We start from the raw sequence: 60948 nt of genomic DNA, 5'->3' as shown, positions 1-60948 counted from the left end.
AACCATAATTTAAAATAAACCCTTTTGATGAGAAAAAAACAAAACCTTCTCCCCTGGAACAGTGAGGCTGTCAATGTAATGGCTTGCTTCCATCAGTAAGTGACATAGACACAGCGAGTTCCGTAATGATGTCGTTTTAAAATTAAATATAACAAAGAAACGTATGTTCTGAATCTACCTGAGTAACATAAAACGCATTTGACGTTGAAGTATAGAGTATTTTCGTGGTAAATGACGGGACTGTAAGAAGGGGAGGGTTTCTTTTTATTCGCATTAACATACAAGTGATCAAACTTTTGGACTGACGACTCACTGAGCCAATCACAGTTCAGGTGTCAGGTGACAACAGAAACTACCTCGCCCTGTGTAGAGTAAACAGACGGACGTGTTTTACACAATTTACCTAAACAATGTCGGAAGTGGGGTGAAGTTGCCATTAAAATAAAACCAATAACGTCAACGTGAACAGTGTGTACAGCAGCAGCACCTCACATTAGAACATAATAACATCGTTGTACTCCATATGGATATTTGTTAAAATGAATACATTTAAACAATCTTATAATAACCCTTTATTGTGCATGCTTTATAATTATGTACGTGTATGCATGACACGAGGCTTTTATTTTGGAGGATCTAGACGGATTGCCGTCAGTTACTTGCAGTGATCTTGACGTCGCCATTTTGACTCAGTTTCTTCCTCAACTTTTTCAGTTTTAACGACTTTCATCGGAATACTGAATTAAACCAACATGGGGGCTTGTTTAGCACTGGGTTCCCTTGCCAGCTGTGTAAGTAAACATTCACCGGTTTTAATGTTGCTACATGATATGTTAAATGAGTATTTCTTGACTCATTTAGCTAGCGTTAGGTTCAACTTAAGTTTCGTTGTTTAGCTAGTCGAGACAGCCTTAAGATGTCGTCACGTGAAACTAACGCTAAAACAATATGACACTTCTTCCCATATTACATTACGTTTCATATTTATTTTGAATAGCTGAAGTCTATTTAGTGAGATTAGGTCCTGTAAAACAGGTTTAGTTAAACTACGACATTAATGTTAGCAACATTCATTTGGTCTGACGTTTCTCATTATTATCCGTCCTTCCTTGGTGGAAAGATGTGACAATAAGCGACCAAAACATTTAACTAAAGTTCATAAACTTCTACTACGTTGTTTGGTTTAACGTTATACTCAAGTTAACCAAACTATTAGACCTGACTTGTAAATGTTTTAGCATAGAGACGAATTATGAGGCGATAAAATGTACCCACTCATAAGTGAGGTGGAACTGAATTGCCAGATTTCTGAATAGTTTGGTCTGAGAGCAGGCCTTTATGCTGTCCTTTAAGTTATTTACAGTTCTGATAGGTTAATTTATCTGTTAATGTTTGGAATTACTGTAGCCAACGAGGAATGTGAACAAAATGCAGCGCTTCGTCTGTTATATCTGTAAGGTGTTTTCTAAAAAGGCGCAGTTTCCGGGTTGTACTCTGTACTTGTGCTGTTCTGCCAACCCCCGTGACGCTGTTTGTTGTTGTTGTTGTTGTTGTTGTTGTTGTGTTGTACTTGATGTGTCCATCATAATCATCCTTGCCCTGATTTATGTTCGATCCTATTTTCGTGTATTTCCCCCCACTGTATTTTCATGAAGCTTTTGACGTTTTATTTATTTAATTTTTTACATCACAGAATCCCAATAAATATACTTGAGATAACACTGATGAAAGACTGAAAACGGACTGATTTAAAAGGTAGATGTGAATTAATTAAATTCTAGATTCAGTAGAGTAAAACACCAAAAGAAAGAAAGAAAGAAATATGACTCACCTAAAGCATGAACTTATTCAAAGTTAGGTAATAATTTGAATGGAGATGATCTGTGACAAATGTTTTCAGGTCACATACACCTATATCTGTAGGATCCGACTTTCAGTCAAAAACGTCATTATGAAGATAAAGAAACAATTCAAACAAACAATAAAACACTGAATACTCTTCAATACAGAAAGTTAACTAATAAAAGAAAGTGCTGCATAGCTGCTAATCTGTCTCAACCAGGCAGATCTACTTTAGATTGATTTGACATTTTCTGTTTATATAAATCCGCTCCAAGTGTTGATACAATAGCTTAGTTTAAGCGCTAAATCCAAGGCAATGTAGTTTTTGTTTTTTTCCAAATTATTTTTTATTGAGTTTTCAAAAGTGTGAGAAAACAAAACAAAACAGTTTAAACTGACAGAGTGCTATTAGACACAATTGCATGAATACCATACATGGATCCCATCTCCAGTGTGCGTCATTATTAATATACATACATACGTACTACATAGACAGTTTTCCTTTTGCTTCAATTTGTTACATTTTCAATAGTCAACCCATGTACAGATACATGCCGAAAAAAAAAAAGAAAAAAGAAAATCAACAAGAGAAAAGACAGGAAGAGAAGAGAAAGGGGGGGGGGGGATAGAGAGCTACTGATCTAAGGTGGTTGCATCAAATTCACTTGTAAAGTATTCTAAAAAATCGCACCAAGTTTTTTTGAACCTTTTTACAGAGCCCTGAATTGTGCATCTGATTTTTTCTAGCTTAAGAAACGCCATCACCTCACGGACCCAACGTGAATGGGATGGAGGTGTGGTTGACTTCCAATGCAATGTAGTTTTTGATGCTTTACTTTGAGGTCTATAACCATTTTTCCCAAGAAACACAGTTTTTTCATTGAACAAAAGAAGCTAAGCCTCTCAAATGTGAAATGGTGTCTAAACACACAGGTTCAAAGGTTCATTTAATAGTCACTTTACAACACCACAATTGTAGAATGAAATGTAAGGTGTAGTCCGTTTATGCTGCATAAGTAAAATAACTGTTTTTATGGTGGAGTAGTGAGGGTGAGTTCAGGAGTTAGGAGTTGGACAAAAGCTCATTAAAACCAAACAGAACACAAGCTGTAGAATCTTTGTGCAAACCATTTTTCATGGTGGAGTGTTGAAGATGCATTCAGGAGTCACAAGATGATTTGAGTTATTTGTAGTAGTTATTTGTTGCTAAGGCAGTATGGCATAGACCAGTGGGAACCGTGGAAACTGGATTCTTCTCGTCACAGCAGCAGTGTTTACACCCAAGGCTTGTGTACTCTGGTGCATCCTCATATTTAGTGAAGGATGGCTGATCTCAGCTACAGTCTCCGCCTCAGTGCTCCACACACCTCTCAGCAGTCTGCATCTGAATCATGCAGGAATCCTCTGTGATCCCGTTCACAGCGCTGGATAACAAACAGTGAGAGAGGGAGATTTGTTTTGATGGCAGCTCTAATCACAGGCCTGATTACTGCCACTGTAAATCATTTGTCACTGCTTCTCTGGAAGCGTTTAGAAGAAGGGGAAAGATGGTTGCCCTGACAGCAGACACAGTGCTATTTGTTATGTTTTTTCTGCCAACCACAGTGGTTGTGAGCGTGCATGCATTACCCTGATTATCCAGCACCCCAGAGCCCTGTTCCTGAGGTTTATAATATATGAATGTGTATGAAGGCCTTGCTAATTCTCTGCCTCGTCTCTACTCCAGGCGTCCTGTTTGTGCGGCTCGGCCTCCTGCCTCCTGTCATCATGCTGCCCGTCAACGTACAACTCCACCGTGAGCCGGCTGGCCTTCTCCTTCCTGCTGCTGCTCGGGACTCTGGTGTCTGTCATTATGATCCTCCCAGGCATGGAGGAACATCTTAAAAAGGTACATTAGATGAGACTAGATTAGATCAAATGTAATGGTCCACACAGGAGTGTTGCATCAGGCTCTTCTAATCGTTTCGTAAGCCAAAGTATCATTACATTTTCTGGACCCACATGTCATTTCAGATTCAAGAAAAAAAATAGGAAAATAACTCAAATTGGTTTCATAAGGCTGTAACCCAGCAACAGAAAGTGGCTGGACAGTATGCTTGGATTATGAGTTTGTTATTTTTCAACCAGTAATCTCAGAAAAACTGATCTTTTTTTTAAAGATATTTCAGCATCAAAAAGCGTTTTGGCTGACCCTCCTTAACCCATTACTTCCTTTATGTGCTCTCTCACTGTCAGATTCCAGGCTTCTGTGTTGATGGTGCACATATACCTGGCATAGAGGGCAAGGTCAACTGTGATGTCATTGTGGGCTACAAGTCGGTGTACCGCATGTGCTTCGCCATGGCCTGCTTCTTCTTCCTCTTCTCCATCATCATGATCCGCGTGCGCAGCAGCAAGGACCCCCGAGCCGCCATCCAAAATGGGTTCGTACTGTGAACAGCAGCTTCAGTAGCACGGTCCTGTGTGATGACATTATGCTGCACTCTGGTGGCCAAACATGTGGACTGCACCTTCAGGATTGTACTTGTATGGCGACAAAAACATACTTGTTCTGTACATAATTAACTTTCTTTCTGTTCCTCTCAGTTTCTGGTTCTTCAAGTTCCTGGTGCTGGTTGGCATTACTGTGGGAGCTTTCTTCATTCCAGATGGCACCTTTACCACAGGTATTCAGCAAATGAAATCTAACTAAGAAAGCTTGTCAGAAAGCTTTCTTTTTTTCCCTTTTTTTAAAAAGCGTATTCTTTGATCAGAGGGTCTGTGTTTTAAATAGTAACTTTCAAATTTAGATTACTTTATTCAGGCAGATTTTTTTTATACAACTGCTTACGTTTAGATAGTGAAGACTTACATTTTGAGAACTGGCCTTATCTTTTTTTAAGAAAAAGGGGGGGTTGTAGAGAGAAAAAATGCTAGTATACCTCAATGTGCTGGACTACTAGTATCTAAAAATGTCATATGATCCCAAGGCTTAGTCACAATAGGAGTTCAAGCTGTTTTTGAGGGTCAGTGCTCATTCTAGAACTTGCCAGGGCAATTGGAGGAGGTGATGAACGTGTAGAAAAGCCTTATTGTCAGTTTGTTTTTTCAGTTCATAATAAATTAACCACTTGAAACCACCAGTTTTCACTCCATGTGATTAATAGAAATGTTGAAAAACGTTCAGTTGTTAATTCTGATGTGTTCATAAATAAACTGAACAGTATATATTAACAGCCACAACTGATCATTGTTGACCTACAATAGCACACACCGCACTGTCTCCTGCTTTACATTTGAGTATTGTAAACGAATGCCTCTGTCATTGCACAGCCTGGTAACCCTCTAAACAAATGTCCTGAATCCTTTTCTGTCTGCTCTCAGTGTGGTATTACTTCGGCGTCGTGGGCTCTTTCATCTTCATCATCATCCAGCTCATCCTGCTGGTGGACTTCGCCCATTCCTGGAACCAGTCCTGGCTGGAGAGGGCAGAGGAAGGAAATCGAAAGTGCTGGTTTGCAGGTAAAGGAACATTTTTTTTTAATTTTTTTTTTGAGTATTTAGGCTGCCAGTACCTTTCTTTCTGCCATTTTTTATTTCCAAAAATAACATTTCCACAAAATGTCACACTGCAGTTTAAAAAAGTAATTGGACAGTAGATCACTCAAAATGCAAGCTGTAGACTCCTTATGTTACACTCAAACAAAAAAAATATTATTAATGGTGAAGTGTGGAGGATGAGTTTATGTTTAGTTTAGTCTGGTGGTACAGCAATGATACTTCTGTATTTTTGCCAGGTGGCAGCAGGGTGAACAGACTGTGGCTGGGGTGGGTGTTGTCTTTTAGTATCCTTTGGGCTCTGTGCAGACATCTCACTGACTCTCTGTAGATGGGTACCAATGCTGTTGTGGGTGATTTTTAATCACCTGCTGTAGAGCCTTCCTGTCCTGGGTTGTGCACAAACCTTGCCAGTCTATAATATTTCCAGTCAGGATGCTAAAATCTTCATTTGAATCAGGTATCATGTGATTGTGCAATGACTTTATTCTTTGCTCATGTTTTCCTCACAGCTCTGCTGTCTGTCACCATCATAAACTTTGCCTTGGCTTTCACTGCTATTGTACTCTTCTACGTGTTTTACACCCGACCTGACGACTGCACAGCGCACAAGGTCTTCATCAGCCTCAACTTCCTGTTCTGCATCTTTGTGTCCATCGTGTCCATCGTGCCCAAAGTTCAGGTAATGTAGAGATTGTAGAAGCTATGTGGTATATAAATGTTGGTATTTTGTGCCCTCATCCATCATGTTTAATAAACATAATACAAAATACGTGTGTATATTGGCAAGAAATTGGCAAGATACCGGCCATTTGAAGCTCATTGTAAAAGACATCTGTCCTAGCTGTGATCTTTTGTTATTTCTATGAGTACAAAATTACATGAGCAATTCAAGAGAGTTTTACTAGCACAATGATTTATTTTCTGACTAATCCCATGTTATGTCTCCACAGGAGGCTCAGCCCAGCTCAGGCCTGCTCCAGGCCTCCCTCATCTCCCTCTACACCATGTATGTCACCTGGTCAGCCATGTCTAACAACCCCAGTAAGTCCAAAGAGTCAGAACACAACTGCATTTTTTTCAGACTTTGAACCAGGATAACTGACTGCGAGAAGAAGTGGAAATGCAGGTCACCGTAACCCACCACCCAACCCCCAGCCCCTGTAGCTTTAATATTAACTAGTTGCCACATTGTCAGCAGTTTACAATGTTTTCTGTGTTTCTGATCTCAGACCGGCAGTGTAACCCAAGCCTGTTGAGTCTGGTCCAGCCTGCTGGCACTACTCCAGCACCAGGATTTGCTCCCACCCCACCCCCAGCAAACGTCCAGTGGTGGGACGCACAGGGCATCGTGGGATTGCTCATTTTCTTGTTCTGTACCCTTTACGCCAGGTATTTCATGGTTTATCTTTACAAGATGATTGCCAACATTTTTAGAAATAATTTTAGTAACAGTTTAAATTTGATGAAACCCAAATTTCATAACTTGTTAGTGATAATATTGTTTAAGCAGGTGGGATACAACAACAACCAATTTAGTTACATCTAAGAGAAGAACCACAATGAGCCAAGGATCAACCAATATGTTTTTTTTTTAGGTCAATGCTGGAAGTTTTATTCTTTAATGTACAGAACATCCGACAGCAGCCAAACTGCCTCCAGGACCACTGAAATCACTGACTCAAAGAACAGCAATCACTGCCTAGAGTTAAAGGCAGATGCTTGGTTTCACATTATGCTCATATTGTCGGACCATGATTCATGTCATAACTGGCTAAAATGTATATCAGTTTTTGTTTTGTTTTTTATCTAGGATTCATTTGTATCTGTAGATAAGGTTGTTGTTGATAGCATAAGAATACAAGTTTACATATAAACGCACAAAAAGATACATTCAGTCTCCAGTCAACCAACCCTCAATTAGTTGACATAAAAAGGCAGTAAATCTTGTCTTTCTTACTCTGCATGCTGATTTCATTTCTTCTCAATAATTTACTGTCATCCAAATGTCTGACAGATATTTCCGATGTTGTCACTTCCCGTCATTTGTTACTGTGCGTGAAGATGACTTCCTTTGTTCTTGTATCCGTTCTTGTATTCACAGTATCCGCTCCTCCAACAACGCCCAGGTGAACAGGCTGATGCGGACAGAGGAGGGCCAGGGTCTGACCATCGCTGCCGAGGAAGCGACAGGAGAGGACGGAGTGAGACGGGCCGTGGACAACGAGGAGGAGGCTGTCACCTACAGCTACTCCTTCTTCCACTTCAGCCTCTTTCTGGCCTCCCTCTACATCATGATGACCCTCACCAACTGGTACAAGTAAGTATCTGTTATCTCTTCTCATCTTTCATGGCTGACTCCTTCATACAGGCAGACTTTGTTGCAACACTGACTTCTCTCTGACTTTGTTCTTGGCTCATCAGGCCCAACTCCGACTACGAGTCCATGCAGACCTCCATGCCGGCCGTGTGGGTGAAGATCTGCTCCAGCTGGCTCGGCTTGGCCATCTATCTCTGGACCCTGGTGGCCCCACTAGTGCTCCCGGACAGAGACTTCAGCTAAAAAGGGTCTGTCACATGTGGCCTCTTGCTCTTTATATGGAAAAGAGATATAGCTTTAGCTTACAACTGATCTGCTTGTTTTTGCTATCAACTCCACATTTTAAACGGGAGAATGAAAGGTAATCTGCTTTGTTTTCAATCTGGAGCCACGTGTTACCTAAATGTAAACCATACAGTTGTATGCGTTGAGCTTTAATCACATGCTCACTTTTTCCACCTCAGGTTATTTGTCTATTTTTTCCTCCACTGTTAAAGATTGTAACTGAGAGCACTACTTACCTTTTTATAGGATAAGACCAAATGAAACCTAGATGATCGTTGGTGGGAATGAGTATTTAGTTTCACCACATTTATGTTAAATGTTTGTACTTTTTATCATTCCCTGTCTTATTTGATCCATTGGAAAGGTGTTGTCCACATTTCTGAGATCTGCTTTTCTTGTTTTGCATTTTATTGCACAGCTTTGTTCTTGTGACCAGTTTTATAACAAAAGTGCCTTCTTATATTTTGCACACAAGTTATTCAGAGGGACCATTTTTTATACCTTTCAAAGTTTTTATGCTATTCAGATTTCTGTAAAGTTGCTTTCTGAAAGTGCTGTATGTTCACTTTTCATTAAAATCAATAAAAACATTCTGTAATCTTTAATCAGCGTGTCGATGATATTTCTGTCCTGTAGGTGGGGCTGTTGCCCAAAGAATTAGAATAGAATTATTGTTTGTAGGAGATGCACTAAATTTAATTATGCATTATGGATTTGATGATATGCAGTGTAAGATTTCCTGTATTAGCCGTTCTTTTTATACTCACTACTTTGGGAATTGGCCGCTGTTTTCTTCAGAAACAGCAAACACAATGTCATCAAGTCAGGCCAGCAGGGATTTCCAAATGCTTCACTGCCCTCCCTCCATTAATCACATGATCCTGCTAAAATGTGATTTATTGTGCTCTTTCGATGCAGGATTCCCCAGTGCAAGACACACACACACACACACACACACACACACACACACACACACTTGGCAAGTAATGTAGAGGGAATGTGTTGTTCCCTTATCACAAGATCAGCATGAGCAGTGGGGCTGAACACAACACTTCATTATACTTTACAATATTCATTCAAGGCTTGTGCTGGGGAAGAATGACCGGTCAAGTTGTGCTTGGACATCTGGTGGCAAATCTCAAGACACTTTACCTGCAACATTACTGTGTGCATTTCTGCCCACACAGTCATTATATAATATTCTCTTAAACCCTCTGTGACCTCCCCTGCTTGTTATTTATTCTCTCAGTTGTGCCTTCTCTGATTATAAATGCAGCCAGTTTTATTTGCGTTATGAACCAATACAGTACAAGTAGATTGTACTGAAGCATAAATAAACTAACATTATATGTGTCAGACATGTTTTTTCAGGTAGAATGACCATTTATGTCATGGCTGATGAATGAAATGCATCATTGAACTTCTAATGCACCACATAAACCATATTGATGGATTAGAGTACAAAGTACACATCATAACAACCAAAAGATAAGAGAAATCTGAATAGGGCACACTCCAAAAACACTTGATACAACATTTCCCATAATGCAACAAATAGTACCTTTTCATCACACCCTCATTGTCTGTTAAATGCAAATGTCTTTCAAACTCCACATATCTACTTTGTAACACAGCCTTTCAGATTTGGCCTGATAATCAGCCTTAGCTATTTTAAATTCCCTTCATTATTCAGTGTGTCATCTTGTTGAGTTAGCCTGATCTGTTTGGGATGGATTGTTTTTAAAGGCACAGTAAGCGATTGTGGAGAAAGATAGATGGTTGATTGTTGATTCTCATTCCCAGGTCGTCAAATACGGACGCCTTGTTTTTTGACGACGTGGGAGTGAGACTCAGCAGTCAACTATCTTTCTCAAGAATCGCTCACATGCACTAACATGCTCTCACATTGCCGACCTGGCTTTCAAAACAAAGAACAGAATGGCTTGGATTAGCACACTCAGAGGGAGTGTGACCAGGGTTGACACAAGCCGACACCAGCTTTTTGCCAGTATCAAGTGTAGGTGTCTGCCAGATTAAGATATTAACAGCCAAAATGTTTCGTGGGAAATATGCCAAATATATTCATGAACAGAATATTGCCAAATATTGTGTGACATGTCAGATGTTGCCAAGACAAATTAAAGCTGCTGTAAGTGATGTTGTCGTTTTGGCTAACTTCCTGTTCGTTTTGCAGTTAGCAGTCCCCTCCCACCTCTCTACGTCACCACATGAACGTGTAGCAGGGTAATCACCAGAGATAGCAGCAAACAGGAGTACCCTGCTCTCCGCGTGTTCACGAGCAGACAGGACCGCCTCTTTATGGAGTTCTCTGTCCTGATTGGATAATGTGGGCAGGGATGCCAGAAAATGAGTGAGGGAAGATGAGACATGGGTTACTGACCAAACTCTCTGTAATAGTGATCACTTCCAGCAGCTTTAAATATAAACTGATAGAGTGGTGGAGTAATGAGTCCTAAAACCAGGAAATCGGTTAGCATTTTTGCACATCCAGTTTTTTTAATGGGTTTTTGGTTCAATGCCTGAAAGGTCTGTGGTTACCACAGGCTGAAGATACTTACACGTTTGTTCTTTGACATAAAATGCATCATTAAATGTCCCACAATTTAATTATATGTGGCTCGGCAGCAGTGAATATGAGTCTGAAATGTTGAAGGAAAAGCAGACATCCCTGAGCCAGTTTGATTTAACAAAAAGAAAAAGTACTGCAGCCAAGGCCAGCAAGACCACAAAAAAAAGCATGAAGCTCATTCATCAAGAAATGTGAGATTCGAAAAATTCTCTCCTTTTCAGTGCAGTCACATCGCTTGTCAATGGGCCAGGCACAGGCCCACCACACAGACCATTCAGACATGAAAAAGTGGACGGAATGGACTAAATGTTCTGTTCCGTTTGTGAGAGGGTAGTATGACAAATCATAGCAGATCATAGCACACTGGCTGTCAAATATCAAGTCCAGTGTTAACTCTGAGTCAGACATCATGCTTTGCTCAGGACACCATTGCTCCACAGTATCTTTACATAGCAAATAGTTGTTTGCTGCTATTTTTATGTCCAAAATCTCACATATTTTATAGTTTGTTTGTTTGTTTGGTCGGTTTATGTGCAACAACCTGTACAGCTGCAATGATTTCACCCTGCAGAGCACCCTCTGTGTGGCCATTTTTCTGGCTCTGGCATGAGCACAGAAAGACGACATCCCACTTCTTACTCAACTGATTCAAGATTCCAGTGTGTTATGCTAGTAGTGGCTAATATAGCCTCAGGCCTCTACACTCGTAGTCTTCAGACCCAACTGACACTGACTCACTGACATCACTTACAAGGTACGAGGTAATTTATTCATCATTATTCAACACAGGATTGCATCATGACATTTAGGTTTGTTAACTCCTTCATGCTACACAAATGACAGAACATATGTACAGTTTTTTATATACAAATACACATAAATACGTAGTGCATCTTTTCAAACTGTGTCAGGGTGTATGTAAACAGCAGCAATATGATGGTGATGATAATGTGGTCAGAATCTTCATATTAAAAGTTCAACATCTGGACAACACTGTCCATCAACTTTGACTGTGTGTGAGCACCAAGCATCGATCGAGTTCCTCTCCTCGTCACGCTGTGGTCCTGCACACTGTCGGCTCAGAACACGGTCCATCCGTCAAGTGGAACAACCTGATCTGAGATGTTGTGGTAGAGACAGCTCTCTGTGGGCACAACAGTCTCTGATTTCACCTTGTTTGGCCAGCCTGACTCCCATTTTGTCCATTTCCTTGTCCTGCGACCAGACATTAGCCAGGAGCAGCCTGAAATCAAGCTGGATTAGCACGGCTCTCTTCCTCCCTGGGGCGGTCCACCTGGTGAGGTTGGATGGTTGAAAGACACTATGGGCCTTGATGGTCTCAAAGTCTGCTGCTCTTGCTCCAAAACACCCACTTTCTTCAATGCTGATGACAGTATTTCTACCATTGGCAGTCCGTGTTTCAGTAAGAAAGCCGAAAAAATTGGAGGAGCTACTGGCCGCTGCATCATCTCTGCCCCCAAAAGGCTTCAAACAACACTTGTATGCCTTCATGCTGGCGACAACCGTGGCTGGAGGCATTGTGTCAGGTTGTCCATCTGTCTGTCCCAGTTCTGTGAACACAGTATCTGAAAAGAGAATTTCTTCAAACTTCACACAGAACATGCAGTTGGACACAGGGATGTAACGCTTAGCTTTTGGTGGTCAAAGGTCACCATAACTTCACAAAACATGTTTTGGCCATAACCTAAACTACCATAATTAGTACACTTATTTTTGACACAAACGTCTGATAGGATAAAATGACAAAGTAACAACATTTTATATCCAAAAGGTCAAAGGTCAACTTCACAGTGACATCCTAATGTTCTGCAAAATCACTTCTCTGGCCATTATTCAGCGCCATAACTGAGGAAAGAGGAAGAGTGTTACCATATTTCACATTTGGTTGGATACTGAATTGGTGGCACTGATCTTGGATGTCCACCTTTAAAGAGATCGTCTGTGCTGCTGGGTTGAAGATCAGTCAACTCAACTGGCCAACATGTAAACACATACAAGGACTTTGACTGTTCAAGAGACTGTTGTCTCAGTGAACTTACACACTGATAGACACACAGCAGCAGTCCAGCACAGGCTCATGCTGATATTGAGCTCCAGGTGTTTGTCGTTGCACCATGTGATGAAGCTCTCTATTGGTCCTCTGTACTCCTCTGTAAAAATAGTCTCTAAGTGAAAACAGCATGTTTCTCACTGGGAATTATTAACTTGAATCATACGTGTCAGTGTAGTGGTAACTTCCATTTCACCAAAAAATACACCATACCTTTTATTAAACATCATATATTATGAGTCTGCATTGACATGGATGTAAGATGCGACTCGACTTGTTGGCAGACTTTTATCAAAACAAAGAGTAAAGCTGAATCACAAAGATGGCGGCATGAGTCAGAGCCAGTGTTTCCTCTAAGCCGATAGGTTTGTTGACATAAACAACGTGAAGCGGGCTAATTTAGCACAGTGACCGGTTATGTCAGTAATCTGTGGTCGGTCCAATTTCTCTCCGGAAATCCAGCCTGCTCATGCATGTTGCACTTGACATTTGGTGGCTAATGACATCAGATGCAGGGAAGTTGAAACCCCTGCTGCACCTTGGCACTCTCCTCACACACTCAGACCCTCTATGAACAGTAGCTGTGTGCCTAAAGTTGTTATTTGACCCACATTGTTATGGACGACAGCGACAGTGGTAGTCCCCGGCCCAGCTGTGAGCAGCGGGCTCATCTAATGCTGTTACATAATGCTGAATGAGGCTCTGATCAGTTGCATAAGCCAGTTATAGGATCATGCTCTCATTGGGGGCTCACCACGCTCCTCTGCCTGCTGTGGTTTGGTAATCTGGGTCCTGCCCAGGGGGGACCTTCACCGCCATCATCATCACTGCCATCAACAGCAGTCCCAACCCTCGTCCTCGGAGGGCTTCGAAGCGCCTGGCAACCACGAAGAACAACAAGCTAAATGGAGCCCTGAAGGTTTCTGATTGAGGAGGCCCCGGTAGTCTTCATTAGACGGCTTGTTATTATAGGTTGGACAGTGTGAGGACAAATGATGTCAGGATACTTAACACATTCCTGGGATATGATGTAGGTGTGATAAGATATTAGAGGGAATATTTCATGTCTTGAAATGTAATTTTCAGATCAATAAATGAATTATAGACTCAAATATTTGTTGAATAATTGATGAGTGCGACTCTTAAGAATGAGATCATGTTCAGTTGAAAAAAATATACTGATATTTTTTTATTTATTTTTTTTGTCCCTGATTACTTCTGCTACATATTTAGCATATTATTTGTCTTTCATTGGACTGTTTTAGTCTGTTATGTGGTTTAAATGACTATGAGTACCTAATAGTTATGATAATAATGTTAATAAAATGTATGTGTGGCTAAATGAAATACGTGTACAGCAAGCTTTTTTTTTTACTACAGTTTGTAATGCTACTGTGAGGGGGCGGGGTCTCGCGGTAGTACGCGTGAGTTTGAACGTGTTTTTGTGAGCATTAAACACATACAAACAAGTTAAAAATTACAGTCACATCAACAGACAAAACACAACAAAACACAGTTTAAGAGGTCTATTGATTAAAAGGAGTACATTTGAAATATCTAAATAGTCAAAATGTTTTTTTATTCAAATGTTCAATGTAAGTCAGATATGATTTCAAGTCAAGCTAATCAGTAGGCGAAATTTGGGCGACTTTACCATCAGAATAATTGCGAAAGAATGTGTCAATGGGTCACTTTTTATTAACATACCTGCGTCATCGATTCCTGTATTATTCATGACCTATATTACACACACACCGTGGGTAATTATTGATGACTTCTGTAGCTTTTTTTGTCATTTATCCCCCCATTGTGCATGTACTACTGTATCTAATTTAAAGTACAGGAGCTGTTTTTTACTGACTCCCTTTAAGCCCAGTATCTACGTTCACCGCGGCACAAAAGTTGTGCCCGGAAACGCAACGTGTTGTGTCCACCGTGCACTGACAGCGGTGATGCTAGCGTGGTGGCGGATTGCAGCAGCAACTTCCAGGAGGATTCGGTCCGTCCCGCTATGACCAGAGCATCCGTGGACCGCTACACGTTATGAGCCGGTAACAAACTTCCCTTCTGTCTGACAGGAAGCAGAAAGATAAAGCGACAGGCCTGCGTTGACATGTTAGGGAGCGAGATATCAGCAGCTGGAGGTGTTATCATAAATTAGCATAATTACTGTTTTTCCTGAGGTGCCGTGTGAGGTGTTGCTGAAGATGCCCGTATCAAACTAGCTGAAACTAAATAGGGCGTTTCCGGTCTGAAATGTAATCCTTGGCTATCAAAACACCGCGCACTGAATGAAGCTCTGACCTGACACAGTTGGATGTGTGGTGTTTACAACAGAAGCTGAATATACATATACGTTCACAAGCGGAGTCACAGACGGGAAGAGCTTACATCGCTTGCAGTTGTTTGTCAACGCCCAACGTTTGTGTTTTCGTCGCTTTTATTTTGAACGCCATGTCTGTGCATTTCCTGCCTCGTCTCGACGCACCGCGGCTGACTTGACGCATGTGGAAGAAGCCGTGGCCGCACCGCAGAGAAGTGAAGTTGAGCATCCTGCAGCAGGTAATGTAAGCTCACACAGTCAGTGACGTGTTGTCGGGAATAATACCATGTATTTGTAGCTCTGTTTTATTATAATATTCCACATCCTGCTGTGGCAGGACGGGTACTATTATTCAGCATGTTTTTCTTGTCGCTATTTGTTCGGCATGGCAAGGCAGCTAACGTTAATATGGACAGCGTACGCGGAGCTAAGAGGGGGTGTTGTCCGGTTTCCGGAGAGCTTTTGGCTAACATGTTAGAGGGGTGTTCGGCTACCTGAACCGGTCCTGGGCTAGCCCCGTTCCCCAAACTGGCTTCATTCATTGTCTGCGAGAGGGAGGAGGAGGTGGCGAGCTGCGGCAAGTCAGCTAGAATCGGACATAACGAGACAGGAAGTTTGGTGAGTTCACGTTCAAAATAGACGCCGTGAATTTGTCTCGTTTAGCAAGAACAGGTACAGTACGCAGTTGGCCGTGTGTAACAGCTGAGGTGGTGTTAAGCTAGGCGTGTTAAGATAAAGAGCGGGCGTATAGATGAAACAATGGTACGGGTGGAATCGCTTGGTTTTTGTGATGCGGTTTTATTTTGAAAAGACTCCATTTGGAGGCTGTGGTGTTCCTGTTAGCTTGACGTTGATTGTAGTAGCAGAGCTGCATGGTTCGGTCTGTGGTACTACGTAGAACTGGAGTAGTCTGTCCAAGTGTTTGGTTAATCGATATCGCCCAGTATTGCGCCTGCTGTTGCTTTAAAACCCAGAGGTGCAGTGTCTCACATAATAGCAGCTACTGCCTGTTTCATCAGTTTAAAATTTACATTTAAAATCCCCCCAAATAAGACTGTAGTACACAGGTGTGTATCTTTTTGTCATGGCTCTTGGTTATTGGTCATTTCACTCGGCAGCGCGTTATGTTGCACTGGGCGACATCACCGCTATGCGCCCCGTTTATACAGAACCAGCCTCCATTCAAAAAATCTTCAATATATTTTATTAATTCGTCTACAGGCGCGCATGCCCGTTCAGAACATGGCGTTTTATAATTTGTTGGTATTTTTGGCAAATATGACATCCACCAACTCTTTCCCATTTTTTTTATTTTTTATTTTTTATTTTTTATTTTTTATTCAGTCCAGCCCACACTGTCCACTTCTATTCTGGTGGAAGATCATTGTGAGAACACGTATTAAAGGTCTACATTCACTGCATTTATGAACGCCGAATGTACAAATAGACCTCCAGTATGTATTAAATACTACTCCCCGTGTTCTTTCATACAGTTATGTTGATGAGAAGTACATTTAGGCTAAAATATGTGATTCGTTGAACGGAATTTGGCGTTGCCTTCTCCCACACGCAACAGAAAACGAAACCGATCGGCTCCAGCGCTGCCTGCGTGTGTTGCCTTCCTGCTGCTCGGACATTTCTGCAGAACCTGCTTGCAAGGAATTCAACATGACATCATGCGTGAGAAACAGCAGCGTTCGGGGCGGGTTTTTTTTTTCTTTTTTCTTTTGTTGTGGCCTCGGGATCAAATCGCCGATAATATTACATAATCACAACTGCGCTTAAATTGGTGGGTTGATTTGGATGTCAGTGTTGTGGCCAAGTGGATAAGCTTTAACGTCCCATGTCACAGTGGATTTCGGCAACCCCTGTGGTCATACTATTCCCATCCCCGTTGTAATAAAAAAACAAATATACACGAGAATGTGTATACAGAGAGCTTGAGAATGACCCACTGTACGGATCAACTGTGCAGCATCAAAACACTCCTCATTGCAATGATGCCTGCTGGATTAGAGGGCATCTGAGGACAGCAGTAGCTTGCAACATTGCTCTGCTGCAAGAACACTTGATACAACAGAGCCCTTTTTCATCTCCTCCATGTGAATGTGATGGGTTTATCATGAGATTGAGAATAAGCTAATTCTCCAAAAAGCTCACAGCATTTCTGTTGGTTTCAGTCCATCCGGTATTAAATCATTCTGATGAATTGTCTTTTATCCTACCAGCTTGGGAAGGAGAGCGTATCGGTTCTGTATTTAGAATTTTTCTGCTTTCCTTTGTCATTTATGCCAGTAAATGAAGAGTGTTTGAGTTTTGGACTGTTCGTTGGACAAAAGAAGCAATTTGAAGACGTCACTTTGGGCTCTGTGAAGCTGTGATAAGCATTTCTCACAATTTTATATGCTAAATGATTGATGCAGATTAATCAATTATGAAATATATAATTAGTTGCAGCCCTAGTGTGTAAGTGTAACATGTTTTTCTGCTAACATGACAAAAAAAGTTCCTTTTTATAATGAGAAATATTGCAGGGCAATATATCGATATTAGATTGTTATGAGACTATACTATATATTATTTCAGATATTTTTTATATCGTTATATTGTGATATGTCACAAGTGCTGTCTTTTCCTGGTTTTAAAGGCTACATTACAGTATAGTGATGTACTTTTCTGAAGTTACCAGACTGTTCTTCTTGTGCCAGCTTTAACCCACTTAGACATTATATCCACATTACTGATGATTATTTATCAAAATCTCAGTGTGCACCAAGTACCACAAGTCATCCCTACGATATTATCACATATCACCACATTATTAAGGCCATATCACCCAGCCCGAATGAGAAAGCTGTGTTGTTTTTACAAGATCCTTTTCATGGTTTAACAAGATATTTTTTGTGTCTTGTTTTTACTAGATACCAAACTAATGTGTTATTACAATAAGCATATCATGTTATAACAACATGCCAACTTAACATTTTATACTGAGAAAAGTTTGTTTTAACGAGATTGGTTGATTCCATAAGATGAGGAGAATGTTTTGTGATATAACACGATGAAGTGATGTGTTGTTACAACATCATATCAATTCAGCTGATGCTTTATATCTGAAGCGACTTACAATAAGTGCATATTTCTTTTTTAAGAAATGTTTCTTGTAAAAACACAATAACCTACCTAAAAATGACAATAAACTATATGACATAATATCATGAAAAATAGATTTTTGGGGAATTTGAAAAGTATCTTTTGTTATAACAAGAAACTTTCTTGATATAACAAAAAACTGCACAAATACTTTTCATCATGGTGGAAGCTATTCTTCGCTGTTCATCATAGACTCCTCATTGTTCAACCCAAAGTCCAAAAAAGTTGTGACCCTGTGTGAAACAGAAATTAAATAGAATAGGATAACTTGCTTATCCTTTTTGACATATAGTCAATTGAAAACTGTACAAAGACAATATACTATATATTATATGTTATAATTATTATATAAGCTTTACCTCATCGGCTTCATTGATTTCTGAATTTGATATGTATGAATGGGGCATCTTTGAAAGGCTTAGTCATTCACAAGCAAGAATGGGGCAAGGTTCAACACTGTGTGAAACACACGATTGTATACAGAATACTACTACATGGACTCAGTAGTGTTGTCAGTAAACACAGTTTATTTTTGTTTACGTTTTCTATGGCGTCCCAACTTTTTAGAATCCTGACTGTATGACGTCTTTGCAGTGCGTGTGGCACTCTCACCCTTTAACTAGGACCTGAGGTTGCTGTCAGTGTGTCATGTTGTCCTGCCGTCTCTCTCTCTGAAGTGAAGGGGTCAGATTTTGCATTCTATTGTCAGACTGCGTCCTCGACAGGGAATATCTTTCCTCAAAGGCTCCATGGACAAGGCAGTGGCTGTGACTCTGGTTGTTTGTTATCATTTTTCTTCTCTCGGAGTTGTCCTTCACCTCAGGAAGGATGCACCGGGGACATAAGAATGCTCTACAGTATCTCCCAGCAGTCAGCTTTGATGCTGTGTAGCTGCATCAATCACTCACCCACATGATGAACAGGAGGCAGCCGCTGTCATTAGTTGTCGTAGGACGACTGGTCGGGGAAACTTAGACCTCATGTATCCTTTCAAAGCACAATACAACAATTCTGAAACAGAATATACATAAATCTGCCTGTTGTACCATCAGTATGCACATATTTAAAGGAGCACTGCACTGATTTTACAATTTAAAATCTGTATACCTGCCATGAGGAGCACTATTCAGCCTGAGAGAACAGTCTGAAAAAGTAACCCTGATGATGTCATCAGGGGTTATTTATTTATCTCAGCTTGGGCTTGGGTAGTGCATTTTTTAATGACAAGCTTGTGTTACAAACTGAGAGCAGGAGTTTGAAAGGTGCCGGCATTTACCAGACAGGGATGATCTGACAAATGATGCTATCAAGTTGCATTATGGGAATTGTAGAATCCAATGTTTTTGAGCTTGACCCACACTGGGGACTAGAGGTCAGGGTATCTGGACCTCTGCTGTATTGATTTTAACCTCTCTCTCTTTACAACTCTTTGGAGTCCCTCAACATTATGGAAACTGGAGAAGTCCTTTGTTATTAGTTGCTCATTAGTTAGTGTATATACCAAAGATAGCCTGCTGTGTTTCCCACAGGATTTCATGAGACGGGTGTGGAAGGACCTCAGACCCTGTGGGGGGTGGGGTCCGGGGCCATGACTGACTGGGAAAGAAAGATTCAACGGCACGAAATGTTACAGATCTTTCTTGCTATTATGAGAGGATAAAATATTTTCAGTTCATTATGAAATTACAGCGTGATGAATTAGACTGTGGCAAACCACTACAGTCGACGTAATTAATGGGAAACACTGGCCTGTCATCATAGTGTTTTCTTCCCTTGATGTCATGTGGATAAAGTGTCTGTTGATGGTGCTTATTTTGTGTCTGTACAGATGGTGACTATTGCTGCTCACATGAAATACCCATTTTTTCTTCCATTTGTTGCACTTAGAGTCTATAAAATAAATGCATAATTTCCTAGACGCTAGACAAAACATAAAATGGCTATTAGAAAATCTCAAGAACTGAACGGATATAAGTTGAGTCATTCTTGTTTTGTATTAATAAGTGAGTAAACGACGGCTGCTGTAATGTATTTCACCGGCACTTTTATCCAGAAGAACTTACAAAGCTCTTGATGCATCTTCCAGTGTATCGTGCATAAACAGAACCATCATCATGACCATTATCGACTCTGTAGTTCCTGTTAGTTTGTTATGGATCCCTGCAGGTTAGAGTTGCCTCTATCAAAAGGGATGTTTCATGGGTGCTAAAGTGGGAGCATAATAGCTTCACTGTGGCACTGATAGGCCCGAGGCCCAATGACTTTCACTGCGTTTGCCACTGGAGCCAGACCGGTACGTGTGGTTTCTTGACACAGGACATGAGCAGCGCGGTTCAAAAGGCAACCAGTCTGTGAGTTAACCCTGCCCGGCCCATAACACATACAGTGGTGGTATGGTAAACATTTATGCGGCTCGCAGAGTCTCAGAATGTGTCCTGAAGTCCCACGGCGTGCTGGTGCATTATGAAATGGCATACACTCTTGGTTTTTGCTACGGCCCTGTCAAAGGTCCCTCTGTTTAGCCAAGGGCAGCAGAGTCGGAGAGGACAACATTGATATTCATGCAGCTCGTTCTTATGGAGTCACCAGTGGGCGCCTCATCCCTCAAATGTCAGTCATTACAGTGTCCTTGGTAGCAGGTGAAATGTGAGGGCACTTGTATCTCTAGAGCTTCACTGCACTGCACTGATGTTGTCCATATAACTCTTCAAGGCACTTAGCGAAGGGAGAAAATGCCAAGCAGACATACAATCTGAACCTTATTGAGACATAAAGCAAACAGTCTTCCAGGTGAGGGAGTGGAAATGTATTTACACAAGAGAATGTGGGGTAGTCCTTCATAACTGTGCCAGTCTGAACCCTATGAGGACAAAGTGGAATGTATGGATGACAGAAAACACTTGAGAAACATGGGTTTCACTTTACTCCAATGCTAACCGTGTGAATGTTCCAAGTTAGTTAGTTACTTCCGAGTTTTATGATACTTGCACCAATATATTACTTGAATTCCCGTATGATACCAAAAATTTGAATTTTTGCAATATCTTAAGGGGTCAGTATACTTCAGTTGAAGTGCTTATCAGATGGTCTACATGGAAAGATTGTCAAATATTGTGTACTGCTATCTCCATATTTAAAAAATGATCATATCTCGCTCTCTCTCTGTTAAGCTAGGTTTAGCAGCCCCCCTCAGGTGCGACCACTCAGAACACTTGTTTTTCCTTTCAGACATCGTCAGTCAATATGCAAGACCTAGTTCATTTTAAGCATACTATGGCCTTTATTTTTAAGTTTTTCTTTCATTCAACAAAAGAAGGCAAAGTTCTTCAATGTTAAAAGTTGGTCCAAACATTAGCAGCAGTTAGCGCTGGGCAATCTGTCCAAAAAATAATATCTGATCTATGAAGTTGAAACCACAATCCTTGATTAGGGCTGGGCGATTAAACAATCTCGAACCGACCTTGTGATCAAATTTATGTCAATATTGGTGATAAGCCTCGTACATTTTTACTCGATATGGATAGATCTAATGGCCTATCACTTGGCAAAAATAAACACGACTGGAGCTAGGGAACGAGCCGGCTAACTTCCGGTTTAGTGCCCGGCTAACTTGAATGGTATGGAGTTATTTTCGTGAATTTATTATGCAATTATACAGAATAGATTTGAGAGCAAAACTTTCCACACTGCAATCAAAAAAAAGATTTAAGAGCAAAACTATCAACACTATCGACACGTCTCTATTGGTCAGTGTTGATCGGAGTGACAGCTTGGCAGTACCCACTTTTGAAGTCCATGGAGAAGACAGCGGGAGCGGAGCCTGGATGTATAGACACATAATCAATGCCCAGGTATGTTATGTTACACATAACTTCCGTCTTAGTAATAGCAAGAATGTTATGTTTGAACTGGTGCATGTAGATTGTTTTGTTTAACGATCAATGATATTGGATTGGGTTAAAAAAAATACACATTATTTTGTCAGCCAGTAGCTGCTAGGTTAACATTAGCTCAATTAGCTAGTCACTCGCTCCTCATAGGTATGTTAACGTTATGTGCCCAGGCTGCCTATTCTCCTGCATTTGCATGTTACTTTAGCCACTAGTTTACAGGACTTGTGTTCAATGATCTAACGTTAGTTGCTGTTCCTTTTCTTATCTTATCCTATAAAGCTGCGATTAGAATAGCGCTGAATAAGAGGGAGCAACAAGATGAGTGGGCACCAATCAACCCTAAAATGATAAAAAACAATGTGTTAATCTTCTGTCCTCTCCATGGTCTTCAAAAGTGTGTGATGCCAAGCTGTCACTCCGATCAACACTGGCCAATAGAGACATGTCTTACATCTTTCAGTGTAGGTCCCGCCCCTGGATTTGCATTAATACATTTTTAATCACAAATTTATTTTATATGCAATAATACATTTTAGCCCTGTATCACACCTGCATCAAATTGTACTCATTCATAGATACCACGATCCATGCATTATTCCCTGAGAAATTAACGATGAAGTGGAAAAATGCCTCTCACAATGTTAAAGAAAGTTAGAAAATCACAAATCCCTATATCCATCAACTTTATCTAGATCTGTACCAAAAGATAATGGGATCTTTTCTGGGCCCAGACCCATCCTGTTGACAAACCAACCAACCACCAAATAAACAGTGAATATCACCTCCTTGGCTGAGGGAATTAATTTAAATTTAAGTTAACAAGAATAGGAATCTGATCTCTTTGCTTAGTAAAACCTGAGTTTGGTCTTTATAAACATACCATATTTGTTGATTAATCTGCTGGTTAATTTCTCAATTACTTGATTAAAGATTATTTATGTAATATCTCAGAAAGTAGTGGAAATGGGATTTTCCTCCAAATTAACATATCAAACTTTATATTTTTGTCCAACCAGCAGCCTGGTTTCTGGTAATTTGGCTCAGTGAAATGTTTAATCAGTCATCAGATTTGTTCCAAATTCATTTTCTGTTCAAGGATGAATCCATTTCAGCTCTTCTCTGTGGATACATATGGTTGGTTGGCACCACATTAAGGTTCAACAAACAGATACTGCAGTTTACATACAGCCTCTATAGTGTTCTAATGTGTCCAAGCAGCCTCTGTCTAAGAAGCAGTTCAGGACATCACAACATTAATTCATAACATCCACAACATTTTAAAGAGAAACTAGGAAATTACCACTTACCGTTCCCTACAGTGTTACTGCACATAATGCTGAACTTGCATTTCTTTTATTGGAACAAATCTCTTCCCAATGCAATATATCATCAAACTCCATGTTCTTGTCTTCCAACCTGGAAAATACCATTTTTTTACTCTAAGCGACTACAGCAGTAATAAATCAAAGATTCCTCGTGCAAAACCTTGTGCTTATGATTTAAGATGTGTCATGAAACCGGCACTCACATGTAAGTTAGGATGTGTATAGCACACACACATGCAGATATTGGGGACAACATTCCAGCTAGTCATGCGACAGGGGACCCTAGGGTGGCCCCGGTCATCAATCTTTAGGACTTCCCCCAGCCGCAGAGACACAAGCCTAAATGTCAAAACTGCCGTAAGCGAACAGATTTCCTCTCCACCGGCAACCGGCCTAAAACGACGGGAGCGGAAATTGACTCTCCTCCTTGTTAATGAAAGGATACACCCGCTTGTGTGTGTTTTTGTGTGTGTTTACATCCTTGCATTCGCTTGTGCACAGGAAGACGTGTTGGCACAAAAGCCTGCACGTGTGCTTTGGGAACACCGTATGCTCGGGTGTTAAGTGTCGTGTTTACATGCAGTGTGTGTGTGTGTGTGTGTGTGTGTAGAGGTGCATGGGAATCAGAGCATGTGTGCACTCGCTGTGAGTTGTTAGGCCCTTGGCTGAGTTGCCGCCCTTTGCTGGAAGGGGTTGGATGCCGTCAGTGACCCTGGAGGCGAGCGTATGGGCCCAGCTTGGGCTGCTCTGCGAGGTGGAAGGACCTCTGGTTTCTGTGACCCCCGTTGAGAGAGCAGCCTGTCGGGCAGAAGGCCTGTCAGCTGCACTTCTCATTCACAAATAGTGGACGCACACACACGCACAAACACACAAGCCACAAAATGTGCCCACATTCATGTTCAAAGCGGCCTCTGCTCTCCTGAAACATGTAATTCACATAATCTTAACATTGTGTTCGATTGTAATTGTTATGTAATAGGGCTGCACATGTAATCAAAATGTTATCGCATCCGCACTATGGCCAAATGCCATATCCGAATAGCAGCGACAATTTCTTCAAGTAGTACCCCCGACAAATCATGTTCTCTAGATGTACAAAAACATGTTTGACCCCAACAAATGTCACATCATCTTCATTTTGATAGTTTTTCAGTGAAAATGAGAATTTTGATGCAACACTGTACATACCCACTAATAACCATTCATATCACAATGTTAATATCTGTCAAAATAATCACAATATGATCTTTCTTCCATATCATGCAACCCTTGTTATGTAATTATTGTGTCATTTTTACACAGCCAGCATGTTGGCATGCTGTCAGATTGAACCCACATATGCTTGAGTATTTTATTATTTATTCTACATATTCTTCTTATTGTTTGTAATGTCATAGGTTTAATTGAGAACAAGAGTATTCAACAGCTTTTTTTCTACCAGCAGTTATTCTGACATGTTATTTCAGGAAAAACACAGTTGTAACTAATAACATGAATAATGACTGCAGTCCATACAGCTGCACTGGTTCCAGGGACCTGGTATTGTTAATGAAACTGAGCAACAATTAGTGAAGGAAAGGAAGCAAATGCTCACATTTGACATGTGTGACATCTTTTCATGATAAATGTCTAGAAACAGTGATCTTAATCAGATTTGACGGCTATTAGTTTTCTGTCAATCAACTCATTTGCTTATCTATTTACCTGATTTCTTATTATATTTTCATGAAATTGGATGTTGCCCCAAACGATTGTATGAAATGTTTATATATTTCAGAATTCAACTACCTTTCAAAATATATCAAATAAACATCAGTCAATCTCATGAAAGCTTAGGTGAAAAAGTTGGAATACTGACTCGATATACTTCTAAGGGGAAAAGGTGCTCAATGGTATCTGATGTCACAGTCTTATAGAAGTGTAACTTTGACTCACACTGGAAGGTTTCATTCATAACTCTATGTTAAAGCATCATTTATTTATTTTGTGGCCAGCTGGTTGAGCGCAACAAGCCGAAGCTCAAACACTGTCATTTTTTCACTGTCAACTAATAGGTATGTCAGTGCTGGTAAATATTTGCCAAAATCAAACAGACGGAGCAACATTAATATTCATTTTGAGACAGATTGTTTTCACATGATGAATGCAAATCCAATATTCACCTTCTAGGTTTGTTTCTGTCCTCTCTCTCCTGTGAAAGAGATCTGACTCCTTCGATTCTTCACTATGTTCACTAGCTAGTCTGTAGCTCATAGGTATCAGAGCTTTTTCAAGTAGAACCCCCACTGATCCTGGATTGTTGGGTGCAGTGCCAATACCGATATTAAGAAGTGCAAAATTCCGATATTGATATATCAGCCAATACACAGATTTTTTGCCATGATCCTTCAAATGTGGTTATCAAACACTTGTGACAAAGATTTGTAATGTAGGCAGGATATTTTACAGTTTAATGAAAAACTTCATTGTCTATCTTTTATTGCATTATTATCTCTTAAAAAAGGTTTTAATATCAGTGCATTGGACAACAAATGGTTGTCAGGCTCTTACTGCAAGATCTAACAAAGAGGTGAAAGATGCAGCAGCAGAGCCAGACCATTGTTATAGTGGTGTCAGGGTGAGATTTTGGCAACACAATTATTTAATGACGTTCAAAGTGCAGTCATGAAACTTTACAGGTGTGTAGTTCATAGGATCACAATGAAGGCTGAGTTCGAAGATGGGTGTGGTCCAAGCAAGGGCACTGGAAGTAGAGGTGTAGGAAGCAGGAAAGTGGCCACTGGCCCCCCTCATTACGCTTTTGCCTACATTTGTTTCAAGACACAGATGATGGTGTCCCAGTGTGGATCATTTCCGCCTGCTTTGAGACATTAGGCAAAACTAGAGACCATCTTGCGATGGGATTACACCAGCTGAGACTCCAAATCAGTGTTTATGGTCTAAAGGAACACATGATATGAGAGGAGTGAGTTTGGCAAAATTACTATTTATTATTAACAGCTTCTCAGGACTTTTGTAGTACAGAGCAGTTAATGTTTTTCAATTAAACGTCTTCCTGGGAAAAAAAGACCAGGGCCATTGGTACTGCAGACTGGGGATTCATCATTAAGAGTGACATTACACTGTCATTTAATCTGTTGTTTATATAAAACATTGGTTATATTTGCAGCACTGCATATAGTAAACTCTGTGAGGAGAAAGTGTTTTAGAGTGTAAGGACGCAGGCTGGAGTGCATCACACTGACGTCCACACCACGCTGTGTGTCCTCTGCTCACTCCTGTTGACATTGTCATCGTCGATCAAGGTCGTGTTTCCTCTGAGCCGAAAGGACTATATGGTAGTAGACCGCAGGCTTTTGTGTTATGTAACAGCAGTTGTGTCTATTTTTCTGGATTTGTCTCACAGTAGGTCTTTTGTCCGTGATCCTCCTGTGATAGAGGCTGCAGCACTGGTAGATAGGCTGGCTTCACGTGGAGCTACTGCTGACTCAGCTGGCACCTACAGGTAGACCTCAGTATCATTGGCAGCCACGTCCCAATCAATGCTTTGCATCGTGAGTGTAAAATGTCAAAATATTACAGCAGCCTACAGTAACACTATAGCTTCTCCCTGTCTCTCTGTGTGGACGATATAGATTCTTGGACAGGCCTGCTCTTTGGCAGGCTGCCTCATCCCTGTCTGTTGATCCTCTGTTGGTGAAATAAGAGAACATATGGCTGCTCTCTCCCTGCATTACATCACCTTGAGATCCAAGCAGATTGGCTTGCATTCACAGCCCAGCTAAAAAAAAATAAAAGCCCATTGTAGTTGGATGGTTTTATCCAAGCTGTGTTTTCCATAAAAATTGGCATGCTGGCCTCTGAAATGAACTGTGTCTTAATGAAGTAGATGCACAAAAGGTCAGCAACTTTTTTTTGTGCTTGAAATGAAAGCAGGTTGGGGTGTACTGTTGTGCACTCTGTATGCTGCTTAACCCAGCACACAGCCCAGCCAGATGCATCAGGCTCAACAGTGTTAGTATTGATCCATCTGAGTTATATCACATCATGCAGAGTTACTGCCTGCTGCCTGCGTTCAGGCTCCTGTGAAGACTTTGCATGTGGTTGTTATCAGCTATTCGCTGGTTTCCATTAGCTTCCTGATTTGGCTTTTCTCCCTGGCTCCTCACTTGCACTGAGACACTGTGCACTCTCACAGCTCTGATACTGGTAGTGATTTAGTTTGAGACATCTTTATGGCGTCTCATCTCAGCTGCTGTGTCTTCTTACAAAAGCTGAACTACTGTTACTATAGCTTTAATTCAAGTGTAGAACTGAAGTATAACTAGGTCAGGGCATAGAAGCTCAATACTTCTTTTGGTACAGATCAAAACTATCTTTAATAAGTTAGTTCCTCATTTGAATCAGACATTTTTGCCAAAGTTCTTGTGTTTAGCAATTAATCTTCATTTGTGACATTGTAGTTTAACAAAACCAACCCAAAGTCCAGCTTCTTCTGGAGCTTTCAACGGTATGACACAGATTTCAGCAGATGGAGTTTGCTCAGCTGTAGTGAAGTGGATCTGTTGACATGCAAACTTGACATCTTTCTCATCCATGTTTGCTAAAAAGTCATTCTTGACCTTGAAAAATACAGTTGGTCCACTTATTAGCCTTTTCAGCTATTAGGACATTCAAATTTAAATTTGAACTTACGCCCCAAACGTGGGACAAAATAAAATATTTGAACGGTAATGACCTGTTTGAATTCAGAATGTATCGTTTGGACTGGTTTGCCTTGTGGTCCACTAGAGGGTGTTCTTAAAATTCACTATCAGATATTGCATGCCCTACAGAGTGCCACAGGAATGAATCCTATAAACCCAGAAATAAGTCAGCATTTTTGCACTTCCGGTTCCCTTGTTTCACAGTCAAAGGGTTTTCGGTTTAATGCCTGAAATACAGTCTGTGAATACGGTATGTCATCTGTAAATATCCCAATTTTTTTACAGCATTTATGTATTTAAAAAAATAGGGTTGCTAACAAGCGGCTTAATGAGGCTGCAGAGGTTTTCAGGGACATCAAACGTCATCATGCCGAACACGGAGACTCATCTACTCACTAGTCCGTCTTTTCAAGGCAGGCTCTAGTTGCAAGGTGTTCTAACACTAACTTTACAACTTATACAGTGATGAACTTATAGTAAAGTGTGTATAGTGTTGTGCAGAAAGACGCTTAGTGGTGGTGACGTTGAAGTCACGTGACTGCAGTGAAGTTTGACACGTGTGAGTTGAAATTCACTTCAAACTTGACCTTCTGAAACACTGACAGCTGCTGAGTCAAAAGATCCATCTCTGTGACACCTAATCAAACCCCATCTCACTGATGAAGACCATGTGGTGCAGTTGAAAGCTCAAGAAAAAAGCTGATAAGTCGACCTTGAGTTTGGAATTTCTAAACAACATTTTAGCTGGTTGGTTAACAAAATATTTTTAGTAATATTTAATAGTAAGGAATATTAAAATCAGAATCGAAACTGAGAAATGTTTTTAGCACTAGTTGAAACATTGGAATGATAGCCATAGGTATCACATCTTTCACCAGTGTCCAGTATCCCTTGGGAAATGAAAAATGCCTGTTATAATTTCTTAGAGTCGACAGAGATGTATCTAGTTTTATTTGACCAACATTACACAACACAAATATACTCAGTTTACTACTATATATGACAAAGTAAAGCAGCAGACCTTCACATTACATCACTTCACATGTTGGGCATTTTTGCTTAATAAATGACTAAAGTGATTATATAACAGTTGCAGATGAATTTTATACTGATTGACTCATCGTCGCAGCTCTGTCATTGTAATGAGGAATTTGTTGTCTCTGTATAATGGTGTAGTATTATTATTATTATTATAATCATACGTTTTATTTGTTAGTCTATGACAGAACCAGAAACTACAGAAAGCAAAACTGCTCTGATTTTGTCATTGGTATAAAGTCTGGAGTGTAAAGGACGCTTCTTGTTTGAGGGAAAGAGCATTCTGCTACAAAACTGATGTCATTGTTTTTGAATGAATCACATGTAGGAGTGAAAAACCTCCAACATGAACGCTTTCAGTTGAGAAAATGTGTGTAAGTGGGTGAAAGACACCAGGCAGTATGAATCTTACTTGTTAGTGTTCTGTGTCCAAGAATTACTCGTTCAAGCCGAGAAATATTGATTGACACAGTGTTAAGGAGATGTTGGGTATTCATTTGGCTGCAGGTGGAGCCTTTGTCATCACAATGGTGGTGAGTGTATGCAAACAGCGTCACAGTTTCAGTCAGCGGCCTTACCGAAAGCCACATTCACACCCTGAAACCAAAAAACACTCGCCGGAACAACCTAACTTAGATGTGGGGACAAATATAGCAAGTCAATTTTCCTATATTTAGCAATTCCTCTATTTCCAACTTGTTTTCTCTTTGCTTGCACAAAGACTCCCATTCTATGGCTCTTTGTGCCTCTTTCCTTGTTCCTGATTTGGTTTGCTGCTGCTCTAAATATGTGCTTTCCCCACTTTTCTCTAAACAAACCCGTTGTCAGTAAGCCTCTGTCTATAAATATCAGTATAACACTATGATATATATATATATATACATACATATATATATACACATACATATATATATATATATATATATATATATATATATATATATATATATATATATATATATATATATATAGAGAGAGAGAGAGAGAGAGAGAGAGAGAGAGAGATTGCCCTGGGTTAAGCTGTAGGATATACATTGGGTTTAGTGAGGTTTAAGGAACAGAAAAGGAATCTCCAGCCCTATACTCTGGCTTTAATGGCAGATACAATGGTCACAGTGATTATTGTAAACTGTGTTACTGTTTTGCAAACTACAGTATGTGGCTAGTTATTCGAATCCTTCCTCTGCTGTTTTTATCATTTAAGACCATGAAGTATTGACTTTTATCAGCCTGCGTTGCTGACCAAGAAACAGCAGAAACATCAGCCAGTGTCTGGCACAGCTTCCAGCGGCCTGTAAGCAGGGTTTTTCCTGGCTCAAAATAGGGCTTTGGTGGTGGACCACCCGTGCAGATCAGTATGTGGAGCATGATTGAGACTGTTAAGGGATTGGTTAACACTTTGGTGGTCCACACTGCACATCTGTCAATGCACATCAGCTTCCTGTAAAGAATAATGCAAAGTGTTCATCAGTATTTATTTCTGATACCAAGCCACGTGGTCGAAAATATAATTATTATTATTATATTAATTAAAATTATAAATCATATTTATGGGCTTGAAAGCATGAGTTAAAAGAAAATGTGCAACATATTATTGACAGGAGTCTGAGACGTGTCAGACAGCTGGTCACAGTTTCACTGACAGACGGTTAGTTATCAGATCTCAGATGTCGCTTTGTCTAGAAACTATGAAATGGGAGTATTGCTCATATGTGTCACCAACACTCAGATCATTTGATACAAGATTATGAATAACTGTCAGATACACTAAAACAACAATTAAGAATTCATAATTAGTCATTCTTTCATGTTTATTCTTTTGACGACGCAGTCAGAAAATGAAAACAAAAATGGTGGTGTTTGTTAAGCGAGACGTTTGCATTGGAATATACAGCATGAGCTACATCATCTCAGTTGATCATGTTGACAGCTCTCAGTGTCCGCTGTGGCTGTTAAAGTTTCACAGACTGACAGGACAAGCTGCTGCTCAGCCCTGGAAGAAAACCTCCATTAAGGTGATTAAGACTTTGAAAGTCTGAACTGATGGATTTGGAATACTGTTTACAAGCTAGTGTGTGCTCTTATTTGGTATCTCTATTGGTGTTAACAGCAAAAAGAACAAAACAACATAGTTTACAACTTCAATACCACTTTTATATCTTTTCCTTCAATATCAAGGTGGAGCAGGACACTTAGCCACAACAGCTAGCCTGGATAGAGCGTGGAAGTGGGGTGGGAGACAGAGTCTGAGAGAGTAGTAACCGAGCCTGACTCAAACTCAACAGCCGTTCTGTTTTTTATGTCCGATCCCAACTCCAGTCTGACCCAGTTAATGTAGCCTTAGCTGAAGTACTTTGTTTGTTTGTGAGTTTGTGTTTTCATGCCACTGGTACCCAGATTACAGAGGTGTACAGTATGTATGACTTTGAAAAGGTACTGTTCTACGCACAAAATACATACAGTTATTTTACATCAATGATTACACACTTACTGGAAAGTAACTAGCCTCTGTGTTATGTTCAAAGTGTTATGTAAATAACAACCAATAATTATTAATAAGACACATAGCCCAACACAGACAGTAGACCCATCACTTAATATCACTTAGTTTTACACTATAATTATTTATTTTTAAACTATATTTTCACTCAAAGAACTCGAAAGCTCCACCTCAATTGACGTGTCTGAAACCTGGACCCGGACATCATTTCTGCATGTTTGTCCTGTCCCAGCCTGGCGGGGTATCCGTGCTCTGATTAACGTACTCTGGTTCAAACTGCTCTGTGAGCAGTTAACTGACAAATAAAAGCAAGAAATCTAACAAAATAGGTATCACAATGCAAAGTACTTTGGCATAATAAAGTAGTATAATATTATAATAATACTAATAATAGCAATAGTACATACAAAATGTATTATGAAGCATGGTATAATGCACTGGGGGTGTCTTAAAAAAGGCAGTGGGCTGGTATATGTAGATGTAATATGGTCACAGTGCTGCACAGTAAAAATCAAAATTATTGCCCCTTAAGTACACACGGAGGCCTCTTTGCTCCATAAAGGTACATTTGTACATACATGGAATTAGTATGTTATTGGAACATTTGGTAGCAGGGTTTGAACCAGCACCACCCACCACAGCTGAGCTCTGCACAACATCTGTCAACATGGTCTACTGTTGGGAAGTCAGGTCGTCTTTTTTTTATTTTTAATTTCAGAAATTTCTTAGAGCTCAGATGGCTATTTCTCTCTGTGGACTATAAATTGCAGCAGCGTAGCCTACCATGTGTTGGTCACACTGCTGTTTTCTGTGGCCATCAGGGCACGATGAGGTTGAGAGGGGCATCTGTTCCGTTCTGGTTGTTGGTGGTATGGTGGAGGGGGGGTTTCTGGTCTGTCTGTGGCTGGGCGTCTGGAGGGAGGCAAGGGGACCTGTGGTTATGTTTATATGTTGGGATTTATTGGCTGGCTTTACACATATATGCTCAAACATACTCATGCAAGAAAGGTACACATTAGCCTTCTAGATCCAGACACACTTTTATTTTTATAGCCAGGTAGACACACTTTAAACACTTCTATACTCTGAACCTACAGTCCCACATTTTCAGACAGTGATAATGCATTTTATAAGATTACTCGGTAAAGACCACCCTGTACCGTAGGAGGCAGCGGCAGTGGCACATTCTGCTGTCTTGGTAGTGTTTAAGGACCGTATGTGAAGTCCTGGACCGCTGGGATTCTGAGGAGGACACTGTCTGTGTTTTCTCCCCTCTGACAGGTGGCACAATGCCCAGAAACTCCCTCTGTGGCACTGCAGGATGGAGTCAGTGCTGTCCTAAGCTTGGATGCTGCTGCTGACACTCCACCGCAAACCAACCAGGGTTGGAACAATATATGCGTTTGCCAATACTGGCCTTTTAAATCAGATTGACCTGTCACTGTTGTCCTCCTACAATTTGATGAAGGTTTGTCTGTGACTACAGCAAGTCAGTCAAACATCTAAGCAGAGAAATGATTTCATTGTGGTGTTGTGTGGTTTACTCAACTCCATCCAGATGTTCCAGAAACAACAGGAAGTTAGTTGTTGTAGTTTGGCTCAGTGATTTGGCATGTTACAGCAGGAGCAGTAGCAATTAAGGTACTGAAAGTCTGAAAACACAGACATGATGATTCAGTGTGTCTTATACATTCCAAGAATACTTCATGTCTGATGTCCATCCCGCATAAACATCAAAAAATGTGCTCAGAAATCACAGGAAGAGAAAGACTTTTAAAACACACCTCGTGTTCAGGATTTTCTTCACCTGTGATTCCGTTGTCAGCAGGTGGGCCGCGTGTGGAGGAAGCTTGTTAATTATGTAGCCAATCAAAACCAATGTGCACCGAATGACATCGCAACAACGTACAAAACAACGGCATAAATAGGCCAACATTAAATAGGAGAGGTCGCATCACAGTCGGTGCATTTGCAGGAGGAATGTTATACCAGAGAGCATCTTTAGCTTTAACTGATTACATGTGTGATTGACAGTGGACGGGAGAGGAAGAGCGAGGGCAGGTTGTCCACTAGTCCACTAGGCGGCTGGATTGATCTAAATGTACTATGACCGGTCAATGGCCCGGTCTGAAAGATACTAATTGGTTTACTCACTTTGCTGTTAATTCTGCACAGCCTCTCCATTCTCATTTGAGGTCAAAGTGAGACCCCTATGTTGAGAGTGAGACTCTTGCGTTGCATTAGCATCATATCTAATCTTTAATTACGTTAGCGTACCATTGCTTTCAAGGACAAAAACAAGAATAAGCTGTTGGACAACACCAACATGGTTTACACTACAACAGCAAATCTAAAATCTAAAGTTTGGATAAATTTGGATTTTATTAGAAAGAAGGGAAATCCGACATTGGCCATTTGTAAGGCAGCAATTAAGTACACTTATAGCACGACAAACCTGAACACTCACCTGGTGAGATGGCATGGTGAAATCTATGCAGGCCAGGAGCAGTATGTGGATGCTAGTACAGCTAGCACAGATAGCACAATTTAGGCATAACTCAGTGAGGTCTAAGGTAATCCCGCATCTAACGACTTACAACAGTGTTGGCAATGATAACTTTTATGACATGACAAATACGTCAGAGCCGAAGTACTTTTTTAAACAATATTTTTTCTTATTTCTCCCCCTACCTGCCAAAGTGAGCCACCTGGGCATGGCTGTGTGAGACAGACTTACATTTATATTCATAATGTCAAAATTGTTCACACACCAGGTCTTTTCATTGTCAGTCTTTTGTGAAAGTATACACACAATGACGAGTTATTCTGACTTGATACTCTTGCTGTCCATTTTTTCCCCATGCTATAAAGTAACACAAATATTTGGGATTACCTGGTCTTTTATGTATATCATCCCATGTATTGCCACTTATAAAACTGGCTTATTTTAATTTCAAATGGAAAATGAATGACCACATAAAACAAATGTTAAGAAATGAATCAGATTGCATCATATCACATCAAATTGCACTGAATTGTGTCAAATTAAAAATGCAGTGTCCCTGAATCATAACTAAGGCCATGTACGTATCTAGATGCATATAGAGATAGAAACTCTTACTAAGACATTTTTAAGTTTTCTTTAGAATTAAAATAATACAGTGATATTTGTCCGTATCTTGCCAACAGGAACTGGTTTGATTTGGTGCTGAGCCCACCCCTGCTTTAGATCATCCCTTTCTGTTATATATTTGTCTTCTCTAAGCTGAGATACCATGGTGACGTCACCCCGAGAGATTTTCTCAGATACACAAACCAGGGACAGCCACATTAAAAGTGCAAACCTACCAAGTGACAACCCTTCTTGAACATATAACAGTTATGTATGAGTAGAACAAGTGGTACACTAGCATGTATTTAGTGTTTCTACATCCAGCCAGAGGCATTAACAGCCCGATCTGCCCCCAGGGTTTTACTAGAATCCTGCGCTCTGTTAGGCTGAAGGTTATCTGTCCCGGCCTTTTCCTGCTAAAGACTCTCCTAGTGTAGATCACTGTTAGAGATTACCCAAATGATGAGATGGACGTTACAAAATGAAAACACAAGGCTTTACTGTAAAGCAGTGTTGCAAAAGGGGAAGTCCTTGACCTGTTTTGTGGCCATCCATAAATGGTGATTTTGCAACGACATATGCTTTTGTGTTGTTGCAATTTTACAGTAGTTCACACAATAGATGGCTCAAATAGGCTCCCCTGTAGTATACAGTAAGTTCAGAAATACAATACAGATAAAACCAGACAAGCATTACTGTTCTCTTTTCCTTGAAAGAAGCTTTCTCCTGCGCCACAGGTTTATGTCAGCTGTAGAAGAGGAATAAATGCTCCTCTGCAAAGAAAATGGTGGCTAAACTGAAATTAGGCAGAATTACCCTCTACATCTGCATCTTTAAAAATAGCCCGTCATTTCTATTCAGCCACCGCTAAATGTTAATGTATTGTGTAGCTGGAGGTACAAAATGAATTCACAGCGTCGGGTTGAGCGAAAAGAGGACAGTGTTGTGAGACCCTTATCTTTTTTGTTTGCATCTCTTCCTCGCCCTACATTCCTAACAAAAAGAAATATTCTTGTTGAGGAAATGTGTTTGGTAGCATGATGTTCACACTGTGACAAGGCCATCCAGACAAGCCCCAGCTGCACAGAGGCAAAGCTCCCTTGTGAAAGAGCTCAACACTGGCAGCTCTGTCACCTCCAGAAAGGCTGACAAGTGGAGTAAGACCGATTTACTGAGCCAATATTAGTCTTCATGTTGTACTTCAATAATATGGCAACAAACACCAAATATGTTGAAAGCAAAAACCACCTTTATTTTCAGCCGACTTAGGCCTCCATAAACAGCAATTTGTCGTAAATGGCGAGGAGTTCAGGATGTGTAAAAACTTCACATAACGTGTTGCCACGCCAGCATTATTTTATTGCAGTGATTATATTTATCTGCATAATTTATGTCTATTGCAAAATGTTTGCTCCAGACCAATTCTTACAATATTGCTAAGACTGAACATGTGTGTTGATGTATATTACAGATGATATACACAAACAGAAGTGCAGTTATTCCAAAATTCAATACTGAACAGTGATTGTCAGCATTCAGTAAGTAGGATAAGAAAAGGTTTCTTAGCAATAGAAGCAGTTCAAATTCAGAACCAGTCTTCATCCCCGATCCCACCTCTGATATGATGGGTGTTTCTAGTCACAGCTATCAACCATGTTTATTTTTGTCTTTGGGTCAAATGTTAGACAATCAAATCCAGTGTGGGAGGATTTTACCACCCAAGGTAGGAAGCAGAGATTTGCCAAAAAACAAATAATTCTACAATCCAGAATTAGCATATTTCTGGACAAGCTATTGTACACTAATCCAGACTTTGGCCACCCAGAACTGAGTTTGCAGTGTATATTAATTTGTGCCGCAGAACTGTGCCGTGCTCACAATGTAACAGAGTTCACCAAGTTGACTCAATGAGCTCTTACTACGGGCCAGCATTTATTATGCAGTCTATATGAAAAGCAACAGTAACAAAATAAAATTGAACAAGTCTGACTTGGTTAGTCATTCAGCTGTTCCAACAATCACTAACTCTGGTTTGGTAAACCCTTAATTCAGTTAGTTAGTTAGATGTTAGTAAAACATTCTCTACATGCTGATTTCCGATGCTGTCGCTCTCTGTCGCTGGCCTTTTTGTGCTACCGGGTTAGCGTTCTTCACGATAATCTGTCACTGAGATGTGACTCTCACTATTCTTCCGAGGTGGACCGTTAGATTAGAAAAATAAAATGATAAAAATTGGCCATAAAAATGCTATTACTGATAGCATATATATATATAATCCCCGAACCCGTCAATAAACCATACCAAACTAAACTGGAGTATGGCCGGACTAGAGCTGCGTTTGACAGAAAAATAACCAGCAACACTCTTGATAATCCATTACTCGTATTTTCAAGATTTTTCTCAAGCAAAAATGGAAACGTTTGTACGGTTAATGAATTGAGACAAATTTTGGATTGGGTTGTTTATGGCAGATCCATGGTAAGTTTTCCATAATGTATAGTTGACATTGAAGGAAAGATAAATTGGTCTGGTTCGAAGTCAGAACCATATCATTCTACCATATGAAAAAAAATCTGCCTATGACTTCAGAATTATTGTACATTATGAGGTTTTTCGGTTATTAAAACATAATATTTTATTTAGGAGCTCATTGGTTTGGGGACTAGTGTTGAAGCATTGGACATTGAATTTGACATAATGGCAGTCAGCATCTTTGTTTTTTGGAGCTAGAGGTGACCATATTTATGTGAGAGTTGTGAAAGATAAGCATTTCTACGCCTCTATCCCGGCTGGATCTGACTGAGAACTCAAAGACATGCCATGCCAGCGTCAATGACAAGGTAGCAATGCCCTAAAGCATACCCTGACTTATCATCTATTTTACTCTGAATGAGACCATAATTTACAAAATGAATATCATTGTATTGAAGAAGACTTGAAACTAGTGATTGAGACCATAAACTCATTAGGAAGCAGTTTAATGAGGTAATAAATCAAGTAAGCTTTCATACAATCTGATTTCTTTTTGAAACCAGTGGAGTCACCCCCTGCTGGCCATTAGAAAGAATGCAGGTTTGAGGCACTTCTGCATTGGCTTCACTTATCAAACCTGGAAACTTTGTCCAGGTGTTATAACCTGTGGATATTTCCTACAGATGTGCCAACACGTAACAAAACTGTGCCGCCCTGTGCATTCTTTCCACTCATTAAAACTTGTATGAATACAGCATCATTTCAAGGAGGTTTCCATACAAATTAAAATTCCCCAAAATCTGCAAAAGAAATGCTAATGAATGCAGGTTTACATACTACTGTAATGTGGGTATTGGTTGTTGGATGTTGGTGCTAATTCTCCAGCTGGGTGCCATTACAAACTGGAGAAGAACAGAACACAATGAGATGACGTGATTAAAATAGTTACAGTCAAACCTCATGCGAAAGAAAAGGATGTGGAAAACATGATTAAAATATGGCATTTTTGTTTGTTTAACGTTGTAATTTTTTCATTTCTTCAGAAGAGCAGAAGCTCCCGCAAGAGTCACATGCTTCATACTGTATATGTCATAATATATGTTATGTTTCCATTGCGCTTCGTTGCATTTTCTTTTACTGATACCGTAACTTTTCACCACAGCCGAGCAAAAAAAAAAAAAAAAAAAAAAAAAATCATATTAAAATCAGGTGGAAAGGCATGTAGTATGGGGTATGTTGAAAAAAAAATGCAGGTAGTATTTTTGTTGACTGATGATTGCAAAGAGCCTCTTAAAGTCGTGGCTTAAGAGGTGACTTTTAGGGTCAGGTAATTTTACTAAATGCTGTTTTGCCAAGGAATTGTCTATCAACTGCGTTAATCCAGAAATGTCAGTGTCAGAGCTGGCCTTCACATACCATTTTCACATTTGTAACTCCAGTCACAAAGACTCTCTGTTGCCTGGTGCAGGATGGACACCCTGGGCTCTCTTCCATTCCCCTCTCAGCTTCCCCTTTTCACGCCCCGCCAGATGAGCGGCTGACCGCCTGCCTTCATCCCACCGGCTGGTATTCCCTCAATGCTCCACATGTCTGCGAGCTTTCAGGCTGCTGAAAAAAAAACTCGGTTGGCGGAGGGGGGGAAAAACCCATGGCATACAAGAGCAGAGAGTGATGTCAGAGCTGCCTGGACTTGTTTCAGCCGGACCCGGTGTGTGGACATTCTCCAGAGCAGCTCTTAAAAACTGGATCCCTGGCCCTTTTTTTTTTTTTTCCATGAGGGCCCTTATATGTTTTCAAATTTTCCAGGGTTTTTCTCAGAATGCAGCGGCAATAGCTCTCCACCTATGCTGGAAAATGAGACCTGAATGGGGAAACTGTGTTTTAAAAATATGAAGTAACCCCCTCCACCCCCTCTCCCAGTCAAATTAAAACACCGACCACTCACCCTGCCCCTCTACCTCTCACCGCTTAGCCAGCTGTGCAGCCCGTAACCGCTGCCAAAAGAAACACTAGCTTACGTCAACTTCCAAATAAGGAGCTGCTACTTCACTTTGACCTGAAGGAGAGACACCGAGGGGGGGTGTATGAAAGAGGTGGAGATAGACAGGGAGAGCATGTGTCCCCTCCTCCTCATTCATACGCATAATATACTCAGCTACCTGTTTGTCAGCCCAGTGCACGTAGAGCGGAGACTCGATTACCCCTCTCCCTTCACCGTCACTCTCATTCATCCTTTCTCTCTCCCTCTCTCTCTCTCTCTTGCCTTCCCTTCACCTCTCTCTGCTCTCCCTGTCTACAGTCATTCACAATCGGAGGACAGCACCACCTGCTACCAGGTAAAAAAAAAAAAAGAAAAAAAGAAAAGCCATTGATATTCTTTTTGTCATCTGCAGTGATTTTGATGTGTGTGAGGTGATGCGAGTGACGTGATGCGAGGACTGGGGGATTTTCTCCATTCAGGTCTTTGTTATTGCAAAAGGCTGCTACATGAATGAGCCAGTGAGAGGTGGGAAAAAACAAGAATCATTTGTGGAAGCGTACTCTGAGCAAACAGAGGCATTTATAATGAGCTGGATATTTTCGCTGTTTTTAAACAAATGCAGACAGTGCAGCTTCTGCAGTGAGGGTGTTTGCTTGTGTGTGTGTGTCTGTGTGTGAATGAAGGAGAGGGAGAGTGCATATAGTGAGTGGTCCGTGGGCTGTGTATGTATTAAAGCTCACAGCTCAGACTGAGAGTGAATGAGCTCCCTGTGCTGTGCATCCAACCTCCTATGCTTGGCATGTCCTCCTGTGGACTGGGGAGCACTCCCGAGGTGCGCGCGCACACACACACACACACACACACACACACACACATAGAGGAATGGCTATGTATGCACTGACTCCCAGAGGGCTCTCCTCTGTCCCTGGAGAGCGCCACTCTCAGGCTGCTGATGAAGCTGCGCTTTCTGACTTGACAGCATTGCTAATGCTCAGCTGACATTGTGGTGGAAAGACAACAACAGATGAGGGCATTTGTTGCTTTGTCCGGATGAGTCTGCAAGATGATGATGACTTAGGATGATGGTGAATTAAGTCCAGAGTAGCATGCTGTTCGCGTTGTGTTTTATCAGAGACTTAAACTGCTTCTTTTTGCCCGATGCATTTAATGTCATTGTTTGAGTTGGAACCTAATTTTGGGAATCACTTATTTAGTAGTTTGTATTCAAACCAATGCACATATTTCTTTATTACACATAAATCTTTTTGGAATACTGCACCCCTTTCACTTAAAATGTTGTCCTTTTAAGTCAAGCTTAGAGGGAAAAAAGAAAGGATTTAAAATAGTCTCTGGGGTCGAATTTGTCAGATAATGTATCTCAGTTTTTTCGTGGAGACTGGTCGAGTTTCCTTTGTCATCCCCACGTACAGTACAGTAGGCATTTTCCTTTCTGCTTCCTCCTGAAAGAATGGAGGAGTATCAGTGTAGTACGAATTCAAGACTCCCAAAGTATTGATTTTCTTTTGAGATGTGTACCGTTCTCTCCTCAAAAAGCCGTAGCTTCTAGGAGGGAGGCACCTTCGCCTGCCTCGCTCTCTCCCTCTCTCTGTAGTCGGTGAGGATGCTGGAAGATAAATTTAGCCCTCCAGCTCTCCTTCCATCTGCTACCACATGGTTTAGGGCCGTTACCATAGGAACCACCGCTGGGTGCCCATTAGTGTGAGAAGAGGAAATTGACAAGATTTTTAAAAAGCCATTTATACAATATCTCTTTCTGTGCGGTGTGTGAATGGACGCAGCATTTCACAAATTTATATAAAAGAGGGTTTTTTTCGTTACTTGAGGAGATGTGTTTCAGTACCTGCAGATTTAGAGCACACATTGTAACTGTAAGTGTGTATGCCCACACTGCACTAAATGTAGTATATTTTGATATTGTACACATTGCTCATATTTTTGCCTAATGCCTAACTATAGGCTCCATAGACAGGCTATAAGGCTATTAGCAGGTGTGATTTCTAACATCAATGGTATGAGTTATTGGAACAAAGCCATGAATTGTATAAGAATTGTCAAAATGTCTGCTGAGAAGAAGGCCTGATGTTTTTGTTTTTTTAAAGCATGACTAACAGTGGTTAAAGGTCCAGTATTGTGGTCATTATCAGGTTCACACTTTTATTTTAGGTATTGACTTGCTTTTTGGGATGTTAATGATTAATCATTGATTGATTAATCGGCCTTAAAAATTTAACTGATTAAAAATGTATTAACATAGCATCAAAGATGGGCATAAACACATCAGAAAAGTGTCTTGTTACAAAATCACAAATACCTGCTTCTAGAATATGTCAAAATGAAATACAAAATACTGGCTTGAGAAAATGTATTTCAAGAAAATACAAGTATTTGGAGACTTTTTATACGAACTGATTTTAGCTATTTAGTAGCCTCAATATGGGTTGGATTTTTTTGGGCGTGTTGTTGAATAGCGACAGATGGGAGCTCTGCAGTTAAAATGAAGTCATTATTTCATGTTATTTAGGTTATACTTCAAGTAACTTGGTGTTTACCTTATCTGCCCTTTCAACTCCTAATGAAGCAGACTCGAATTCTGCATCGAACATTACATCAAGCCAGTGGTTAAAACTGTTTTCTATTGGAAAAACTTAAAATTTGCACTAATGTTCAAAAAAGATATTATTTTTCTTAGACTTTCCATTTTTGCAGCATCTCCATTCACCCTCTGTCTAAGCGCTCTGTTTTAGTGCCTGTCTCTTTAAGGCCCTCCTCCAGAATGCCAAGTCTGCTGTGATTGGTCAGCTCTAAGGCCTGAGCAGGACTGAGGGTGGTGACTGTATAGTTGTGACATCACAACATTAAGGAAGTCTTGACAGCTCATTTGAAGGCTCCGTGGATTGAGCGTTTTTATACTTTATCAATATTTATATAGTTCCTAGACCGGTATAAATATAAAATTAAAAAAAAACATGGAAATCTCACTTTCTACAATAGGGGACCTTTAAAAGAGTTTCCCAACCAGTTAGTATTGCACTTTCACATTGTCCTACAATGGACAGTTTGAAAAAAGGATCAAAATTTAAGCAGCAGAACCAGAGATATTGTCTTTTATTTTCCATGCATCCTTCTATCATACCAAAACCTGGCCTCCAGTACCCACATTGCAACTTTACTGGTGACAGTTTGGTCAGAGTTTCTGTGTCAGGCTGTGTCATACCTGTAGCGGCTAATGTAGCCTCGAGCTTCTAGTCTCAAGCTGAAATCTGGAGTAGCTACAGAGGTCTGGTGAGCTCACTTCTTTCTCACTCCACTCCCCCAGATTTTTTTTTTTTTTTTTTCATTTTCAAACATGTAGTCTTCACACACTGATTCAAGTGAGTCAAGTGACCACTTGAGGCAATTTTCAGATTTTGCGCAGCTCCTTCTTAAGACACAAAAGGCTTCTACAACTTTTTTTAACAAAGCAGTAGTACCCCGCAAAATCTGTAAAAAGACTTTTTCCCATTTTCCCAAGAGTTTCCCATTAAGAAATCTATAGAAAGAAGTTGATATGTGGATCCTACTAAATCTGTATTAAATTTGTCCTACCAAACAGCTGTCTTGATTGCTGAATGTAACACTGAGAACGTCACATCTCGACATGTGTTTTCTAGCAGAGTCTTGCCATGGTTCACCTAGAGAGAATCGCAGAGGCTGTGAGCCAAGGACGAGGGGTAAACAGGATCGTGTGGAGAGAAGGGTTGAAGAAAAAAAACTGCTAGATTCATTTGCACCATGAGAGGTGCAAATGAACAGTCTTATGTTAACGCTGGAGCGTGTGTGACACATACAAGTGTTAATGAGCAGATGCGCTGCATGATTTTAAAAAATCACGTGGTTTTAGGTGCCAGTTCTGTACAGCAAGTGCATCATCAAAATCTTTTTATTTCATTCCAGTTATTAGTCTATGAGACAATTAGTTAATAGTCACCCTCATGCATAGTATGAGTGGTCTCACAGTCTGAGCTCTGAGGTGTTATTTTCAGTGAGACTACTGAGTGTCGTACTCTCCTCCAAAAGTCCAGTTATACTACCTGTCTGACCTACATTTACCACTTACTAGTCTCACTGCAGGAGATTTAGGCCTATGATGTCTGAATGGTCTTCTGCAAAGTACAGATGTAATATACCAACTGTATAAAGTATGGCTGTTTTTTGTTACAAAGAAAAGTGATGTTGGTTCAGTATTCTTCCAATCCTGGCATGTATATTCTTCCCACAAGTTAAACCAAAGATTATTATCAACCTGTCATCAGTAATTTGGATAGGATCCAGCAGCTTAGCCGTCTTCCACCAGAACGTGGGTGTAGAAACCAGCTGGTCAGTGCGTGGGATGCCTTGTTTACTGTTTCAGTATGCTGGCACAAAAAAACAGGAGTTTTCTTCAGTATCTGCACTGATTCACCTTGTGTATGCACTCAGCTTGTAGCCATCCTATGCCTTCATTCGGCTTGGTACATTTCAATATCTAAATCACAGTTAATCAGATAAAATGATCTCCGCACTATATAGAAATTAAGCAGGTAGAGCCACTCGCATGTGCTCTAATGCAGCTTGATTGTATCAGCACTGTCTAGTAATCGTGATTTTGAAGGAAGGGTGGTCTGATACTGGATGACACAAGTTAAACATGCAGCATCATTTAGAGCAAGTTGAGACCCAATGCCAGGTTCAAATGCCACAGTCCCTAAGTTAATCCCACTGTGATTGATTATGCAAAGAAAACTTACCTTCATTAAGACCAAACAAGAAAATGGTGCTTGTATAACAACAAATTTTAATATGAGTAACTCCCTCCTTAATCCTGAGGATCTTGTTGTGAAAATGACAAACTCTTCATTGGGTATAATTTCTTTTTCTTTCTTTCTTGCAGCAGGAAAATCTGACTCATTTTATGAGAGTGGGTGGGCTACGTAATGCTGTCTGCTGTTCATTTTGAAATAAGTAGTCCATGGTTGATAAGAAATCAGTGAAGACCATGACCAATTCAAATTACACAGTTATTCATATGTTCCTGTGAAAGTCTTTGGACATATTGCCTCTTTCTGGGAATGTTAGCAGAATCATCATTTTTACCCACTGCATGCTGATATATTTTTACACTGCAACATTACATAAACTATTCTAATTTAAAAGTATTCAGCAGCCAGGGGAAAGTGAGAGCTGAGTGTTATGACACATACAGTGCTTATGTAACACATGAAACATAAATATCCATATTTGTCAAGCGGAGGGTCAGAGGGTTATCTGTATCTCGATGTTGAATTGTAAGCACTATTCTATATAATGAGTTGTTTGTCTTTACAGATCTTAATGTTGAGAAGACAGAAGAATTACATATTCAGCTGAGTCAACTGAGCATCAGAGTGTGTGGCGGCAAGGCTGGCTGAGTGCTTCATGATGGGATACTTTAGGTCAGCATGGCAGAGGACTTCCTCCACAGCACATGACATATCACAGCTTCATTCTTTGATGCCACCATTTTCCATCTGATGGCATCATTCTGCTGTCAGGCAATAAAGTTTAAGCAAACGAGTGAAAATTAGGATGCCAGACAGTCAACTAAAGTGGATATAATTTGATAGAATTCACTCCCATTTAACCCATTATCCAGTTAATGGTTTGGCTTGAACGCTGTAGCCTGGCACAGGCAGACTCATCACACTCGTCTACCTGAGGCTGTCCTTTCATTTTATGGAGGCCTTGCATAGTTGCTTGACGACTGGGGAGCAGTCCGGAGGTCAAGAGCATTGTCAACCAGAGTCTCATCGCAGAGGCACGCGGCCCAAGTCTCCCTCCCAGCCCCGTCAGCAACAGCAAATTGGCTCCCCGAAGTCCAATGACACTCAACAGCAACCCAAACAGTCCAAAAGACAATACCCCGAACGTAAACGTCTCAGGCACCAGCGGCAGAGCATTGACTCAGATACTGTGCTGGAACCTAAACATGAGGTAACAAAAGCAACCACAGTTTCTAGTTTGTCACCAGGTGCCCCACCTTCTTCAGAGGATGGCCCCACCCAGTCTAAATCAGAAACCCAGGAGGGAACCCCGAAACAGAAGCGTGAGCGTAAGCCTCAGAGACCAGGCAAATATGTCTGCACTTACTGTGGCCGTGCATGTGCAAAGCCAAGTGTCCTACAGAAACATATTCGCTCGCACACAGGTGAAAGACCCTATCCCTGTGCCCCATGTGGCTTCTCTTTTAAGACCAAGAGTAACCTATACAAACACCGCAAATCGCACACACACAAGGTGAAGGCAGGTCTGGCACTTGGGGAGCCGAGATCTTTGGAGGAGCAAGTCACTGAGTCAGAAGATGAAACCAGACAATTATCATCTGCATCTTCCCATACAGAAAAACAAAACAGTGCAGCCTCAATCAAGAGTCACGAAACTGACAGGACCAAAGAGTGCACTGGAGGAAACGATGACTCCTACGCAGTCAAAAAGAGACTGGCCCTGCGTCTAAGTAGAGGAAAACATGGTCCTCGAGATTCAACTGACGACAAGACTTCATCTCTAATTTTAGGGAGTAAAGGCAGCACAGAATCTGGCTATTTCTCTCGCTCTGAAAGTACTGAGCAGTCACAGGACAGCCCCCCCAACACAAGTGCCAAAAGCTATGCAGAGATCATCCTCGGCAAGTATGGACGTCTCGGACACCTACAGAGGATGCCTCGGCACCATAACCAGCAGCCCTCTGGTCAAGAGGATAAAACCATCCCATTCACAGTCCCCAAGAAGCAGGTCATTGACCATATCACCAAACTCATCACTATTAACGAGGCAGTGGTTGACACAAGTAAAATTGACAGTGTCAAACCAAGAAGATTCTCACTCTCCAGAAAGAATAGTTCAGAGTCTCAAAAGAGTACATCCATGAAGGAACTGCTTATTCATAGCCCTAAAGCTGGAGATCTGGGCTATAAAAACAGTGGCTCCATCACCATGGGAGTTCCATGTGAAAAATTTCATCATCCATCTCTAAATGTGGAGCAGCCAGCTGGCCAAACATCAGCCCCTCTGGTGAGAAGTCATTCAATGCCATCTGCAGCTAGTTCATTTGACGCCTCCAGTGGTGGCCCCAGCAAATTCCGCCCAAGTCAGTCCTTTGATGAACGACAGCCTTCTGAAAGGCAGGCATCCCGTCGTTATGGGATGCTAAGACGGCAGCCAGCTATTGAGATCCCACTTGGGGCCGAACTTACAAAAGAGGAACATGAGGGTTCTCATTCATTTTACCCTGACAGCATAACCACTGTGCCTGACCACAAGCAAAGTCAACCGCAGCCATATGAGTGTGAGGCCTGTGGCACTGGATGCAAAGATTGGGAAGGTTATAAGAAACACAAGCAAAGCCTGTGCTTAGCACATCATCCCAGAAATGAGGTGGTAATTAGTCAAATGGAGTGCTCACAGTTAATTAACCATGCAGTCAGAGCAGGAGCTTCAGCAATGCGCAAGAGAAGGAAAGAGGAGAGTTTTGAATTTGATGACCCCTCTTCACCTTCATTACCCTCTCCTGCCCTCTTTTCTGGTCAGATGAAAGATGAAAGCAATGTCGTTTATGAAAAACCCAGGAGGCCTACACTGCAAACCTGTTCAGTGATTCAACATACTAGTTCATTTGAAAAACAAGAATCTTTATGCAATGAGAATCAAGGCACTGAGGCAACAAAAAACTCTCCTCCTCATGAAGATTATCAACTGGTACCTCAGAAACAACCCCAAGAGTTGACAAAACTAACAAACCGGAAGCTTGTCCGCCAACACAGTGTGCAGGTCCCAGAAATACTGGTCACAGAGGATTCCAACATGAGTACAAGGACCTCAATAGAGCCGACATCCACAGTAAAACATTCAGAGAAACCTGATGAATTCCAGTGGCCACAGAGAAGCCCCTCTCTGGCACAACTTCCTATTGAAAAGCTTCCTCCAAAGAAGAAGCGCTTACGTCTAGCAGAGACGGCCCAGTCCTCTGGGGAATCCAGTTTTGACTCTCTATCCCTGCCCCGCAGCCCTAGTCAGGATAGTAGTACATCTTATGCATCCAGTCGTTCCACATCCTTTGAAGAGTCAAATAGACCAGACATGGATATAGCAACATCAACACCACTGAGAAAATCAAGAGCTCTTCACATGTTGACAGTGCCTGGGGTGCATCAGCATAGAGAGATGAGGCGCTCAGCATCTGAGCAGGCACCTCATGATCCACAACCAAATGTCCTAATGGCTGAGACCCGCAGTAAGTCTTTTGACTACAGTTGTCTGTCCCCTGAGCGCTCTGCAATTGGCTGGAGGGAAAGAAGAAAATGTCTCCTTATGAGACACACTGCTGTCAGGGATCCAGATGAGGAGGAGGAAGAGCAGTGTACTGTACCACGCCATAGTCCTGAACATGTCAGCCTGAGCACATCTTCTCAAGCAAGCCCAACTTCCGTGTACAGCAGTAGGTCTCCTACTTCTCCTTTATCTGGTGAGACAGCCTTGCACAATCCAGTAAGATCACAATGCAAAGAGATATTCTCTCAATGGAAACTCAGTCAGAATATTCAGTTGACAGGCAGCACAGAACTCCCCCTTACTCACTGCCCATCTGTAGATCCTGTAAAAGAAGAGGCCTCACACATCCATACAGGGCAGCCCCCTCCTCAAGCACCACAGTCATATTCTACACATGGACCATCAGGGGCAGCCAGAGCTCGATACCTCCCCATGTCTACCGGGCTAAAGCTAGAGATTCCGTTACTACATGACGATCGTTCAGAGATTCGAGTAAGTCACTCCCACATCCAGCCCTCAGCCCCTCACATCACTTCCAGTCTGGAATTACTGAGGCCAGTCACATCTCCAGCAGTGGCAGTGCGTCTCCAAACAGACACCCTAACCCTAGCATGTGCTATATACACCACATTGTCTCAGTCCACCTCCCCCAGACCCCAGGAGAAACTTGATGCTGTTTCACACAACATAGGTATCCCAACAGCTGAATACAGAGACCATCGGAACATGAGTCCAGACCTTCACTTGTGGTCTGACGATGGCCTCAGGATATCAGGTTCGGGGGGCAACAAGCGCATGCTTTCCCCTTCAAACAGTATAGAGATTCTCCCTGAGTCACAGCAGCAGCAAAAACGAGTAAAAGAAGAAGAGGAGAGGGAGATGGGGTGTGTTGACAAGGTATCAGTGGACACATGCAAGCAGGAACTCAAAGGGGAGAATCAGTCATGTCTACCCAGTGTTTGTTCTCCCAACACACCCGTTGGACCATCATTCCCCAGTCTGCTGTCCAGCACCTGTAATAGCTGGTGCTATTTGAACTACATTAAACCAAACCCTTCTACTCTGGATGAACAGAAGCCCTCAGTGTATTCATCGTGGTCCACGAGCGGCTATGACCCCAACCCACCTGGCCTCTCCAGCAAGACAGCTCTGTCTCTGCTGCACTGTAAGCAGAGGCTCAGTCCCTCCATCTACACTGTATCCCCGATGTCACTCAGGACCACAGAGACAATGGAGCAAGAGGACAACAAAAGGCCATGCTCCACTGAGGTAATTACGCCACTATCCACTGATTACAACTGTCTGTTAATCTGTAAAATTGCACTGTATGTAAATTGATCACCACAGGACAACCTCTGGGAATTTCAAATTTAGTAGACCAAACAAAATGTAGAAGTGTGAGAGAAGGTAACAAAGGTAATTAAAGCTATGAGTTGCATTTGAAACCAATATACCACATTTAGATGAGTAGTTGGAAGTTAAATCAACAAGTCACCCAAATATGAAAATTCAGTCATTATCTGCTCACCCCTGATGCTGTGGAACGTCAGGTGAGGTTTTCGACTCGGTCCAAAAAGGCAAGGCAAGTTTTGATTATATAGCGCTATTCATACACAAAGCAATTCAAAGTGCTTTATTGGGGCACAGAAATGCATTAAAAATAAGACGTTAACATTAACAATTCTGGAGCCTCACAGCAAAACACTGTTTTAGTATTCCCGTCAGCAACTGAAGTAGATGGGGACCACAAGAAAACATAAAATGGCTCTGTCTGGTGTACTCCAATTCTCCGGAAGCCCCGAGATCCCAAATTGATTTGAAAAGACGTTATTTACACTCAACCTGTGGTCGAGCTTGTGCACCCACTTCAGAACTGTTGTGTGCTCACGCTTTTAGCTAAGCGGCTACAGTGAAGATTTCAGTTTTAAACGTGTAAATAATGTTTTTTCAAATCAACTTGGGATCTTGGGACTTTCTGAGACTTGGTAGACAAGCTGCATGGAAACATTTTATTCATTTTTTTTTTTCGGTTGTTTTTTTAACGTTTTGAAATAAGTCCCCATCTACTTCAGTTGTTTAGAAGAATGCTGCAATGCTGTTTTGCTGTGACAGTCCAGAAATGTTTTGGGGACTACAAAAATTCACCCGACGTTCCATCTGCATGCAGGTGAGTAGATATTGACTTTTTTTTTTTTTTTTTTTTTTTTTGTTTCTTTAAGGAACCTGTACACCCACAATTTAGGTTAAATTGATTCAGGGCAAAGTTAACATTGTTAGCATAGAAAGTCTCTTTACTTTTTCCTCTGGTGTAATATGTACAGAAAGTGCAGCAAAGGGTAGGTTAGCATTGCAAAATTATATTTGTAATTGTTATGGTAATCTATGGTACTTTGCTTGCACTGAGATTACGTTGATGACCTCAGTATAAAATCTTGAACGATGACACCGAAAGGAAAAAACATATGTGCTTTCACAACCGCTATTCAACACAACGTTCAATGAGAATTTCCAATTTCTGTCTCCCTGGGCATGCTGGAGCAGAGTTGGTGAATTTGCCCATGTCTCTTTCGAGTGTAGGTTGACAACAGCCAATCGTACAGCAGAGACCATGAGGTAACAAGGGAGGGACAGCAGTCTGTGGATGACAACAGGTCAAACAGAAAAGACGAGAGGGAGGAAGAGAAGAAGAAAGAGGAGGAAGTACAGTCGTGCTACAGAAATAAACAACCTCCTGAAGTTTGGACCTCTGAGAGAGGGTGAGTGTGATCTCATGACTGCTCAGCATAAGAAGATTTATTGGTGACGTTTTGTCTATATTTACAAACATGATGTACCCCAATTACTTACAGTGTTATGGGCTTGCGTCACATATTGTGTTGTGGAAACTGTTGTCTGTCCACCATGTTGGAGAGGCCAAGGGTTGGCCGTCTGCACCAACAGAGCCCGTCTGTTGTGGGGTTGAAGCCAGGAAACTACCTAGCTTCCGCTGCGCCTGCAGAGATTCATTTACACCAACCATCAGAGCCATTCACATGGAACGGCAGCACGTTTCACTCTCTGACACTGACACCACTGGAATGAGTAGCAAATGTACAGTACATAGTTGTACATACATAGTGTTAGTCATTCAAGAGAGTCTGCCAGAGTGAATGGAAAAAACAGACTACAAAAAGAAAATTGCTGGGGTCTACTGATACGCTGAGAAAACATATATAAAGGATTTTAAATCTTATGCAGATTTATTATGAACTGAGTACTTTCCAGAAAGTTAAAGGATAATTTCACAATTTTTCAAGTCTATCTTAAAACAACAACTAGGTACTCATATAAACATTAAAACAACCCTTGTCTGCAAATCAATCCTCCGGTTCATACTGGCCATTAAAAAATCCTTCCCTGATTCTACAATACTAATATTGTAGTACACAATACCATTTCTTTAAATAAATAATTAAAGGCTAAATGGGCTGGAAGCATTGCAGAACAAAGTTTATGTGAGAATGTTATGTTTGTTAGGCAACAGAGGTTTATTAGGAATATTATGCTCCTGTATGTTTTCACCCATGACCCTTGTATGAAACTCCTGTATAGAGGATGGGTCTCAGCCCAGAAAAAAAACATGAACTTTTGGTGCTGATTCGGATAAAGGGAAGGATCCAGGAATTTTTCTCACTTCGTCTAAGGGTGTTTTTTGACATTTTCTCAGGGAATAATGCATGGATCTTGAGAAAGAAATCAGGCATATTTAGGTGGCTGGTATCTACGAGACAGTACAATTTGGAGCAGAGCCTACTGTGCATACTTCTTTCTGATTGGCTAGCAGGTGTCTGTTTAAACTGTTTGTCATGACACCTCCCGACAAACATCAAACCTTAATAACAACTGCTCTTAATCTGTTAGTAATACACTATATTAAATGGTATTTCAGAATTCTAAATGATAAAACAATAGTTAGACATCAGAAATGAGTCATTTAATCCATGTTGAAATAATTACAAGAACAGCAATGGCTGTCTCTCACTTTTTACTGAAATTTAGTACTGCAAACGTGTAAGGTGGGACACAGTTCTGTTATTTATTTGTCTTAATTGAAGAGCACACATGAGCCAGATACGCTCAGTACTTCTGATACCCATCAGAAATAAACACCGCTGCGATGCGATGCAGGAGAGTGCAGAGAGGTACCATCTGTGTGTCTCTTTTCGGTTTGGGAGAGTGTCTGTGAACAAATCCCTGTTGTGACTCATGTTGACGCTCATCACAGCCTTCCTAAAAGAGTGAGTCATCCTCACGCCTGCTCGCTTCTCTGTCTGTTCAGTCTGTCTGAGGGACAAAAAGACATAACGGAGGCAGCAGCGTAGTTGAACGCTGAACATTTTTTTTGCTTGCATGAAGGAAGGCAAGGGCACCTAGACTCAAATCTTTGGTGTGAATATGTGCTGCATGAAAAGCCTGAATGTATAGTGTAGAGGTATAATGTCCCGGCAAAGTGTTCCGCTTTCATTAACTTGAGCGTTTTTCAGGACTGTAAAAGCCACCATTTATGATACCTGCCGAGTTTATCCAGCCGTGAAGCCTGTAGTGAAAATAGAAGAAAAAACAGCCGATTATAATCAGAAGGATTGTTTGTCGTAGGAATGTGTTTTGATTTTCTCTGTTTTTTCATGCTTATTTGGAGCAGCAGCTGGTCTGGGCGCAGGGTTTCCCTCCCTCTCCGGCCTGTTTTTATTGGCCGGCTGAAGCAAACCCCGGACCTTAGGCCACATCGTAGGCTCCCCCTTGTTTGTACTCGGTGGTGGTGTGAGCTGTGATGGGGTTATAAGGCAGTGGGAGGGTGGGGGTCTGGTTTTGGCTTATGAAAGCGTCTCTGTTGAAGCTGAAGTGGGTGCCTCGCTGAGGGACCCTCAGTGTACATGGAGGGGTGTACCCCGGGCCCAGCTGCCACAGTGTGAGCTCACTGTGTAGTAGAGGCCAAACAGATAGCGTACTTACACTGGATAAATACAGGCACTAAAAAGGCGCTTACAGGTGCTAAAGGGCCCGCAGCCTGTCTGTCAGCTCCAGTTACTCTCATATTGATTGTGACCATCATCCCGAGAGGAGCAGCATCGATAGACAACTGACAGGGAAACGCTCTGAGGATGAAACTGAAACCTCTTGCTCTCTTCACACCCACAGATCAAATGAGAAGTATACTATCATGCATGGTGGAGGTGGAGGGAAGTGCCAATGTGAGGATTGTGGATTCCACCTTAAGAATTCCAGTGTGCAGCAGAAGTGCACCCATCACATCACAGAATCACCACCATATAGCTGCACACAATGTAATGTTTCGGTTCAAGCCAAAGGTAAGGATAGACAATTATGATGAAAAATATGTATATTTTTTTTAGAAAAGCTTTGGATGTCTGTGCATGCAGTAAGAGCTCAAACTGTCTTTTATATTTTACAGGAAGCCTCATTGAGCATCTGGGATCTAAGGCACATGGAAAAGAAACCTGTTGTTACCCAGATGGCACAGACAAAGGTACGCTATGTTGTTCATTTTTACTGTGTGAGTGTGCTTCATATACTAGTAAGAAAGTGCCAGTGATGATATTTTTGATAACATTACATGTCTTGTGCCGATTATGCCACATTAGCTTACTATTAGCAATCAAATTAGCTTCAGTGTAATTTTGGTCAAAATTGAGATATGACTTAAATTTAACCTGTAAATGTCTCTTTTACCTTGTGACAAATTATTCAATCTTGCTCTATCTTAGAGAAAAAACAATTAAAAAATTGCAATAACCTCAGCTGCAGCTCCTGTGGTCTGTAACAGCGTCTGTACATCCCATATTCTAGCTAGGACATTTTGACAAATTGTTATCATTTATTTCCCCTCCTGATTGATCAGCAACTGAAAAGTATATAGTGAAAATCTGGAGGGACATCAGGCCACATCTCAAGGAAACATATCTCATTAGCTAACGTTAGCATTCAACCACTTCCTAGTTAACATTACCGTATGAATACATCCAGTGTGTTTCACTTCCAGGCTTAAGGTGTCCAAGATGTGTGTTGATATTTTAAAACTAACTTGTGCCTTTCCTAACGTATTTTGTAACATGTGTCAAACAGTAATATTAGACTTTATTTATTACACGTTACATTACATTACATTATTGTTAAATATGTTGTTTTACCTTGAAATATGACGCAATTTCCCTCTGGATTATACTTGAACAAACAGGAAGCGGTTAAATGATGACAATTTGTCAGATGTTTAGTGTCTGTGAGCAAGGACTCATCTTGTGTTGCACCTTGAGCAACCAATACCCACCGTGGGAAAATGTTTGCAGGCTACATAGCTAACTAGCTGTACATAGCCACCATTCAACTGGAGAATATTGAACATTTTAACAATTTGATTCTTCATCCAATACACAGTGAGCAGTGGACACTCACTCGGTTAGCTAGACTGTTACACAGTCCAGTTATCCATTACATGGCTCTTAAGTTGTGTAAAAAAAAAAAAGAAGAAGCTGAATATTCAAAATTGTGTTATCGATAAAATACATACTACATAATCGACTGAAAATGTTTATTAACTAATTAACTGGTGCAACATACAGGATGCAAGTTGCAAGACTGATAGAGCACATCAAGTTATTGGCTCCATCTAATTAATTGATAACAAGATCACAAAAGATCCTTTTGATGACAGTTATATAATAATATAACCGGAGCCACATATATTTTCTTCCTCCAAGACTTAGAATTGATTATTGGCCCCACAGTGAACTAATTCTGTCGTCTTATAATTTGTCATTTTGATTGAGCTTCAACATTTCATATTTGTTTGAAGAGAAATGTAAACACTGGTTAACAGCGTATCAAGATCTTGGGCGTACAAAATGGAAGATATGTGAGAGAAGGTTTGCCACGAGAAACAAGGGAGAGGCTCAAACACGTTACACCCAGGGAATGTGTACTCAGCTGGTACCAACTGGCCACAACACAGCATATTCACGCCTATAAACTCTTTATTATTAAATTAGTGCAGTTAGGAGGGTTATGATTAAAATAACACAATTTTAAATTTCATTAAGAAAGAAATACTTTAACATAGTGTTTCTACCTGAATGTTATGCTTCACAGGTTAGAAAAAACAGTTCCAACCAGGAAGAAATTTCTTTGTATGCACAGGCGATGACTGGCCAATAACAGCCTTGTACAAATCATACTTAATTGTTCACACTAAACAATGGAGTTTGTTGATAGTGTAATAAAAATGGATGTGTTTTTTACCCTTCCTAGGAGTCCGTGAAGAACCTTCAACTAACCCAGATAGACAAAAAGATCATGGCTACTCTGATCAGAGAAGTGGACCCGATGAGGATGACAATGCAGAGGACAAAGATGGCAGATGTGATAAAGACAACAGGTCCAAAGCGGCTGAAAGCTCTCACACTGCCTCCTCTGATAGTGAGAAGTCGATGGAGCCCGAACCCAGCCGGTCTGCCCCGGTTCCCCCCAAGGATTCTACTCTGAAGAGCTCTGCCAGTGCCAGGAGGGCTCTGTTCGCCCGCAGACGCCTTGACGCTTCAGCATCGGCGTCCTCAGAATGTTCCCATTCGCCAACTGCTCCGTCCCTGATCCCACAGAGGGAGCCGTCTCCACCTCGAAACCCGTCACCCAGGCCTCGCCAGCCCCCTGCTCCCCCTTCTTCCTTCTCCCCATCCAGTTGTCATGTCTCCACCTCTGCTCTGAGACCGACGTCCCCTGTCAGAGGTCTTTCTCCTATAATAGTCCAGTCCCATGGATCTGAGTCCTCTGGGCCTCCAGGTTCCCTGGCCGACACCTCTGCTCAGTGTCACGCCTGTCTTTACCCAAGACAGCGACCTTCTACAGCACGACTGGTGAGTCACTTCAAAAAAAACATGGTGACATAACATCTTCTGCAACATTTGCATGAGTTTTCTACATCTCACCTCACGCAGCCTTTGTTTTTTAACTCAGTCTCAATCTGTCACGATGCTGTGTTTTCGTCCTGTGTATAATTAACACTGGTCACATCGTGGCTTTTGCTCAAACCGCCGTCTTCACTCACCTGTGACTTGATCCATCTCTGTTAGTTTAGCCTACAGTTTTAAATAAATCAGCTTTTGGCTCACAAAGCTAATCTTGTGTGGCTCAGTTAAATCCCAGTAAGTCAACATCTAGAACAAATATAGATAGGCTGGTACATATGAGGTTATTTTAAAGTCGCACATTTATTGGAAAAGGAAGGAAAGGCAACTCTCTTGTTTTATATCAGTCAGACCAAGGCTGCAGCGCTGAGCCTTAAAATAATGCAGGAGAGCTCCCAAATAGACACAACATGTTTTCCCTGGGCAGCCGCTGATAAAACGAGAAGCAGGCCGATCGTTAAATACCGAAGATTGGAACCACATGTCGACGACGTAAACAACGTGGGTGAATATCTCAGTTCACCCTAATAAAATAAGAAAAAAAACATGTCTAGTCCAAACTTGTGGTTATGTTATGGTGTAACCTCACCACTTCCTTCTCACACTAATATAGGTCTCAGAGGAGTAGTTACTAATTCACATTCTCCACAGGGCTGTTTTTCACATCTGTGCTCATTTCTGTTCATGTTAGCCACATCTGTATCTCTGTTTGGTAAGGGAGGACATTTTTTATACGCCTAAATATTTGATTTGTACATATATGAGCTCCTGAAGATATATTTAAAGGAGGGCCACAGTTGACTTGATCTATATTTTTTCTTGTACAGATTTCCTCACCACACATAATTTTACAAATTTTATTGTTTCAATATTAGTTACGAGCTATTGCAGTACATAAAATGCCAAGGATATGTTCAAGGTAACATAGAAACAGTGATGATGTTCGCACTGACAGGTTGATTTCAGCTGTAAAATCTCCCATCTAATACGTAGCTCTGCACACACATAACCAAATGTAAGGGATTTTTTATCAAAATGTTTGCTCATGTCCTGCAGATAATACCAGTTTAGCATTATCAGATTTACATCAGTATCGGCTTCACAAATCCAGAATCAGGGCTGTAATTTATACATTACTGCTGTAAGATATTAAAGTCAAGTTGGAATTGCCGCTTGTTGTCTTTAAAGTAAGAATATGTACCTTTTGAACTGAAGGAATAACACAATTTTCAAAGTTCAATTCATAAGCAATAAAATGCACCATTAATCAATGCAACAGTGGTTTTACTACTGTAGTCTTACTTTGTCTGGTACGACCAGTCGCTTATTGTGGCTAATGTTAGCAAACGCTTAGACAATGGCAAACCAAACTGTGTGCTTGCAGCGGAGTGGGTCTTCTGTTACCATAGTTACCATTGCTAGCTGTCAACTCAGCATGAGACCTGTGAAAATTATAAATGAAAATCTGAAAAGATGCAGTAAACTCACTACGAACAGGGGACGCAGACCTTTTTTTCCCCCGATAACACTACATGAACAACACACGTGTTGAAATCGTCAGGAGGGGAGCTAGTTAGTCGTTAGCCGCCGGTAGGCCTGCAATGTCTTTGGCTAAAGGAGCTAACGGCTACGGAGCTAATAGAGCTAACAGCTAAATAAACAGCAGGACTTAGAGTTTCTCTTCAACTAAACATGTAGGTTTAAACAGTGAACTACTGTTTAATGTGACAACCAACAAGTGTACAGTAAATAAATGTACTCTGTTAAGTCCAGTTTGGAGGTAACAACTATAGATGAGATAGATATGGTTCAGGGACGGTGGTGAAAAAAGTTATTTTGGAGCCCTGCAGCAAACTGTCTTGTTGCTCATCATGACAAGTCTGCAATGCAAGGCTGCAAGTAGGTTAAAATGAATGATAAAAATACTAAAATACTTCCTCAACTGTTTCCATGGATATGAATTCTAGCAAGATAAATCTATTTATATACTCCAACATCCAACGAGGATCCAACATCTGAGGTGCATCCCCCTGTTTTTAAATCAAACTTTTCCTGGCTGATTATAATAAGAAAATTCATATTATTACACCAAACATTCCAGTTATTACATCAAAAATGAAAAACATAAAAATGTTACACATGGTACATTTGGACCACAGCCTATAAACTGTACGTACATTGTTTAACTTACATGGGTAATCTCATTTTCCTGCTTTAATTGTTTTCCTTTACTTTTACATGGTCGCCTCTATATTACCGTGAAGTATGATTAATCTTTGGAGCTGGTAAAGCTTGCATTCAGTATAAAATGGACTTCTGGATTTGAGCAGCCCTCGGCACCTCCCAGGAAGGAGCTTGTTAATTCAGTGAGTCTGCAAATGTGGGGAAGTCCAGACATTTGGATTCAACCTGAGTACCTCCACAGGAGAGCTGTTTGTTGTTTCCTGCCTGCGGTCTCATTCCCCTCACTCTGAGTCAGGTTGCCTAACAATGATGTCTTTAAAGAGGAATTCAACAGCAGCCTAAAACAACAGTGTTCTACTTACCTGTGTTTATTTCACCATTGAAACCACCATTGTCAAAAGTGGGCTTTGTTGAACTGGTAACCACAACCAGCAGTGATGTCATGGGATTTACCAAGTGCTGGTGAATATGATATTTGCAACACTCTTTGATCTCACCACCGCACCAGTCACATGGTTCATGTAGCTCTCCATAGTTCCAGTTGACTGAAAACATGGGGACAGATTTGATGTTTTTAGCATAACACGACTATGAAAGATGGAGCTGTAATTTAGCTGAGGACTGGCCCTTTTTGTAGGATTGGTGTTTTTAATAAAGAAATTAACTTCTGAGAACTTAATAAACGACTTATTCCTTTATAGAACTCACAGAAAAGAGTCATGTAGTCAGTGTTTGTGTCAAAAACGTACATTTTGTCCTGAAATTTGTACAGTGAATAAATCTTGTATAATCCAGTGTCCCACTGATAGCTGTTCTGTTTAATTTTGGATGGAAGTACCTCAATTTTGAGGTACTTTTCCATTATCTGCTCCCTTTCACTCCAGTACGTTTCAGAGGCATACAGGCTATTGTACTTTTATCACACTGCTACATTTTTGATGACTTACTCGGCACAGTCAGATTAAAATATAATCAAATGTATTTTTAATATTGTGGAAAAAATGATCACAGTGACAGATGATTCAGAAGACAGCCAGCAGTATATGTAGTGAATCGCTCCACCTTTGCCAGCTGCTCCATTAATGTACATATTAAAACATCAGTGCTTGTAATTCAAGGAAAAACACAGATCTGAGGTCTGTTTGATAAACTCTGAGCTTAAATCTAATAACAGAAGATAAATTCTGCATGCCAACCATACGCCAGTAACTGCAAATAATTTAACGTTAATGTAGTCCAACTAACATCTGATTACAGTAAAGTTAGTTAATGAAATGTTGACGTTAACTAACTAGCTAATTGTAATTATTATCTAATTAGCTGTTGTCTTACAACAAGCCTTCATTAGAACTGGTCTATGGTACTGTTGCAACTCTCATATTCAATGGCACTGGGCTTACCACCACAGCAGTGTGAGAGATTAAAGGGACAGTTCACCCCAAAATCAAAAATACATATTTTCTTACCTGTGGTGCGTCTTATCCATCTTTTGTTTTGAAGTTTTGGAGATATCAGTCGTAGAGATGTCCGACTTCTCTTATAATAATATAAGCTATAATGGAACTAGATGGCACTCGGCTTGTGGTGCTCAAAGCAGCAAAAAAATGATACATTTAAAAAACTCAGCAGCAGTGTCTCCCTCCAGAAATCATCTCAACCCGCATCTTCGCACAGAAGAGAGGCTCGTTAGCTAAGTTCGCTAACGTCACAACTGAGGAGGACATCATTAATGTTAACATCCCGCCCCATCATGAGCACGAGCCTCTCGGCCATGAGTAGACGCCTGCTTTGTTCTGCTCAGTGATACGGTTGGCAGGTGTGGTTTGGTAGAAGGAAAATAGTTCCTACATGAAACTGCTTGCAACAACAAGGTGGATCATCTGGAGGAACCGGGTTATGATTTCTGGAAAGAATGTTTTTCTATTTTTTTTTTTGGTGCTTTGAGCACTACAAGCCAAGTGCTATCTTGTTCTGTTATATTCAAGAGAAGGTTGATATCTCCAAAACCTGGAAACTTACACCAAAACAATATAGATGGTTAGATAATACTGCAGGTAAGAGGAACAATATGTGTTTTTATTTGGGTGAACCTCCAGAGGTAAGTCTCTTTTTGCTGGTCACCACCTCACAGCACCTCACCTTCCCTAGAGCTTTTAAAAGTTATTTCAGCACCAAGGCCAAGTAATCGGTGAGTCATTGCTCCTGATTGACACCATCAATAGTTACGGTTATGGCCGCAGCAGCACTGCTCATTTAAATCTGCCTCATTGGCATTCTGTCTTTACTGTATTCTGTTCAATTTACCGGTGTAGTGACCTAGTTTCCCTGCAGAGCCATTCAAGTTTCATTTCTTCTTGTTTTGTTCCAGTCTGTGGACGAGGTTGGTCTGACCCACATCACCCCACATCCCACACGGCCCCGGGGAGCCCACAACCTCCTGAGTCACCTTCCTCTGCACTCCCAGCAGCCGAACAGGGCCCCGAGCCCCCTGATTCCCATCGGGGGGATTCACATGATTCAGCCCAGGTCCTTCCTCCCACTGTACAGCCTGGTGAGCAGCCCCACAGCAGCCACAGCTAACCCCGCAGGGACATCCTGGAGACTAAGTGACGCTCCAAAGGCGAGGGCTTCTCTGCTGCAGCGCCAGGATACTCTCAAAGAGACGTCGCCCAGCAGCCCAGCCAGCCTGCCGCACCCCGGGGCGTTAGGGGGAATGTCCGGGAGCAGCCGATCAGACACTCTATTACACAGAAAGAACCGAGGATGCTTTGGCGTCCAACACCCGTCGAGTCCCAGGACGGAGACGAGGCGTCCGGAGGTAAACACAGACGCACATGTCACAGAGAGGTGTGTTTGCCCCGAGACCACCCAAGGCCAAAAAAAGGCTCCTTCCTCCCAGACACAGCTCTGATTGGAGGGAGAGTCTGATGGGACAGTGCAAGAGACTGAAAGTCTAAAGACCAGAGGCTGCTGTAAAAACACAGCCCTGGTTTGGAGTTTTAAAGGCAAGAGCACTTCAGCACCGCTTCTGAATGACGCTATTATGTAATTATATGAATAATATATATAGACACTATGTTAGATATGCAGTATGTTTTGTAAATCTTTTTTTACCCTCTTGTTTGATGTCATCGGTGTTAATTTATTTATGTGCTATTATGCAAATTCTGTACTATATGCAAAAGCAGCTGGAATGAAAATAGACAAAGTTTTAATCAGTTCCCCTATTAACCCCTTTGACAGCTCTAATATAATATTGCTGTGTTAATGTACTGTATTACCAAAATGGATATAGAAAGGTACTACAAATATTTATTC

At 41.1% G+C, this 60948-nt stretch overlaps 2 protein-coding genes across 2 annotated transcripts; both read left to right on the top strand.

Moving 5' to 3' along the window:
* The first annotated feature begins 672 nt into the window (after positions 1-672).
* serinc2 (serine incorporator 2) lies at positions 673-8589 on the top strand. The gene is made up of 10 exons (XM_073463250.1): positions 673-791; positions 3569-3730; positions 4078-4265; positions 4429-4508; positions 5206-5343; positions 5892-6061; positions 6333-6423; positions 6612-6771; positions 7484-7699; positions 7804-8589. The coding sequence occupies exons 1-10, from the start codon at positions 753-755 to the stop codon at positions 7940-7942; spliced, it is 1383 nt and encodes a 460-aa protein (XP_073319351.1). The 5' UTR covers positions 673-752; the 3' UTR covers positions 7943-8589.
* A 36310-nt stretch (positions 8590-44899) lies between these two features.
* On the top strand, positions 44900-60541 carry hivep3a (HIVEP zinc finger 3a). The gene is made up of 6 exons (XM_073462956.1): positions 44900-48760; positions 50069-50247; positions 52670-52839; positions 52944-53018; positions 54794-55395; positions 59999-60541. Exons 1-6 carry the CDS (start codon positions 44900-44902, stop codon positions 60539-60541), a joined length of 5430 nt encoding a protein of 1809 aa, XP_073319057.1.
* The last annotated feature ends 407 nt before the right edge of the window (positions 60542-60948 follow it).

The sequence above is a fragment of the Pagrus major genome, chromosome 3, assembly GCF_040436345.1.
Source record: "Pagrus major chromosome 3, Pma_NU_1.0".
Taxonomy (NCBI): Eukaryota; Metazoa; Chordata; class Actinopteri; order Spariformes; family Sparidae; genus Pagrus; species Pagrus major.
This window is presented reverse-complemented; position numbering and strand designations above follow the sequence as displayed.

Coding starts and splice junctions, on each gene's coding strand:
- hivep3a (XM_073462956.1), top strand. CDS start 44,900: ATGGAGGCCTTGCATAGTTGCTTGACGACTGGGGAGCAGTCCGGAGGT. Junction 50,248..52,669: donor GTTTGGACCTCTGAGAGAGG/GTGAGTGTGATC, acceptor TCACACCCACAG/ATCAAATGAGAAGTATACTA. Junction 55,396..59,998: donor GACCTTCTACAGCACGACTG/GTGAGTCACTTC, acceptor GTTTTGTTCCAG/TCTGTGGACGAGGTTGGTCT.
- serinc2 (XM_073463250.1), top strand. CDS start 753: ATGGGGGCTTGTTTAGCACTGGGTTCCCTTGCCAGCTGT. Junction 792..3,568: donor TGGGTTCCCTTGCCAGCTGT/GTAAGTAAACAT, acceptor TCTCTACTCCAG/GCGTCCTGTTTGTGCGGCTC. Junction 4,509..5,205: donor AGATGGCACCTTTACCACAG/GTATTCAGCAAA, acceptor GTCTGCTCTCAG/TGTGGTATTACTTCGGCGTC.